The sequence below is a fragment of the Spinacia oleracea genome, chromosome 1 (genome assembly GCF_020520425.1).
Source record: "Spinacia oleracea cultivar Varoflay chromosome 1, BTI_SOV_V1, whole genome shotgun sequence".
Taxonomy (NCBI): Eukaryota; Viridiplantae; Streptophyta; class Magnoliopsida; order Caryophyllales; family Amaranthaceae; genus Spinacia; species Spinacia oleracea.
This window is the reverse complement of record NC_079487.1, coordinates 77431937-77504025: the sequence shown is the minus strand read 5'-3', so window position 1 is coordinate 77504025 and position 72089 is coordinate 77431937. Positions and strand designations below refer to the sequence as shown.

Genomic DNA, 72089 nt, shown 5'->3' with positions numbered 1-72089 from the left:
GATGCAAACATAATAATATGACAAGTTTAATAATTAATTTAAAGCATCCTACAAAGCAAATGGTTAGTTCATGTTAATTTCAATAATAATAAGAGAGTGAATGATATGCACCATTTGCATATTTAATTACAAGTGTGTCTACAAATAAAATAAGGCTAGAAATAATTAAACAATTAAATATATGCAAATCGTTCATAATTAATTACCTTTGTATACAAAATAAAACAAAAATTAATGCACACAAATAAACTATTCGCAAATTAAACAATTAACCCCAAAAGGATTAGATAATACAAACTAAAAGCACAGAAGAGTAACAAAGCAGAGGCACTCACACTAGGAGCTGGCGGCACACGCCAATATCCGGTGTGGCCCCCTAGATTCATGAGTAGTGCGCATGGTACAGACACACCCAACGCATGAATCTGGCGAACAACGCTTGATATAATTTATCATTCGCCTACATAAAGGGTTAGTCGAGGTAAAAACGTAAAAAGACACCGGATTAAATATACAAATTGCGTATTAATGTATACGATTTAATTTTAACCATACCTACATAACAGATGAAAAGGGTTAATTAATTTTATTGTATAGAAACAAAATCATTTAACCACAGGAGATGCGAGACTCGAAAGCACCCCATGCGTTGCACAAGGAGGTGTATAATAATTTGGTGAAGCAAGACAAGAAAGTTTCATTGAGTAAAGTTATTTGGAATAGGGTCTCTATTCCAAATTAAAACATAGTTTTATATATTAGCTGGCCTGATTCCATTTAAATTAGTCTGTACAGCCAAGGCTGTTTGATTTGTGACAATGTGGAAGAAACCCATACCATTTATTCTTTAAGTGTTGATACATAATTGAATGTATGAAGGCTATAAAGCTTTGAGGAAGATTTGTGTTATTAAAGATCAGCTCAAATATCGAACCAGTTTTCTCAAATGCCTAAGTATTCAGTTCAAGAGGTGTATAATAAATTGGTGAAGCAAGACAATAAAGTTTCATGGCGTAAAGCTATTTGGAATAGGGTCTCTATTCCAAAACATAGGTTTATATATTGGCTTTTGGTTCAATGTGGGTTACAAGCTAGGGTTAGAATTTCCAAAATGGGCATTTGTACATCCAAGGTTGTTTGATATGTGACAATGTGGCAGAAACCCATACCATTTATTCTTCAGTGCCGATACATAATTGAATGTATGAAGGCTATAAATCTTTGGGCATGCATTTCTAGTCGAGCTATTCATTACTAGGTGCTCATCGGGTGGATTCAAAGGAAGAATAAAGCTAGGAAGTTTTGGAAGGGAGTTATGCTAGCATTTGTTGCAGCTGCGATTTATGCAATATAGAGGACACAAAATGAGGCTTTATGGAACAGAGAGTTCCTACTATACATTATACTGTGAAGTTCATACAGAGAAGTATTTTAGATAGATTGAAGTACATATTTACTAAGAAATTTAGAGATAGTAATAAAATTTGGTGCCAAGAAAAACAAAATGTATAGCTCGTGATTGTTTTCATACTTGGTCAACCTTTTTCTCTTTTGGGGGTCTTCCTAGAAGGTTTACAAAAGAGTTGATTTTTCTTTTGGTTATATTTTGGATCTCTTTGATAAAGAATTTTACTGACTTGTAAAAAGTAAGAAAAGACAAGAATAACGAAATTAATTTCTTTGTTAGGGTCCTTAGAATTTATCAAGTTTGTTTAGGGTTTTGGGGAAATACGAGGCTTAATTTGTAGGGTGCACTCACGCAAGAGACGAGTTTTGATTAATTTATGATGAACGCATGTTAATGAAACTTTTATCAAACTTTAATGAACTTTTCATGATTGAAATGAATTAGAAAGTAAGATTGTTTAATTTCTATCAAGAATGAATGAGAAAAGTGTGTTTGAAAATGTGTTGTAAGAGCATGTACATTAGTTTGCTCTTCAAAATAGCTCTTGAAGGGTTCTCAACTCTCTATCTATCACTATCTATCTACAAGACACACTCAATAATTCATTCCTAAAAACACCCAACATTGGTTGGTTTATCAAATGAGATCTCCAATCACTTTTTTACCATTTGGTGGTCCATATGTCTTTTTAATCAAAGTTACTATCCACTTTTCAAAGTTACTCCTCACTTTTCAGCAAGAATAAACTCTTGGAGGGCTCTTGGGAAAGAACTACCTTGAATTATCTCTCCATGAAGAGTTACCCAAGAGCCCCTCAAGAACCACTCAAGAGCCTCAATGTTGGCCAAGAGATAGTTCTTGTTAAAGAGCTACTTGGAGAGCCCCAATGTACATGCTCTAATGACCCCTATTTATAGCAAAACGTAAATAATTTGGGAGAAAATGTGATCAGTCGCCAAAAAGGTTTTCAGAATATTTTTAGAAATATAGTAGCAGATCGAATATAGTTCTGGTTAAGCGATACTAAATGAGAGCAAGCAAGCTAAGCCTGAACCATGAGGGATGCACAAGGACCATGCGGTCCGCGTATGCTTCAAGCGTGGCCCACCTATATGATTTCCAGAATATGCAGAAGCGATGGATTGATTAGGTCATATCTTGCTCGTCCAGACTCATTTTTAGACCTCTAATATCTTATTGGAAAGGTACAAATTCCTTCTTTTTAAACTAATTGGAAACATTGGATTATCGTTTGTAGAATTCAAAATGTGGCACAAATGTTCCTACTATATATTATATTGTGAAGTTCATACAGAGAAGTATTTTAGATAGATTGAAGTACATAGTTCCTAAGAAATTTAGAGATAGTAATAGAATTTGGTGCCAGGAAAAAAAAATGTATAGCTCGTGATTGTTTTCATACTTGGTCAGCCTTTTTCTCTTTTGGGGTTCTTCCTAGAAGGTTTACATAAGAGTTGATTGTTCTTTTGGTTATATTTTGGATCTTTGATAAAGAATTTTATTGACTTGTAGAAAGTATGAAAAGACAAGAATAACGAAATTAATTTCTTTGTTAGGGTCCTTAGAATTTACCGAGTTTGTTTAGGGTTTGGGGGAAATACGAGGTTTAATTTGTAGGGTGCACTCACGCAAGAGACGAGTTTTGATAAATTTATGATGAACATACGCATGTTAATGAAACTTTTATCAAACTGTAATGAACTTTCATGATTGAAATGAATTTTAGAGAGAGATTGTAAGATTGTTTAATTCTATCAAGAATGAATTAGAAAAGCGTGTTTGAAATTATGTTGTAATGACTCCTATTTATAGAAAAACGTAGATAATTAGGGAGAAAAGGTGATAAATCGCCAAAAAGATTTTCAGAATATTTTTAGAAATAGTAGCCGAATATGGTCGTGGTTAAGCGATATTGAATGAGAGCAAGCAAGCTACGCCTGAACCAAGAGGGATGCACAAGGACCATGCAGCCCACAAATGCTTTAGGTGTGGCCCGCCTATAAGATTTCCAGAATATTCAGAAGCGACGGATTGATCGCAAATTTTTAGTTGTACCCGTGTACAGCCAGAGCTGGTTGTACCCCATCCAAAACGACGTCGTTTTGTGTTGAACATTAATATACTGGTATGGAAATGAACATTTATTTATTTATTTGGAAATGAACATTTACTATTTTGGAAATGAACATTTAATATTTTGGAAAGGAACATTTATTTATTTATTTGGAAATGAACATTTATCTACTCATTCTTATATCTAATTATTTGACAATCCTCGTTTATTCAACCAATTTAGAAATGAACATTTATCTACTGATTGTGAAATGCATATTTACTAATTTTAAAATGAACATAGTTATTGCATTACTATGTTATTACATTGAACATATATTTACATATATTGAGCAATTAAAACATGTCAAATAGCATATTTTACCAAAAAATTGAACATTTTAGGCATTGCCTACGTAAAATTGTACTTGGATTACATGATATTGGTAAAAATCATCCACTTATTTTTGTATATCTTCAATCTTGAATCTTGCTTTTGATGTAGTCTCGAGTTCTTATATTTTTCAATGTGTGTATGAAGTGTGATTTGAACACAATATTTGACTTTAACGGTTTCAATTTTCTCATTGTTGTAGGCTGAAAATGAAAATAGTAAGTAAGATATGATGATCACAACTAATTTAAAAATGAACATTTACTGATTTGAAAATGATGAGCAAGCTAAAAAAACAAATAGGTTAAAAAGAAAGAGCAAGGGTTTAAAAGATGATCAATAATAGAACAAGAAAGAACAAAGAATACAAAAGATATGAACAAATGAAACAAAAAGTATGAAAATTTTATTATTAACATTAACCAGATGATTATTATGAACAAACAATTGAACAAAAAAGAACAAACAATATAAAAAAGAACATAAAATTCTAGAAGAAAGAACAAACAGTAAAACAATTATGAACTATTTTATGAAGAATTTAAAAAAAGCAACATGAAAGAACAAACCATACAACGAGAAATAACAAACAAAAAGAAAGAACAATACGGACGCTTGTAAAAACATAAAAGATCAACGAATAGCTTAATTTCATTATAAAAATTAACCAGGTGATTATTAAGAACAAACAAATAAATAAGAAAGAACAAACAATTCAACAAAAAAGAACAAACAATATGAAAAAGAACATAAAATTCCAGATGAAAGAACAAAGAGTAAAAAAATTATTAACAATTTTACGATGAATTTAAAAAACAACATGAAAGAACAAACAGTACAACAAGAAAGAACAAACAATACAAAAAGACATTACAAACAATACAAGCGCTCTAAATTACATAAAAATTGATGTGCATGAAAATGGAGAGAGAAAATGGAGATTTAACCAGAAAATTTCTAAATAACATAAAAATTGATGTGCGCACAAACGTAGAACATAAAAGGACAAATATTCTGAGATACCAAAGACATTCTTCTAATGAACATATAAATTCAATAAAAAAACCACAAAAAAAGAAAGTTAAAAGCAAAAAAAGGAGAAAAGAGAGAAGAGGTTTACAGTTAGTGGCAACGACATCATTCTCGTGAAAGATAAGGGCGGCGCAAACGCAAGCGGCTTCTCCGATGGACATTGTTACTCGAGATTAGAAGAAAAAATCACATACAAATAAGAAGAGAGAAACTTTGGGGAGAGAGAAAACAAAAATTAGGAGAGAGAAACTGTAACGCCCCAACCTCTAATTCAAATATTAAATCATAATTAGCAGCGGAATTAACCTAGTTTGGTCGGGACATTACCTTCCGTAACTCCCTCTTGGGAATTACAAGGCAAGTATCATAACATAAGCTATGAAAACTCCAAATTAATATAACAAACCTTTATATTCCCAAAATAAAAGTACATAACTTACTAAAAGTCTTTAATTAAACTATTAAAACATTAAACATAACTAGGTGGATAATATTAATGTGAAATTCCTCGCCACTACTCGTTTCCATCGTTCCCCGCAGTACCTAAAATGGAAAAAAAAAACGGTGAGCCAAAGACTCAGTAACGACTTGTTAGGTTATGATTCATATGACAAAACATAAATCATGCAGAAAACCTTAATGCCAGGAAACATATTATTTACACATAATCATTTAGCATAATTTAGGAGCATACACTTTGTAGCGTGCCCTCCCTAGCTGCGCCCGAACCGAACAAGAACAAGTCTTTAGGACTCCAAATGTCGTCCCTCCGTAGATAGTCCACAGTACGTCCGGATCCGCCTAAAGTTAGACCAACTAGAATCGCCCTTGAGGTTACTAGGAATTTCGGCTATTGTGTTTGCAAGTGTATGGCTGATTTTTCTTTCAAAAACTTACCCTTTGAATACTTCAATCGTGTCTATAAATTATGACCCTAGGCACTTATTTATAGAGGTATGGAAAAGGAATTATAATCCTATTAGGATATTAATTAGTTTAATTAGAATCCTGCTAGGAGTCTATTAAATAATCATTATCTAACAGTTTTAGGATTTAATCATATTTCGAATCCCGATTGCTTTAGGATTCCCGCACGAGCATTGCACGAGCACCGTACACCCGCGCAAGCCTTGCGGCCCACGCTAGGCGCACAGCGCTCGGCCCACTGCTGTTGTGCTCTCGCGCGCGCGCCCCAGGCCTTGGTTGGGCCTGGCCTTGCGCTGGGCCTGGTCGAGTCTTGGCGTGCGATGGTGCTTGTGGCTCGCTGGGCGATGGCCTGGCTTCGTGCTGGGCCTTCGTCTAGCGAGCCTCGTCCGATGTTAATTCGTACGATACGCTTCCGATTAAATTCCCGATTCCGGAATTCATTTCCGATACGAACAATATTTAATATTTCCGATTCCGGAATTAATTTCCGTTTCGAACAAATATTTAATATTTCCGTTTCGGGAATTATTTTCCGATTCCGATAATATTTCCGATTCTGACAATATTTCCGTTTCCGGCAATATTTCCGATTCCAGCAATATTTTCCATTTCCGATAATATTTTCCGATACGTACCATGTTTCCGTTTCCGGCAACATCTACGACTTGGATAATATTTATATTTCCGATGCGATCCATATTTCCGTTTCCGGCAATATCATCGCTTCCGGAGTATTCACTTGCTTGTGACGATCTCAGCTCCCACTGAAACCAAGATCCGTCGATTCCGAATATCCATAGATAGAGTATTTAATGCCATTAAATACTTGATCCGTTTACGTACTATTTGTGTGACCCTACGGGTTCAGTCAAGAGTAAGCTGTGGATTAATATCATTAATTCCACTTGAACTGAAGCGGCCTCTAGCTAGGCATTCAGCTCACTTGATCTCACTGAATTATTAACTTGTTAATTAATACTGAACCGCATTTATTAGACTTAAAATTGAATGCATACTTGGACCAAAGGCATTATTTCCTTCAGTCTCCCACTTGTCCTTAGGGACAAGTGTGCATTTCCTAATTCCTTTGTCGCTCGATGCTTGCTCTTGAACATAAGGTAAGAGTTGTCATCCTTATTATGTCCAGAGGTGTTTCTCGGTTTCAGAGTTCAACTGATCAAATAAACAGATACTCATAGCCTATGATTCATCTGAGCACGGCCATGCATTTCACAGTTTCTAGCTCTCCGAGTGGCCTTGTACAACTTTTAAGCATCTCATCCCGATTTATGGGAGGACAATCCCAATCTTGCGATCTTGAGATTAGACTTCGTTTGATAGGTGATTACCTGAGCGTTGCCTTTATAGCCTCCTTTTACGGTGCGACGGTTGGTCAACGTCAAAGCAACCAGTTCTCAAACAAGTAATCTCAAATCACTCAGGTATTGAGGATTTAGTGTCTAATAATTTTAATGAAATTTACTTATGACAGATTTTCATCTCTTACAGTAAAGTTTCATAGGTCTGTCCGATACTAGTCTTCCCAAAGTAAGTATCTATGCAAATGATTATGACATTGCCATGTCCACACAGTTCAAGAAACAGAACTATTAGTCATCTTGCATTCTAGTCGTCTAACGTTTTCTATGCGTCCAATTTTATAGAAAACTCCGACCAGGGACCATTTTCAACATTTGACATTCAAGTTCACTTGATAGACATTTCTTAGTCACAGGACTGGTCCAGACAGTCTATCTTGAATATATCGTCAAATTAAAGGGACTCATCATTTAATAAACCACAAATTAAATGGAAAAATGAATTCTATTCATTTATTGTGAATGATTAACCAATAATGTTTTACAAAGAATTAAACTCTAAAACTTTAAAACATTAAATAAGGACATCAAAGCCATTCTCCAACATGCTTGATTCCCATAGCTGCAGTGTGCGAGTTGTGCTTCGCCTGCGGCAGAGGTTTAGTCAATGGATCTGATATGTTGTCATCAGTTCCAATCTTGCTTATCTCGACTTCTTTTCTTTCAACGAACTCTCGTAGAAGGTGAAATCTACGAAGTACATGTTTGACTCTTTGGTGGTGTCTAGGCTCCTTTGCCTGTGCAATAGCTCCGTTATTATCACAATACAGGGCTATTGGTCCTTTAATGGAGGGGACTACACCTAGTTCACATATGAACTTCCTTAGCCATATAGCTTCCTTTGCTGCTTCATGTGCAACAATGTACTCCGCTTCAGTTGTAGAATCCGCAATGGTGCTTTGCTTAGCACTTTTCCAGCTTACTGCACCTCCGTTGAGGCAGAAGACAAACCCAGACTGTGATTTGAAATCATCTTTGTCGGTTTGGAAACTTGCGTCCGTATAGCCTTTAACAATTAATTCATCATCTCCACCATAGACCAGGAAGTCATCTTTGTGCCTTTTCAGGTACTTAAGAATATTCTTGGCAGCAGTCCAATATGCCTCTCCTGGATCTGACTGGTATCTGCTCGTAGCACTGAGTGCGTACGCAACATCCGGGCGTGTACATATCATAGCATACATTATTGAACCAATCAATGATGCATATGGAATCCCATTCATTCGTCTACGCTCATCAAGTGTTTTTGGGCACTGAGTCTTGCTTAGAGTCATTCCATGAGACATGGGTAGGTAGCCTCCCTTGGAGTCTGCCATCTTGAACCTATCAAGCACCTTATTGATATAAGTGCTTTGACTAAGTCCAATCATCTTTTTAGATCTATCTCTGTAAATCTTGATGCCCAATATGTACTGTGCTTCTCCTAGATCCTTCATCGAAAAACATTTCCCAAGCCAAATCTTGACAGAGTTCAACATAGGAATGTCATTTCCGATAAGTAATATGTCGTCGACATATAATACTAGAAAAGAAATTTTGCTCCCACTGACCTTCTTGTATACACAAGATTCGTCTGCGTTCTTGATGAAACCAAAGTCACTGACTGCTTCATCAAAACGTATATTCCAGCTCCTTGATGCCTGCTTCAATCCGTAGATTGATTTCTTTAGCTTGCATACCTTTTCAGCATTCTTTGGATCCTCAAAACCTTCAGGCTGTGTCATGAACACAGTTTCTGTTAAAACGTCGTTTAAGAAAGCGGTTTTGACATCCATCTGCCATATTTCGTAATCGTAATATGCAGCGATTGCTAACATTATCCGAAAAGACTTTAGCATTGCAACTGGTGAAAAGGTTTCATCGTAATCCACACCGTGGACTTGCCTGTAACCTTTTGCAACCAATCTAGCTTTGAAAAACTTCAAGTTTCCCATCCTTGTCCCTTTTCAGTTTGAAAACCCATTTGCTTCCAATGGCTTGGTAGCCATCTGGCAAATCGACCAAATCCCATACTTGGTTTTCAGACATGGAGTCTAATTCAGATTGCATGGCTTCTTGCCATTGCTTGGAGCTAGGGCTCGTCATAGCTTGTTTGTAAGTCGCAGGTTCATCACTTTCAAGTAAGAGAACGTCATAGCTCTCGTTCGTCAAAATACCTAAGTACCTTTCCGGTTGAGATCTATATCTTTGCGATCTACGCGGGGTAACATTTCTAGATTGACCATGATTCTCACCAGATTCTTCTAAAGATCTCTGAGTTTCATCCTGAATGTCATCTTGAGCATTCTCTAGAGTTTGTTGTTCGACTCGAATTTCTTTGAGGTCTACTTTTCTCCCACTTGTCATTTTGGAAATGTGATCTTTCTCCAAAAAGACACCATCTCGAGAAACAAACACCTTGTTCTCAGATGTATTGTAGAAGTAATACCCCTTTATTTCCTTTGGATAGCCCACAAGGATACATTTGTCAGATTTCGGATGAAGTTTGTCTGAAATTAATCGTTTGACGTATACTTCACATCCCCAAATCTTAAGAAAAGACACATTTGGAGGCTTTCCAAACCATAACTCATATGGAGTCTTTTCGACAGATTTAGACGGAGCTCTATTTATAGTGAGTGCAGCTGTATTTAGTGCATGTCCCCAAAATTCTATTGGAAGTTCGGCCTGACCCATCATTGACCTGACCATGTCTAGCAAGGTTCTGTTCCTCCGTTCCGACACACCGTTCCATTGTGGTGTTCCAGGAGGAGTCAATTCTGATAGAATTCCACATTCTTTCAGATGGTCATCAAATTCATAGCTCATATATTCACCGCCTCTATCAGACCGCAGTGCCTTAATCTTCTTGCCTAATTGATTCTCTACTTCACTCTGAAATTCCTTGAATTTGTCAAAGGATTCAGACTTATGCTTCATTAGGTAGACATAACCATATCTACTGAAGTCATCAGTGAAAGTGATAAAGTAGTTGAAACCACCTATAGCATTTGTACTCATTGGTCCACATACATCTGTATGGATTAAACCCAATAGTTCAGTTCCTCTTTCTCCAACTTTAGAGAAAGGTTGCTTTGTCATTTTGCCAAGTAAACATGATTCGCATTTACCATAATCCTCTAAGTCAAATGGTTCTAGAATTCCTTCCTTTTGAAGTCTTTCTAAGCGTTTCAAGTTAATATGGCCTAATCGACAATGCCACAGATAGGTGAGATCTGAATCATCCTTTTTGGCCTTTTTGGTATTTATGTTATAAACTTGTTTGTCGTGATATAGTAAATAAAGTCTATTGACCAATCTAGCAGATCCATAAAACATCTCTTTAAAATAAAACGAACAACTATTGTCTTTTATTAAAAAGGAAAATCCCTTAGCATCTAAGCAAGAAACTGAAATGATGTTTTTAGTAAGACTTGGAACATGGAAACACTCTTCTAGTTCCAAAACTAGCCCAGAGGGCAACGACAAATAATAAGTTCCTACAGCTAATGCAGCAATCCGTGCTCCATTTCCCACTCGTAGGTCGACTTCACCCTTGCTTAACTTTCTACTTCTTCTTAGTCCCTGTGGATTGGAACATAAGTGTGAGCCACAACCTGTATCTAATACCCAAGAAGTTGAATTAGCAAGTATACAATCTATAACGAAAATACCTGAAGATGGAACGACTGTTCCGTTCTTCTGATCTTCCTTTAGCTTCAAGCAATCTCTCTTCCAATGCCCCTTCTTCTTGCAGTAGAAGCATTCGGATTCAGAAGTGGGTTGACTGACCTTCCTCTTTTCAGATTTGGCGCCAGCTGGTTGCTTAGTCTGGCTGGCCTTGTTGCCACCTTTCTTAGCATTCCTCTTCTTTCCAGATTTCTTGAACTTGCCCCCACGCACCATAAGCACATCTTGCTTATCACTTTTGAGCGTCTTTTCAGCGGTCTTTAGCATACCGTGAAGCTCAATGAGCGTTTTGTCCAGACTATTCATACTGTAGTTCAGTTTGAACTGATCATACCCGCTATGAAGAGAATGGAGGATGGTGTCTATAGCCATTTCCTGAGAGAATTGCTGATCCAGCCGACTTATATTCTCAATGAGTCCAATCATTTTGAGAACATGTGGACTTACGGGCTCGCCTTTCTTAAGCTTGGTCTCAAGAATTTGCCTATGAGTCTCGAATCTTTCGACTCGAGCCAGATCTTGGAACATGTTCTTTAACTCACTGATGATCGTGAAAGCATCTGAGTTGATGAACGTTTTCTGCAGATCTGCACTCATGGTGGCGAGCATTAGACATTTCACATCCTTGTTGGCATCAATCCAACGATTGAGGGCTACCTGAGTGACCCCGTTGCCTGCGGCTTCGGGCATCGCCTCTTCCAAGACATACTCCTTTTCTTCCTGCATAAGAACTATTTGCAAGTTCCTTTGTCAGTCAAGGAAGTTTTTCCCGCTCAACTTCTCCTTTTCGAGAATTGATCGAATGTTTAATGAATTGTTGTTTGCCATAATTAAAACTACAATTGAAAAGAATAAACAAATAAATAACCATTCACAGTTTCTCTTAATAAACTTAAATTCTAGCATACATGCATAATTCAATGTTCATTAAGCATTTTATTCAAGTTATGTGTTCCGGCAGGTGTGAATAAAATGATTCCAAGATCCTAAAATCCATTGAAGAATTAAGCACATTATGTATTTAGACTTAATTCTAAAATCTTTTAGGTAAGCAAAAGCCTTTTGCTAATAGTCTAGAAACTATTCTTGGTTGATAGGCACGTCTAAGAACTTATTAGGTAAACCTATCGATTTTTCCACGACATAAAAGGACTCCTTACTTATATCGTTGAGTTTCACCAAAACTAACATCTACTCACAATTATTTGTGTACCTTGCCCCTTTAGGACCAATAAGTAACACCTCGCTGAGCGAAAACTATTACTAGATTGATGTAAAGGATATCCAAGCAAGTGTATATTTTGGCATGGCACCTTTTAACTCAATTTTTAAGTTTGGAACTTAAGGCTCTTACTATGTTGGTTAGATTTTAAGTGAACTAAAATCCTTAATCATGCAACATAATCAAGCCACAATCTCATGCATAATTAAGACATATTTAAAGCAATAAATAACTTAAAGCATGCATAAGATAAATGTGATCTAGTATGGCCCGACTTCATCTTGAAGCTTCAACTTTAAAGTCCGTCTCGAAAATCTCCGTGGGAGGCACCATTTTCTTCAAATAGGATAATCTATAATTAAACTAATTACAACTATTTGATGGTACGCAGACCATATTTGAATTGAAAAACAATTTTGGTACTTTAGACCAATTACATTCAAATTAATGGTACGCAGACCATATTTTCTATCCTATTTGGGCCATACTAGTCACTTCATAACCGGAAAAACAGTACATATACAATATATACCATTCACCCATTCATTATCATGAATGGCCCATATAGCTGGTTAGTAAAACACGTTATGCATCACATAAATATTTGCAACAATTAATCAAGGGCACCAATAATCTACAAATTATTCAGTCCTTATTAATTCTAATCAAGTTGTTTTAACCTTAAGGATTTGTAGACCTAATCAAGAGTTTATGACTAAAGGGGCTCCCACTTAAACCAATAAATTCATATGCTTTACTAATTTTAAACATAAAAATGTATTTCTAGTCTAACCGGAAACATACAAATTTAATTAAAATTTAAAGCTCATATAAATTTATAATTGAATCCACATATTTAATTTATTTTCAGTCGTATTTAAATTAATTCATGATTTTAATTTTAGTAAAATAATTAGAATAAATGAAATTTATTATAATTATAATATTCAAAATTAAAATCCAAGAAAATAATTTAAATTATTAATTTTAAAATTACATAAACAGAAAATTTCAAATTAAAATTTTAAAACGATCTAATCGTAACACAAGGTACGCAACATCGCCACGCAACGCACAGCCATAGGCCACACGCACGCAGCCATCGCTGGCCATGTGCGCGCAGTGTGAGGGGGTCGAAAAAGCACGAGGCTAATGCGTGACCTCGTCCCTCGTGGGTGTGACGCTTCTTTTTGTCAAATCAAGTGTAATTGGATTTCCCGTGAGTTTACACCCAATTGACTAGTGATATAGGAGTCGCCATTCAGTTTTTAACGACAATGAGAAAAACTGACAAAACCCGGTTATCGTGACATAAAGGGAGTGCAATTATGTTTGACCACGACGGCCGTAGGTTCCCTTGTGATCCCTGGTGGTGGGGATCGCTCAACGTACACCCGCAGGGTAGAGATTGAGGGTTCGGGGGACTGTAACTACCGAGAGGAGTACTCGCTCTTCGATAACTCCAGAGGCAGGATATCCTTACTAGCTCAGCATAAATAATTGAAGGGACATGCGTTAACTATTAAACTAATCTGAGTCGATTTTAACAATATGCAACATATAGTACTAGATCGAACGCGATTATCTGATTTAGATTGTTTTAAGGGACCTAGCATGATAATCCAATTTCCCAAAAATATCATATTTATTAGGCGTGATTGAACAATCAGATTTAGTTAGTTTAACAGTTCATAAACGGGCGAGGAAAGCAATTAAATCATAGAAAAGGGACACATTACGACGCACCCTTGAGAGGTGCGTCACGGTTCTCAGAAAACTAACCACTTTGACTTTGCTATTTCTCCTTTTATTTAACGAATCTCAAATTATGGGTCAGGATACGTTCTATTCGATTTATGGATCGATTGCGACAGAACGCGTGATCAGTTTTGCAGCGTGAGGCTTAGGCTTAGGGGTTTAGAGTCAATACTCAGAACAATAATTATGTGTTGTTGTGTGTTTCACGTCGAACTTAGGGCCCTATTTATAGAAAAGAGTTCGTGGAAAGATAGAATTGTAGAACTCTAATCCACGAGGAATTAGGAAAGAACACGTCCCAGGTAATTTCAGCGCCCAGGCCTGGGCGCCGAAGATTTCGGCGCCCAGAACTAGGCGTTGAAAATAGGATCTGGGATGTTTTAGTCAGATTCGGATTCCTAGAATCCGGAGTATTTGAGATTTAATTGAGTCTTTTAGTGCGTATTAACCTTGTGACGGGATGCGTCTGGTCCCGTTACGAACTCTAGGCTCGTTAGGATTTTAATTATTACGTGACTCTTATTTTCGAATCATATTAGGAATAGGATTATCTCACAATTTCTATCTCATTTAGGATTTATGTTGGAGTGCAACACCTAATTCTGACAGGTTTCTATCTTTTATGACTTGCCACTTTTAACAACTACCCATTACGACAGTTACTATTTTTAGCAGGTTTCCATAAATAGCAGGTTTCGGGTGAAATGAAAAGGGGAATTGAGATTTGTTATTTTTATAGGAGATGCGTTGTCAAGTGGAGATTTATGTTCTCATCATCGAACCTTCCCTTTCGGGAATGGGGACAAAAGTAGGTGTCTACACGCAGCCTATGTGCTGCGTCGCATCCATCGCTGCACACCATCGCAAGGCACCACGAGGTTTGTTGGCCTCTGGCTCGCTGCGCGCGCCTGCCCTCGACGCACGCGAGCTTGCGCTCGCTGCTCGAGGCAGTGCTCGTAGCTTGCGACCAAACGCTCGCTGCGCACGAGCATTCGTCGCTGGGCGTAGCGCTCGTCGCACTCGAGCTTGCGCTTGCTGCGCGCGAGGCTTCGCACGTTGTGCGAGGCAGTTGCGTCGTGGCGCAGCTCGCCTGCTGCCCACATGCGACTGTCGCTGCCTTGCTCTCGCCCTTGCCCACTCGCCCATCGCACATAGCAGACGACACAAGGAAGGCCTGCTGCTTTGTGCTCGTGCACCATAGCCTTGCTCGCTGCATTCGTACCGCATGGGCGACGAGCTCCCTTGCTCGTCATCGCATGCCCGCACTATACAACACCCCTTAAGGGTAACACGTAGCGTCCATTGCTTTGTGCGTGCAAGTTATATGAGCGAATCGTATAAAAATTAAAAATTTTATTTTCAAAATTAATGACAAATTAATAAAAAATATTAATTTCATAATTTTAGGGCGAAAAATCGAAAATTTATTAATCAATTAATTTCCGATTAACATGGATTCAAATCTAGGTCATAAAATTTAAAATTTAACACAAATTAAAAGTTTTTAATCATAGGCATCTAATTAAATTATCAATTAATTATGAAAAACAAATCAATTCTAAATTATTCGAATTTCAACAAATTATTCATAATTACAAATTAGATTGTATAATTAACAAGGTAGGCATTCAAACTTGTTAAACATATACTTGATATGTGCGTTTTATATATTGTTTTCACCCCCCGTCCCTTAGTACTTTTATGCGTCAAATGAGCTCCTAGGAGCCAGTTTAGTACTAATCTGTGTATTTTAGTGTGCCTTGAGTTTCAGGAATACTTAGTGAGAAATTGGTCTTTTTAGGCCCGTTTCTTGATGATTTAGGCCACTACATGATCCCGAGGGAGTTCGGGACGACTTTTGTCGACTTACGGGAGCCCTAGATGTTCATGATCGAGCCCCGGAAGTTAGACTCGGTGTTGTGGACGAAGGGCGGATCACTTAGCCCTCCGCCCGATGGATTGCCCCTCGCCCATCGGGCTAGCAAGCAGAGGATCAGGTCGTCAGAGGGCGCCCGACGGGCGGAGTCTCGCCCGGTGCCCACCGGGCGCCCATCAGAAGCAGCAGCAGCAGAAATCGCCCTCCGCCCGACGGGCGAGAGCCGCCCGACCGGGCGCGCGGAGAAGATTTCCAGAAGTCTCCCTCCGCCCGGCGGGCAGACCTGCGCCCGACGGGCGGGTTACGAGCTGGTCGCCCGACGGGCGGAAGGCCGCCCGACCGGGCAACGACAACCTAGGAGCGTTTTGTGCGCGCGGTTTACTTAGTTTTTCCGGTTTTTCTTAATGCTTTTTGGGCTAAACTATAAATATAGCCTTTGTTAATTTAGGGGAGGACATTATTATCTCATATTCAAGTATTAAACACTTAGTTTTTCTCTCTAATTTGTTCTAAACACTTAGTTTACTTTCAATAAAAAATTCAAGCTTTCATTTGCCATTGTTCTTTAATTAGGTATTATTCTTTATTTCAATTCTTTGTTTAAGCTTTAATTATGTTTTCAATCATGCCAATTGCTTTGTTTATTGTTAATATGCTTGAGTAGTCTAATTTCTAGGGTTTGGGAATCCATGAATAATATGAAGGGACATTGAATAATTGTGATTGTTGGCATTGTAATTAATTCCTATTGATTGGTTATTATTACTATACAATTAGATTTGCGCAGGTTTAATTGTGGTAGTTTGGCAATATCAAGTTAAGATTCGAGAGATGCAATTTGATGTTTAGGCTTGTGTCAATAGGTGGAATTAGGATTAATACGTAGCGAGAGCCCGTTAATTCTAAGTCTATGATTAGTATCGATTCGAGAGAGCATGCCAGTCTAATTAATTGCTTTGTTGATTATTGTGATCATTTATCGTCCTGGATTGTTATTCGTTGGTGAACCTATGCCCTAGATCCTTTAATTCCTGAATTCTTAATTGTTTAATTATCGTTCGTAGTCTTAGCATACAAACCAACCAATTCTTGTTTCCCAATAGTCTAGTTTAGTTGATTAATAGTAGAAATAACACTGTTTCCCTGTGGATTCGATCCTGACTTCCCTTGCTACCTAGCTGGTGGACCTTAGGTTATTTTTGATTAGGTAATACGACTTTAGCCTGTCAAAATTTGGCGCCGTTGCCGGGGAGACGGTTTTATTTTCTGTTGTTGATTGCTTATCCTAGATTATTGTTTGTTACTACTCAAGGAACTCACGTTCCTTGAGACTAGATCTCACATTGTTTTGTTAGTCTTTGTCTATGCCCAGGACCGTAGGTACTAGTAATCTTACTCCATTCGATCCTGAGCCCGAAAGAACCTTTCGTAGACGAAGAACTTTCATTGCAAAGTGTGGGAATTACTCTGATTCTGATCATAATATTGGCAATCTTTTTCCTTCAGATACAGATTCAGTTTCAGAGATAGAGATGGGTGACAAAAACCTGATACCGCCACCTACCCCACGGCTTACAGACTATTCTAAGCCAAGTCTGTCCGTGCTACCAAAGGCGATCATGCCTTCTATTGCAGCTGAGACCTTCAAGATTGAGCCTGCATTGATTAACATGATCGAGAGACGCCAGTACGGTGGGGAACCAGGTGAAGATCCGAATCTTCACATTCAGTCCTTTATCCAATATTGCTCCACCATCAAGCAAAAGGGATTGACTCCGGAGCAGACAATTGAGATACTTTTCCCGTTCTCTTTGAGTGGGAAAGCTAAACTGTGGATTAATGGGTTGAATCGGGCGGCTTTGAAAATCAATAATTGGGAATCCTTGGCTCTTTCTTTTTATGTTAAATATTTTCCACCTGAGAAAACGGCTCGTCTGAGGGGTCAGATATTAGGTATCTCACAACAAGCGAATCAGAGTTTGTTCAAGGTCTGGGAGAGATTCAAGGATTTGCAAAGAGAATGCCCGCACCATGGTTTGGAAGATTGGTTCTTGATTCAGCAGTTTTATAATGGTCTGGGTAATGAGTCTAGATGTTTGTTGGATTCAGCTGCCAGTGGGAGGTTCATGCAACTTGAGGTGCCTAGAGCTATGGAGGTGATTGAGGAGATAGCCATTCACAATGCCTAGTATGGAAATCCTAGAGGTCTATCTAACAGGGGTGGTAAGCATGATTTAAATTCTATTGAACAATTAACTGCCCAATTGACTGCTTTACACTATAAGTTTGATAATATGCAAGCAACCAATACTCAATCTATCCAACCTGCTAGTGTAGCTGCTATGAGTGCCCAACCTGCTACTGTTTGTGAAAGTTGTGGAATGTCTGGTCATTATGCACCGGAATGTAGGAGCTCTGTTGAACAATGTCACGCATTTCAATCCTACAAACAAAATAACCCATTCTCCAACTCTTACAATGAGGGCTACAAAAATAACCCTCTACTATCCTACAGGAGCAAAAATATCCAGAACCCTCACCAAGTCCAACATCCACCACAACAACCATACCAACCCTACCAACCACGGAACAACTACAACCAACAGTCTAGTGGACCACCTGGGTTCCCTAGACAACACACATCACCTCCACCACCACCACCTCAAACCACACAGCCTGACCCTATGCTAGTAGAGATGAGAAACATGATGCTACAAATGCAAAAATCTCTAAGTGAAAAGGATGCAAAAATCGATGCTCTTACTGCCCATAACAAGATCATTGATACACAGTTGGCACAGATGGCTACTACTATTGCAGGGAGGCCACCAGGCCAACTTCCTTCGCAGCCCGAAAATAGGGAGACTGCTAATGCAATTACATTGAGGAGTGGTAGGGATTATGATGGTCCTTCTATGCCGGTTGAGGTTGATTCCGGGGTGTCTGCTAGTGATCTGGTCAGTGAGGAAATCCCGAAGATAGTTATGGATGGAAAGGAAGCTGAAAAGGTAGTCAATGAGAACGACGCTACAACTGAGGTTAAGAAGGGGGCGGATATTCAAGTACTAGCTATTGCACTCCCCTTCCCAAACCGACAACTCAAGAATAAGCTGGACAAGCAGTTTGGCAGATTCTTGGAGGTGGTCAAAATTTTGCAGGTAACGGTTCCTTTTACTGAATTAATTTTACAGGTTCGTGCTTATGCTAAATTCATGAAAGATATTTTGACCAGGAAACGTGCTTTTTGTGAGGTAGAGACTGTAGCTTTCACTGAGGAATGTAGTGCTTATTTGCAAAACAAGTCTCCACCTAAACTTAAGGACCCCGGGAGTTTTTCCATCCCATGTAACATTGGCACCGTATTTATTGATAAAGCTTTATGTGATCTAGGTGCTAGTGTGTCTGTCATGCCTTTGTCTGTCTGTACTAAACTGAATATGGGTGAGCTTAAGGTTACCAATATCACTCTACAAATGGCCGACCGTTCTGTCAAATACCCCTTAGGTGTTTTAGAGGACGTCCCTGTTAGAGTAGGTAAATTCTATATACCTGTAGATTTTGTAGTATTAGACATGCAGGAGGATTCTCAAATTCCCATAATCTTAGGTAGACCCTTCCTTCACACGGCGGGGGCGGTAATCGATGTTAAAAGTGGGAAATTGACATTGTGTGTTGGGGATGATAAGGTGACTTTTAATCTGAATAGTGCCTTAAAAAGTCCCATGCTAGAGGAGGAACAATGCTATCGCATAGATGTAGTTGATTTTATTACTCGTGATAACGTCTCCCAAGTTCTCGAAAGAGACCCTTTGGAGGCAGTGCTTTGTTGTGAGTCTTCTGCAGGTGATAGCAGTTCTTGGAGTGCTGAAGTGGATGCTCTGGAATTGGCTCTTAATGGTGGAGAATCTGAGCCGGAGAGCACCAAATTGAAGAGGTTAGTTCGGCCGGTTTGTTCTGTTAAAGAGGTAAAGAAACCCGAACTTAAGCCTCTTCCTGCTAACCTTAAATATGCATTTTTAGATAATGAACAACTTTGCCCTGTGATCGTCAGTACTGCACTTGATGCAGACCAGTTATCCCAACTTCTTATTGTGTTGAAAAGGCATAAAAAGGCCATTGGGTACAGTATTGATGATTTAAAGGGTATTAGCCCTGACTTTTGTATGCATAGGATACATCTAGATGAGAATCATAAACCATGCATCCAACCCCGCCAGCGTCGTTTGAACCCTGTCATGCAAGATGTTGTAAAAGCTGAAGTTATGAAATTGCTTGATGCGAGTATTGTGTATGCTGTGTCTGATTCTAAGTGGGTTAGTCCTGTTCAGGTAGTGCCTAAGAAAGGGGGGACAACTGTGGTGAGAAATGAAAAAAATGAGTTGATACCAACTAGGGTAGTCACAGGTTGGCGCATGTGCATTGATTATAGGCGTCTTAATGTTGCTACTAAAAAGGACCATTTTCCCCTTCCCTTCATTGATCAAATGTTAGAAAGGCTAGCCTGTCACAAGTTTTTCTGTTATCTGGATGGTTATTCTGGTTTCTTTCAAATCCCCATACATCCAGACGACCAGGAAAAGACCACCTTCACCTGTCCCTATGGTACCTTTGCATATCGTAGGATGCCTTTTGGTCTGTGTGATGCACCTGCTACTTTCCAACGTTGCATGATGAGTATCTTTTCTGATTTTATTGAGTCTATCATGGAAGTGTTTATGGATGATTTTAGCGTCTATGGTACTTCTTTTGATTCTTGCTTGCTAAATCTAACTAAAGTCTTGAAAAGATGTGAAGAATGTAATTTAGTCTTGAACTGGGAAAAGTATCATTTCATGGTTACTGAAGGGGTGGTTTTGGGACATTTGATATCTGATAAGGGCATTCAGGTGGATCGAGCTAAGGTCCAAGTGATTGAACAATTACCCCCTCCAGTTAATGTGAAGGGTGTTAGAAGTTTTCTTGATCATGCGGGGTTTTATCGCCGTTTTATCAAGGATTTTTCTAAAATTGTTAAACCACTTACCCAGCTCCTCCTCAAGGATGCCCCGTTTGTGTTTACTGATGCTTGTCTCGAAGCCTTTGACAGGATTAAACAGGCACTGATTTCGGCTCCCATCATTCGTTCTCCCGAATGGGATCTTCCGTTTGAGATAATGTGTGATGCAAGTGATTATGCAGTTGGGGCAGTTCTAGGTCGGAGAAAGTTTTACATGCCATCTATTATGCAAGTAAGACCTTAGATGAAGCTCAAGTTAATTATGCTACTACTGAGAAGGAGCTTCTAGCTATAGTCTATGCCTTGGATAAATTCCGCACCTATCTGATTGGATCCAAGGTGATAGTCTATACTGACCATGCGGCCCTTAAGTATCTTCTCTCTAAGAAGGAAGCCAAGCCTAGGCTTATTCGATGGATACTACTGCTACAGGAGTTCGATCTAGAGATCCGTGACAAGAAAGGGGCTGAGAATGTGGTTGCAGATCACTTGTCTAGATTGAGGTATGACGATGGTAAAGGATCTACACCGATTGATGATTTATTTCCGGATGATCATTTACTTGCACTTGCCAGTCAGTCACCATGGTTCGCAGATTTTGCTAACTACATTGTAGGGAGGATTCTTCCGGCCGATCTTTCATATCAACAGAAGAAGAAATTCCTGCATGATGTCCGGTTTTACTTTTGGGACGACCCTTATTTGTTTCGTGAGACTGCTAAAGGGTTGTACAAGCGTTGTATTCCAGAATGGGAAGTTCAAGGTGTTATCAGTAGGTGTCATTCTTCACCTTATGGTGGTCACCATGGACCGTCTAAAACAAACGCTAAGTTGTCACAATGTGGTTTTTACTGGCCTACTATGTTCAAGGATGCACAGGCTTTTATTATGGCTTGTGATGCGTGCCAGAGGGCCGGCACTATTTCGAGGAGGTATGAAATGCCACATAACGGGATCCTTGAGGTTGAGATTTTTGATGTGTGGGGAATTGATTACATGGGACCATTTCCATCGTCCAAGGGTAACTTGTATATCCTTGTTGTTGTAGATTATGTGTCAAAGTGGGTGGAAGCCGTTGCCTCACCTACTAACGATGCTAAGACAGTCATCTCCCTGTTCAAGAAGATCATTTTTCCTAGATTTGGGGTTCCGCGCGCTTTGATCAGTGATGGAGGGTCACACTTCCATGAGAGGCATCTGGATGCGCTCCTGCGCAAGTATGGGGTTTATCACCGCACTGGGCTAGCCTACCACCCTCAGACGAGTGGTCAAGTTGAGGTCTCCAACCGAGAGATCAAATCTATCCTTAAGAAAGTGGTGGCGAAGTCTAGGACAGATTAGAGCGATAAGCTAGATGATACTCTGTGGGCATACAGAACCGCCTTTAAGACACCTATTGGTACCTCCCCGTATCGGTTGGTGTACGGCAAGGCGTGTCACTTACCAGTAGAAATGGAGTACAAGGCTTATTGGGCAATCAAACAGCTCAACATGGATGCAAAGCTAGCCGGTAAGAAGCGGTTACTTCAATTGGGTGAGCTCGATGAATTCCAACTACAAGCCTATGATAGTGCCCGGATTTACAAGGAAAAGACCAAGAAGTGGCACGACAATCACATTTTGCATAGAGAGTTCGCGGTGGGCGACAAGGTTCTACTTTTTAACTCTAGGCTTAAGTTATTTCCTGGAAAACTTAAGTCTAGGTGGTCTGGGTCGTTCACCGTGACTATGGTAAGCAAGTTTGGGTCTATTGAAGTAGAGAATGAGAATGGTGAACGATTCAAGGTCGAACGGGCAACGTCTGAAGTTGTACCATGATGGGGCTACTGTAGGAGTGGTTGAGGTCCATCACCTCAACCCCTCCGCCTCATAGACAGCATATTCAAGGTAACAAGGTCGAGCGGGACCTATGAATAAACCAGCGCTTTGCGGGAGGCAACCCGTATTTCATTGCTTTCGATAGTTTAGTTTTGTTTTGTGTGTTTTGTAGTCTAGTTTCTTTGTTCATGAGTGGTGAGGAGAGAGCATTTTACGGTCCTTGGGTGCTTAATGATGTATAGGTTCAGCTCCTAAGCACGAAAAGATAGAAAAAAATCCGTAGGAGCAAAATCGCAAACCGCCCGACGGGCGATAGCTGCCCGACCGGGCGCGTGTCGAAAGAATCAAAAAGTCTCTTTTCGCCCGACGGGCAGCCAAGCGCCCGACGGGCGGCTCATTAGGGAGGTGCTGGAAGTGTCGCCATACGCCCGACGGGCGAGGAGCGGCCGACCGGGCGCGTGCGCAGAGGTTTGGAAGTGTCGACATACGCCCGACGGGCGAGTAGCGCCAGACCGGGCGCGCGCGGAAAAATTCACAAGTGTCGCCCTTCGCCCGACGGGCGGACTTGTGCCCGTCGGGCAGCTCACGAGCCACAGGCCCGTCGGGCGGGCATCGGCCCGGCGGGCGAGGGGAGATTTGTACCGAATTAAGCCACGGGCTCCTTCTATTCTTCTTCACTTCACCTCTCAATCATCTTCTTCATTCTCTCACATACTCCATTAAACCCCAAACCCTAAGAATTTCAACTCTCCATATCTCCCTCATCTCTCACTCAAATTCATCAAGCTACACACCAAAATCATCCTCATCACATCCTCTTCAACCTCCACCAAACAATTTTCACTCTTCCTCACTCTCCACAAAAGACCCAATTTCACCAAAAAAAAATTCAAAACTCAAAATCATCTTCAACAATGGGTTCAAGGCCAAAAAGAACTTGCACGGGAGTAACAAAGAGACAAGAGGAGGCTTCCACAAGCCGTCCACCACCACCACCTCAATTTGCACCGGATTCGGCTTTCCCGAACATGGTTCTCACTAGTGAGGAGCAACAAACCCGCCTTGCACACCTCAAGCTACGGAAGGTAGTCCCTACTCGATTTATTTGTCAGAAAACTTTGAATGATATGGGTATTGAGAGGGATGTTAGGAGATTATTTCATGGGGTGGGCATGAAACATTTGTTTTCCATGACTAGGTTGACATTTAGGGATCTTACTCTTGAATTCCTTAGCTCGTTTAATGTCAGAAAGAATGGTTACAAAGATGTCACTAGAGTTTCGTTTAGATTGTTGAATAATGATTATGATATGCCTATCAAGGATTTTGGTGCCATTTTTGGTTTGAATGTGGACTATAACAGGTTCCCCGGGGAGGGGCATAACAATAGTGAGGTATGGGGGAAATTGACTGGGGATTTTAATCCCGGTAGCATGCAACATTTGCACGCCTCTAGCGTGCAACACCCCGTCCCCTTTGTTTGGTTCAGATTTATGGCTTTTACAATCTTTGGGAGGGACCAAAAGGAGAATGTGAGGAGCACGGAGTTGGAGGTGCTCGGGGGGTATTTGTTAGATGGTGATGACAGTTACAGGATGAATTTGGCCCATCACTTGGCCATGTAGCTGCTTACTACCGCCACCCACCGCTACTCGACCGATATTGCTTTGGGTGGTCTGATCACCCACATTGCCATAGCGGTGGCAAACTTTGTTGAGAGGGACCATGCTGCGGTCCGGGGAAACAATCTGTTGGATATTGAGTATTTTGGGAGCCTTTACAGGGTGCACTCTGAGTACGGGGGACTTCTCTCCGGTCAGATGTCATGGATGTTCCAAAGGAACGCTCTCTTTACTCTCCCGGACACCACCGGGCTCACCAGTTTTACTAGGGGTCAGCCCCATTACATATATGTGGGTGAGCAGGCAGCACCCTTAGCCCAGCCCCAGCCACAGCCCGAGGCCGCGCCTCGCACCCACCACAGGAGGGGAGGGCGTAGAGAGAGGGGGTCGGGACAGAGAGGTAGTCCGGCTCCACAGGAGGAGCATGGGTCTTCAGAGGAGTTAGGGGCCATTCATGAGAGGTTGGGCATACTTGAGCTCGGTTTCCACGAGTTTGCCGCGGATCACCAGAGGACTATGTTCCCTTTCTATGACCAGTACGCCGGGCAGGGCTACATTGCCCCAGATCATCAGCACCCTTCCTGGTTTACTTACCCCACAGAGGGGTACGGAGCCCCCGGTTCCATGGGCACCTTCACGCCTACCCACTACGGGGGGTTTGGAGCGGGCAGCAGCGGCTATGGTGGCCAAGGTGGCCAAGGTGGCCATGGTGATGATGGTGATGATGGCCAAGGCCATCAGTGATGCTGTTGATGATGATGATGGTTCGGTACCCCTTGAGCCAATGAGGACATTGTCTGATTTGGTTTGGGGGGGGGGGGTTCACATTACCTGTATATATTAGGTATGTTTTTTCTTTTCTTATCGTATTTCTTTATTTTGGTGTGTTTCTTTGGTGTGTTTAATGCTTTCTAGATTAGTTTATTGCTTTGAAAAAAAAAAATAATAATACAAAAATACGTTCCGATGAATACAATATCATGCTTCCCTGTGCCCCTTGAGCGGAAATTGTTTTGATTCTTGGTATTTGATGATGGGCAATGTAGATGTGTTAGCCATGATTTGATATTCGATTACTTTGATGCCTAAGCATGAGTCAACTCCGACTAACTGCTTGTGGACTTGGTGCTTGACTAGTTGACTTGGTTAGGATGTGTGATAGCTTCCTGGTGTGTCGTTGATTTTGAGTATTGGTTTGCAACTATTAGTAGTGTTTTATGACTCATATACATGCACATTGTGAAGGACGAAGGCATTTTTCTATTTAGGTAGCCTCCAGATGAAATTAGATACATTTGTTCCCTCTTTTTCTACCCATGTTGTGCTTGTGCCCTTTATTCGGTGACTAACCACATTACAAGCCCGTAAATTCCCCATTAGTTACTAGTCCCAAGCCTAGCTTGGGGGAGCTAATAGTAGTGAGGTGAGGGAGTTGTAGTGTGTACATTTTGAGCATATTGAGTATTGAAAAGGGAAGTTCTTCTTATCATGATTGTTGTTGAAAAAAATGAGCTGAAAAATGAATGAGATGAGGAGAATAAAAAAATGTGAAGGTTCCAAAAGAAGAAAAAAAAATTGAGATTGAGCAAGAAAAAAAAAGGGGGAAGAAAAAATCGTTATTCTCAAGTTGATTCAAGCTTTTGTCACTCCGGTATTACAAGTTCTTATCTTCATGAGTGATTGGTTACAATTGTGAAATCAAGGCAAGAATGTATAGTGCGGTTGTTTGTTGTTTTTATTCATGTGTTGAGTGGGAGATTATGGTCATTGTGTTGATTGATCGCGGTTGTTTTTAGGATTTATGCTCCCCAAATCCAAGGCTTTAAGCTCACATTTTACCCAAACTTACCACACCCTTACCTAAGCCTATCATTACAAGCTTGAAAGACCTTCCGACCTTTGTGCATAGAGTTGTATTAATGTGAAAGTAGTTGTTTATCAATGCAAGTTATGACATGACACATTCCGAGTCGACTACTAGGTTGAGTGTATGTTTTTCTAGACACACGAGTGTGTAAGTTTGGGAGGGCATTGTTCACTTATATGTTGGGAGGGGAGCGAACGGGTACATCTTTTATCCGCCACATAAATGAGTGACGAGTGTGTGAGCACTAGTCTTGAATTCCAATGTGCATTTGTGGTTCGCTTTGCGTGATGATTGTTAAGGAGGATTAGCAATTGAATGGACTTGATTGGTTGACATTGATGCATACTTGTTAGATTTTACCTTGGATTATGTTTTCATTTTGAAAAATGTTGGGGGTGAAGTTGGTTTTGTGTTCATCGATGATTTCCTTGCTTAGGGACAAGCAAGGATCTAGCTTGGGGAGGTTTGATATGCGCGTTTTATATATTGTTTTCACCCCCCGTCCCTTAGTACTTTTATGCGTTAAATGAGCTCCTATGAGCCATTTTAGTACTAATTTGTGTATTTTAGTGTGCCTTGAGTTTCAGGAATACTTAGTGAGAAATTGGTCTTTTTAGGCCCGTTTCTTTATGATTTAGGCCACTACATGATCCCGAGGGAGTTCGGGACGACTTTTGTTGACTTACGGGAGCCCTAGATGTTCATGATCGAGCCCCGGAAGTTAGACTCGGTGTTGTGGACGAAGGGCGGATCACTTAGCCCTCCGCCCGGTGGATTGCCCCTCGCCCATCGGGCGAGCAAGCAGAGGATCAGGTCGTCAGAGGGAGCCCGACGGGCGGAGTCTCGCCCGGTGCCCACCGGGCACCCATCAGAAGCAGCAGCAGCAGAAATCGCCCTCCGCCCGACGGGCGAGAGCCGCCCGACCGGGCGCGCGGAGAAGATTTCCAGAAGTCTCCCTCCGCTCGGCGGGCAGACCTGCTCTCGACGGGCGGGTTACGAGCTGGTCGCCCGACGGGCGGAAGGCTGCCCGACCGGGCGACGACAACCTAGGAGCGTTTTGTGCGCGCGGTTTACTTAGTTTTTCCGGTTTTTCTTAATGCTTTTTGGGCTAAACTATAAATATAGCCTTTGTTAATTTAGGGGAGGACATTATTATCTCATATTCAAGTATTAAACACTTAGTTTTTCTCTCTAATTTGTTCTAAACACTTAGTTTACTTTCAATAAAAAATTCAAGCTTTCATTTGCCATTGTTCTTTAATTAGGTATTATTCTTTATTTCAATTCTTTGTTTAAGCTTTAATTATGTTTTCAATCATGCCAATTGCTTTGTTTATTGTTAATATGCTTGAGTAGTCTAATTTCTAGGGTTTGGGAATCCATGAATAATATGAAGGGACATTGAATAATTGTGATTGTTGGCATTGTAATTAATTCCTATTGATTGGTTATTATTACTATACAATTAGATTTGCGCAGGTTTAATTGTGGTAGTTTGGCAATATCAAGTTAAGATTCGAGAGATGCAATTTGATGTTTAGGCTTGTGTCAATAGGTGGAATTAGGATTAATACGTAGCGAGAGCCCGTTAATTCTAAGTCTATGATTAGTATCGATTCGAGAGAGCATGCTTGTCTAATTAATTGCTTTGTTGATTATTGTGATCATTTATCGTCCTGGATTGTTATTCGTTGGTGAACCTATGCCCTAGATCCTTTAATTCCTGAATTCTTAATTGTTTAATTATCGTTCGTAGTCTTAGCATACAAACCAACCAATTCTTGTTTCCCAATAGTCTAGTTTAGTTGATTAATAGTAGAAAGAACACTGTTTCCCTGTGGATTCGATCCTGACTTCCCTTGCTACCTAGCTGGTGGACCTTAGGTTATTTTTGATTAGGTAATACGACTTTAGCCTGTCAATACTGTAGGTCAATCAAAAATTCAAGATTTATCAACAAGAATCGCAAAAATTTAAGTTAACATCTTAAATTTACAAACTTTTGCGTTCGAAAAACTAAAACCTCCAAAAAGTCATAGTTAGGCTTCGAATTTGGGAATTCTGGGTTTCGGCGAAAAATAGTCTTTTGTCAAAAGTTTAGAATGCCTTTTACATGCGGAATTGACACAAAAATCACTCGATTTGGTTGGTAACGAACATTCTGCCGAAAAAACTGCGTACATATACTTAAAAATAAACGCAATTTGCAATTAATTAACAATTACGAAAATTAATCACCCCTTTTAATTCCTTGCAAATTTGTAATATTTAACCATGTTTATGCAATTTAGATTATGAAAATAATAAGAGGCTCGTGATACCACTGTTAGGTTATGATTCATATGACAAAACATAAATCATGAGGAAAACCTTAATGCCAGGAAACATATTATTTACACATAATCATTTAGCATAATTTAGGAGCATACACTTTGTAGCGTGCCCTCCCTAGCTGCGCCCGAACCGAACAAGAACAAGTTTTTAGGACTCCAAATGTCGTCCCTCCGTAGATAGTCCACAGTACGTCCGGATCCGCCTAAAGTTAGACCAACTAGAATCGCCCTTGAGGTTACTAGGAATTTCGGCTATTGTGTTTGCAAGTGTATGGCTGATTTTTCTTTCAAAAACTTACCCTTTGAATACTTCAATCGTGTCTATAAATTATGACCCTAGGCACTTATTTATAGAGGTATGGAAAAGGAATTATAATCCTATTAGGATATTAATTAGTTTAATTAGAATCCTGCTAGGAGTCTATTAAATAATCATTATCTAACAGTTTTAGGATTTAATCATATTTCGAATCCCGATTGCTTTAGGATTCCCGCACGAGCATTGCACGAGCACCGTACACCCGCGCAAGCCTTGCGGCCCACGCTAGGCGCACAGCGCTCGGCCCACTGCTGTTGTGCTCTCGCGCGCGCGCCCCAGGCCTTGGCTGGGCCTGGCCTTGCGCTGGGCCTGGTCGAGGCTTGGCGTGCGATGGTGCTTGTGGCTCGCTGGGCCATGGCCTGGCTTCGTGCTGGGCCTTCGTCTAGCGAGCCTCGTCCGATGTTAATTCGTACGATACGCTTCCGATTAAATTCCCGATTCCGGAATTCATTTCCGATACGAACAATATTTAATATTTCCGATTCCGGAATTAATTTCCGTTTCGAACAAATATTTAATATTTCCGTTTCGGGAATTATTTTCCGATTCCGATAATATTTCCGATTCTGACAATATTTCCGTTTCCGGCAATATTTCCGATTCCGGCAATATTTTCCATTTCCGATAATATTTTCCGATACGTACCATGTTTCCGTTTCCGGCAACATCTACGACTTGGATAATATTTATATTTCCGATGCGATCCATATTTCCGTTTCCGGCAATATCATCGCTTCCGGAGTATTCACTTGCTTGTGACGATCTCAGCTCCCACTGAAACCAAGATCCGTCGATTCCGAATATCCATAGATAGAGTATTTAATGCATTTAAATACTTGATCCGTTTACGTACTATTTGTGTGACCCTACGGGTTCAGTCAAGAGTAAGCTGTGGATTAATATCATTAATTCCACTTGAACTGAAGCGGCCTCTAGCTAGGCATTCAGCTCACTTGATCTCACTGAATTATTAACTTGTTAATTAATACTGAACCGCATTTATTAGACTTAACATTGAATGCATACTTGGACCAAGGGCATTATTTCCTTCACGACTACCCTAGCAACATAAATTCATTTCAATTCATTTTATTTAATAACACAGGGAGAATAGAATAAGTAAAACATTTAATAAAACATCATATTTAATTCATTCATAAACTTTTAATTAACATGCTAGTTGTCGGAAAGTACGAACCGTGAAGGAATTCTCCATTGGGCCTGGGCCCATAAGAGCCTGGGCTCATCATCGTAACATGGGGCCTGGGCCCTGAGCCTGGGCTCATAAACCATGGGAGCATGGGCTCGTAATCCATGGGTGGACAGGTGTCCGTGGTGCATGCATGACCGATAGATAGGAGGATGGTAGTTTATATACCGCCAGACAAACCAGGTCTTTCACTTTCATTTATCATGTTTTATGTATTTTTATTAAGCCTTGGCTTTTATATTCAGTTGAAATATCATAACTCATTTAGCTCGTAAAACATCATTTTGATCCTGGGATCAATAAAATATCATTTCTTTCATGGCATCGCATAAATATCATTTTATGAGAAAATACAATCGAATCATATAATACGAAATAATACAGTCAAAACATAATTCAATTCCCGCAATTCAATAAAACATGTCAAAACATTCAGTTCATAAATTCAATCATATCGTCATAATTTCACAAACACATTTAGAAGGGAATTGCGGGTACTAGCAATAGTCGTTACCTCAACCGTAGTTTTCTACTTCCCTTCTGGTGGATCGTTCTTCCTGAGCTCCAAGTCCGATTTCTTTCAGAATGTTAAATTATTGAATTAGTACTACAACGATAAATAATCTAAAATCAATATTTTATAAAAAATAAATTTTATAAGTAATGAATTTATAATTAACGAATTTTAATAAAAAGTATAATTTCGAAATTTAACGAAAATATTATTATTAAACGAAATTTTAATCGAAATATACTTATATATTTCAGAAATCGATTTACATGGAAATATTATATTAATTCGGTTTTTGCTAAATCAAGCTAGTAATTTATTTTATTAAAATCGATAATAAAACCTAAAAATATTAAACAATTTATTAGTAATTAATTGGATTGTAAAAAAAATTTATTAAAACGTAAATACTATGAAATTTCTGAAAATTTAGATTGTTCTTACCCAAAGCCCAAATGATTATGATTTTGGCCCAACTCAATTTATGGTTTTAAGGAAACAAACCAAAGTTTCAAATAAAACTGGTTTGGGTTTGCTGGAAAGGGCACGAACAGGGAGGAGGAAGATGATGGAGGGCGGCTGAGCTGGGCGGCGCAGACATGCGAACCCGCGCTGGAGGCGACGGTGGTGGTGGTTGTTCTGCGGCGGAGAACAACAGGGGAGGGGAGAAGGAGTTCGCGCAAAACAGGGGAAATACAGGGGAGATCGAGGGTGGGGTGTTTTTCGGTTGGTGTTGGGCGGAGGGGAGGCGACTTGGCGGTGCGGGTGGAGGGACTTGGGTTGCGTACGCGAGGGGATGGTGGATGGGTGTGGTGGCTGCAGTGTTGGTGGTGTAGCAGGGGAAAGGAAAGAGAGAGCAGGGGAATGCGCGGGAGGAGGAGGAGGAGGGTGGGAGTTGTGGTGGTGGTGGTCGAATAAATAATCCGACATTGAGGTGGGTGGTGGAAGTGGTGCTTAACGATGGTAGTGGTGATGGGAAACGGCGGTGGTAGTCGGTGGTTATGGTGGTGGTGGTTGGTTCAAATCAGAGAAACAAAAGGGCAGTGAACTTGGTTTTTGGTTTGATTTTTGATTCAGAAATTTGGTTTGTGTTTGTTGGATTTGTAAAGAAAGAAAAGGAAGAACTCAATTTGAACTTTACAATGTATGGGACTGGTTTCTAGGGAAGAGGAGGAGGAAGCGAATTCCTTCACCCATTTGTACGTGTAAAGCAAGCAGGGAAAGAGAAAAGCAAATTTTGGCTTTCTAAGGGAAATTTCGTAATTTCTCATGATTATGCCAAAATTCAGAAATTCGTTGCCATTTTTAGAAACTACTAAAAATAGAAATATTTAGCTAAAATAATTTTTTATATATAAAATATATATATATATATATATATATATATATATATATATATATATATATATATATATATATATATATCGTTAACGAAACATAAATAAATTTAGTTTCCGAATAAAATAAAAACGTTACGAAATTATAAGAAATCCGAAAATAATTAAAATTTAAAAAGGTCGTTAAGTTCGTAAATATGAAATTAAATTATAAACTGAAAAATAAACCGTGTAACAATATTAAAAATTCAAGCGAAATAAAATTTCGTTAATTAAAATAAAGTTCGAAATTAGAATTTAAAACGATTTTAGCTAAATAAAAATAATTAAGCATAATTAATCGAGTTTTAAAAAATTCGGGGTATTACATTCTTACCCCGTTAGAAAAAGTTTCATCCTCAAAACTTGAAAATTGAAAAATCGAAAACATTTGAATAAAAGTATGATATTTATTTAAAAACCAAGATCTCACAATTTCATTACGATTCCGACAATGTCTAGCCTTCATTCCGCCATCTTCTTTTATAACTCCGCTTCAACCCGAGACCTAGAATCGAAGAGTAAAGAATACAAAAGGGGCAAAATTATATATTGATCCTTAATCGTCATTAAAGTCAATTACATTCCGCCATCGTCTTTCGTATCTCCACTTTACTTCATAAAATAGGACCGAGGAGCAAAAAACATAAAATGGGCAAACTTGTTAGCATAGACTAGGTTCCCGTTTTACTTTGTGAGACCCTGTTTGAAATAGTAACATTTAATGCAAAAATATAATTTTGAAGACATATGTAATGAAAATAAATAAATATATATCTAGCAATAGCAATACTCAAATAATTTGTAAAAGTGATTTATTATAACAATCTCGAACTCTGAGCTGAGGAGAACTTCCATCAAGACGACATCCATGTATAACGATTAATTATCACAAATACAATCATGTCAGCATAAACAAAATCCATAAAGCATATCATAAAGACATAATCCATAAATTGAAAATTTCACATTCAACATAAGCATAACATTAATATCTTAATCATTTGATCTAAATACGAGCATGGTTAATTCATTAACACATTTACATAAGACATCGTGATTCGTACGTTATATCATTCTTAGGCGACTATTCGAAGATATTGCGTTTTCGATTTGCTCTTGAGCTTCTTTGCTGCAGGAATCTTGTCGTTGACTTTCTTTATTCGATACGTTTTGGTTTCGATCTCCGATCTTTTCTTCTGCGTTGAGTAACTTCGTTGGCTACGTTCGTTGCAGGGGTTCCATTCCAATCACATGGCTAGAAATATATCGTTAGACATAGAACTTCGTTACTTATCCTTAATATTTTAAGTTAGTGAATCTCGTATTTCGCGGATAACACTAAGCCACCAAGTCTGCCTTTATCAGAAACAATCTAGCTCCTAGAAAACTCAATTTAGACTACCTGGTTCTATAGACATGTCATTTTGTCGATTTTCTATCCTTAATTCCATTTCATTCCTCAATCACTCATAATTATCTTCGAATTTTATAACATTAATTGAAACCATCAACCTGATAGACAGAATAATCCTCGATAGCCTGTTTCGTTAGGATCCTCAAAGCTTTATATGCAAACTCAAATTCATGTTTTCACCATAAATCATATTCCTCCACATAACACTTTTGCAAAACCTTAAAATCAAGCATCTGTTTAGATAAATACATAAAAACAATCCCTATAATGACGCGGAAAGGTAAATCAAGAATATACCATCAACCTTACCGACAGACTAATCCTTGATAACTCCTTTTGTTATAATCCACAAAGCTTTATGCGTAAGCTCAATTTCATTTTTTTTTTTCACCATACATCATGTTTGGTGGCGCATAATATTCTTGCATATATAACTTTTAAAATTCTAGCTTAACTTCCTTAACATATTTGAAAATACACTCGGGTACTTACAACCATAGAACAATCATTATAAAGGGTGCGGGAAAGTAACTCATAAATCAATCATAACTTGAACACTTTAAACCTTAAATAACCTTGATTGAATTGGTGATTCGCCACTTATAAAAATACACACTCATGCTCTTTCGGTACTCTATCATTTAACTTTATTGACAGACTAATACTTGATAGCTTATCTTGGTAAAATCCTCAAGATTCTATTCATGTATCAACTCGTACGGGTCTTTTATCCTAACTCATGTTGGGTTCATAACTTTTCTGTATATGACTTCTTAGCTTCCTTAATAGAGACATATCAATCATTTCCTCGATAATAGACTTTAGTACTTATAAACATCCATATATTCGTCATAACTAACACGGGGAGGTAACCCTAGAATCAATATCATTCACAACTTGAATACTTTAAACCTAAAATAACCTACACTTAATTAGTGATCCATCACTCATGAAATACATCCTTAGTCTCGTTTGGTACTATAATATTTATTCTATCCTTAAAGATTTTCATAACCATAAAAATTCCTCAAAACAATTCATATCCACAAATTCTTTGAGTTCGAACCGTGCTTAACTTAACTTTTTCAAGGACACAGTAATGCTTAAACTTTGCCTAGCCTATCTAGGGTAGAAAACTCATAACATAACATATGACGATAAATGTGAAATCAAGGGAAGTTCGACTCTAAAGCGAGAGAGAGCTAAATCAAAATAATATCAGCGTTGGCATCATCTTTGTCTTTTATCATGAAATCTCTTACATATCTTGACTGGCGTGATGGATTTAGCATTGTTGTTGTTTCGTTCATGATTGGTCGAGGTTGATGTTATGGTATTCGTTGGAGGTGGTTTAGGAAAATCTTTAACGAGATGATCTTTACCTCGACATCGATAATAAGCATTTGTTTTAGCACGATATCCGCTTCCATTCGTTAGAGCATTTCGAAAGTATCGAATAGTTGATCCATATGATTGATCCAGTCTTCAAATTCCATCGAATCGGCTTGCGATGATAGATTGGTGGATTCAAGGGTGAATAGTGACATAATGTCGTTTACGTTAGTGACTTTCGTTTGCCGAGAATCTTTGACTAATTCAGTTGACATAGTACTTTCCGTTCCTAATCGTTCCATCATCTCCTTGTGGTCTTCTATAGATTGGTCGTCATATAAATCATCATGGAGACCATCATTGTGGACGACGTCATCGTGAATGTTGCGCTTGTTGAGAGCTTCGTTCGTGGCATCGTTGGTAAGTTCGATAATCGATATTTCGCATAACATACTCAATCAGGAAAACATAAATAACAGGAGAAATGAATCCCTTTTATCCCGTGCGTTCCTACGCTCACACTCATTTCATTTTAAGTTAACATGATTTTAACATATTCCTTTTTAACTTATTCCCTAAAAATCTTTGCTTAAAGCCTAATGAATTCTATTACATGCAAAACCCGTGAGGTTTAGCACTTACGGTCGCAGAACCTCCGCTCTGATACCAAACTGTAACGCCCCGACCTCTAATTCAAATATTAAATCATAATTAGCAGCGGAATCAACCTAGTTTGGTCAGGACATTACCTTCCGTAACTCCCTCTTGGGAATTACAAGGCAACTATCATAACATAAGCTATGAAAACTCCAAATTAATATAACAAACCTTTATATTCCCAAAATAAAAGTACATAACTTACTAAAAGTCTTTAATTAAACTATTAAAACATTTAGCATAACTAGGTGGATAATATTAATGTGAAATTCCTCGCCACTACTCGTTTCCATCGTTCCCCGCAGTACCTAAAATGGAAAACAAAACGGTGAGCCGAAGACTCAGTAACGACTACCCTAGCAACGTAAATTCATTTCAATTCATTTTATTTAATAACACTGAGAGAATAGAATAAGTAAAACATTTAATAAAACATCATATTTAATTCATTCATAAACTTATAATGAAAACGTCATTCATAAACTTTTAATTAACATGCTAGTTGTCGGCAAGTACGAGCCGTGAAGGAATTCTCCACTGGGCATGGGCCCATAAGAGCCTGGGCTCATCATCGTAACATGGGGCCTGGGCCCTGAGCCTGGGCTCATAAACCATGGGAGCATGGGCTCGTAATCCATGGGTGGACAGGTGTCCGTGGTGCATGCATGACCGATAGATAGGAGGATGGTAGTTTATATACCGCCAGACAAACCAGGTCTTTCACTTTCATTTATCATGTTTTATGTATTTTTATTAAGCCTTGGCTTCTATATTCAGTTGAAATATCATAACTCATTTAGCTCATAAAACATCATTTTTATCCTGGGATCAATAAAATATCATTTCTTTCATGGCATCGCATAAATATCATTTTATGAGAAAATACAATCGAATCATATAATACGAAATAATACAGTCACAACATAATTCAATTCCCGCAATTCAATAAAACATGTCAAAACATTCAGTTTATAAATTCAATCATATCGTCATAATTTCACAAACACATTTAGAAGGGAATTGCGGGTACTAGCAATAGTCGTTACCTCAACCGTAGTTTTCTACTTCCCGTCTGGTGGATCGTTCTTCTTGAGCTCCAAGTCCGATTTCTTTCAGAATGTTAAATTATTGAATTAGTACTACAACGATAAATAATCTAAAATCAATATTTTATAAAAAAATAAATTTTATAAGTAATGAATTTATAATTAACGAATTTTAATAAAAGAATAATTTCGAAATTTAACGAAAATATTATTATTAAACGAAATTTTAATCGAAATATACTTATATATTTCAGAAATCGATTTACATGGAAATATTATATAAATTCGGTTTTTGCTAAATCAAGCTAGTAATTTATTTTATTAAAATCGATAATAAAACCTGAAAATATTAAACAATTTATTAGTAATTAATTGGATTGTAAAAACAATTTATTAAAACGTAAATACTATGAAAATTCTGAAAATTTAGATTGTTCTTACCTAAAGCCCAAATGATTATGATTTTGGCCCAACTCAATTTATGGTTTTAAGGAAACAAACCAAAGTTTCAAATGAAACTGGTTTGGGTTTGTTGGAAAGGGCACGAACAGGGAGGAGGGAGAGGATGGAGGGCGGCTGAGCTGGGCGGCGCAGACACACGAACCCGCGCCGGAGGTGACGGTGGTGGTGGTTGTTCTGCGACGGAGAACAACAGGGGAGGGGAGAAGAAGTTCGCGCAAAACAGGGGAAATACAGGGGAGATCGAGGGTGGGGTGTTTTTCGGTTGGTGCTGGGCGGAGGGGAGGCGACTTGGCGGTGCGGGTGGAGGGACTTGGGTTGCGTACGCGAGGGGAGGGTGGATGGGTGTGGTGGCTGCAGTGTTGGTGGTGTAGCAGGGGAAAGGAAAGAGAGAGCAGGGGAGTGCGCGGGAGGAGGAGGAGGAGGGTGGGAGTTGTGGTGGTGGTGGTCGAATAAATAATCCGACAGTGAGGTGGATGGTGGAATTGGTGCTTAACGGTGATAGTGGTGATGGGAAACGGCGGTGGTAGTCGGTGGTTATGGTGGTGGTGGTTGGTTCAAATTAGAGAAACAAAAGGGGAGTGAACTTGGTTTTTGGTTTGATTTTTGATTCAGAAATTTGGTTTGTGTTTGTTGGATTTGTAAAGAAAGAAAAGGAAGAACTCAATTTGAACTTTACAATGTATGGGACTGGTTTCTAGGGAAGCGGAGGAGGAAGAGAATTCCTTCACCCATTTGTACGTGTAAAGCAAGCAGGAAAAGAGAAAAGGAAATTTTAGCTTTCTAAGGGCAATTTCGTAATTTCTCAAGATTATGCCAAAATTCAGAAATTCGTTGCCATTTTTAGAAACTACTAAAAATAGAAATATTTAGCTAAAATAATTCTATATATACATATATATACATATATATATATATATATATATATATATATATATATATATATATATATATATATATATATATATATATATATATATATATATATATATCGTTAACGAAACATAAATAAATTTAGTTTCCGAATAAAATAAAAACGTTCTGAAATTATAAGAAATCCGAAAATAATTAAAATTTAAAAAGGTCGTTAAGTTCGTAAATATGAAATTAAATTTTAAACTGAAAAATAAACCGTGTAACAATATTAAAAATTCAAGCGATATAAAATTTCGTTAATTAAAATAAAGTTCGAAATTAGGATTTAAAACGCTTTTAGCTAAATAAAAATAATTAAGCATAATTAATCGAGTTTTAAAAAATTCGGGGTATTACAGAAACTTTTGGGGAGAGAGAAAACAAAAATGAGAGATTTATGATATTTGGAAAATTTATGTGCAATGTTTTTATTAAAAAGAAAGCACGTGATATAACTTTTTTATTTTTTTTTAATAAATTCCAGTTGCGCGTCGTTTTTGACGGGGGTACAGCCATACATGGGTACAGCAATTAGGGGTATACGGATTGATAAGGTCATATCTTGCTCGTCCGGACTCAATTTTGGGCCTATAATATCTTGTTGGAAAGACACAAATTCGTTCTTTGTGAACTAATTGGAATTATTGGATTATCGTTTGTAGAATTCAAAATATGGCCCAAGTTGTGAACCATGTACGGTATTAGAAGACGATTCGGTTTTAGAAAATCATTCATAATTTATTATAATCTGACCCGACTGACCCGTTTGACAAGTTTTATTATACGGTTTTTTCATGAAATGCCCCTGAGGTTTTAAAAAACGCACTAAATACCCTCGCCTGTTTCGTTTCACATAAAATACCCCTATTTTTTTCCAAGTTTGAACCAAATACCCCTTAACTGACCTTCCGTTAGTCCTCCGTTAAGTCGTGTTTATAATTCACAGTATACCCCTTTTATAAACTTAATGCATAATATATACCTATTTTGAAATTAAGTTGCACTAGATACCCAAATTGCAGGAATTTGAATTTAACGGCTAGTTTTTAAACCTAGGAAGCAAAATATAGCCGTTATGTTCTTGCTGCCTATAAATGCTACTAGTGTTCACCTCACTTGCATACTTTCCCCTCTCCAAATTAACCATGGGCTCTCATTCAAAAACCGAATCTTCTTCCATCCCAAATTTAGCATACATTAGAGTTCCTAATAAAAATTGCTATTGCGGAAGAAGATTTTCCACTAGGAGCTCGGAAACGGCAAAAAATCCGCAAAAGCTTTACTACAAGTATGATCCTTGTGATCATTTCAAGTGGTGCAAAGGTTTTCTTGAGCACACAAGTGATGAAGTTTAGAGCAAGGGAAACAGAGATGATGAAAACAGGGGAATGCAAGAACAAAGCTGGGGAGTTCAAGAACAGAGCAGGGGAATGCATGAAGAGTTGAAGCTATTGAAGAAGAAGATCAAACAACAGAAACAACAAATCAATTTTGCAATAAAAGTTGGTGTATTAATGTTTGCATTTCTGATTTGGATAGCAATGAAGTAAAGTTGTAACAAATTTCATGAAATAAGCTGACCATCCTCCATGTCAACTGCCTTGTCAAATCTAGCCCCCACCCTCTGCATACACCAACTTCTGATTGCTGTACACCAACATATATAACATTAAACAACAAACAACACAAAAACAGGGGGTATATTATGCATGAATATGATTAGAGGAGTTATACCTTCCAATAATGAGAAGACAGGCATGTCTCTGAAGGGCTTTGTGCATGCATTGAATGACTCCACAAAGTTTGTTGTGTTGTGATCACAACAAACAGTAGAGTCAAACTTATGCCTAGACCATTGCTCAATGCAGTTGTTCAAGTATGCAGTGGCATTTGCATTGTACTCACTGATCTTCACCATGGCCTTATCAAACACATACTCATTGTATGCATTAGCAGCTATCCAAAAGAGCTTGTGGAATGCAGATCCACTGAAGCCATTGTTCTTACAATTCATGTATAGGTGTTGGCAGCAAACTCTCCTAGTTGCTCTAGGAAAAGTTTCTCTAACTGCCAACTCAACACCCTACACATCAGCAAACAACAAAATAGGTTCATTAATATAGAAACATAAACATAAGAAAAAAGTAAAGATCAGAAAAGAGTAAATATCAGATCAGTACACATACCTTCATCCTATCACTGATGAAGGTCCAATCATCTCTGTTGCAACCCTCCTGCTCAAACATTTGCCTCAAGCATCTCATGAAGTAGGTCCAACTGTCACAGCTCTCAGTGTCTACTATCCCATAGGCAAGAACAAAAATTTCATTGTTCCCATCTATGCCAACTGCTGTCAGTAGAATGCCCTTGTAGAAACCACTTAAATGAGCCCCATCTATTCCAATTATGGGCCTACAACCCCTTAGAAACCCCCTGACTTGTGCAGCAAATGAGAAGAAGCAAGCTCTGAATTTTGGGTTCACATCCCCACTACTGGCCCCCCATGTTATAAGTGCATGACTCCCTGGGTTCGTTTGCTTAATCATCTCAGCATACCTAGGCAACATCTCATATGCTTCAGCCCAACCACCATGCAGCTTTTCCTTGGCCATACTCCTGACCTTGTACAATAGCCTCTTTTTCACCCTCAACTGAAACTTCTTTTGTACATACCTCCTTAATGTCTCCACTGGAATCTCTGGATTGGCCTCTATTTTCCCCAACATGTGCTTACACAACCACTCAGAGGTCACCACTGGATTCTCCTCAAGCCTCCCACAAGTTCTGTGGGACCCACTGATCACCTTAATGGCCCAGCTAACATTGCCAAACAACCTACTGGCATGTATCCTCCAGTCACATGACTCCACTGCACACACTACTGTGTACCTCCTATTGTCAGCCCTCTCAACAGCAAGCCCAAACCCCTCCTGTATGCAGTAACTTCTCAACACTTCAAGAAATGTGGCCTTATCATGAAAGATCAACCAGGGTTCTAACTTAATGGACCCATATGGTTGATCAGTCCATATTTTGCCATTTTTATAGGCCTTATCCATCTTTGAGGAACCATTTAGACAGTCCTCAAACCCCAAATCAGGAATATCATCAGGAATCACCTCATCATCAACATCAGAATCAATCCAATCATTCAGAACATCCTCTTGTTCAGAATCTGATTCCTCATAATCAGAATCCTCACTCTCCTCTTCTGAACAAATCTCACCAACATCAGCAAAAACCCCTGGTGTCTTAGACCTTCCTGTACCCTTTCTCCCTTTTCCCTTTCCCTTGGAAACCCAAGTTCCAGCCTTCTTAGCAGTGACTTTGTTAACCCTAAACCCCTCAGGTCTAGCTCTGCCCCCCTTCTTTTTCACTGGCTGAGCTTGATCAGGTGGTGCTTGATTGTTAGGCTCATCAGTTTGGTTGTTTTGTGGTGGAGTGGGATTTGGTGGTGGTGGTGGAGGGGTGTGCTGTTGTGGTGGAGAGGTGGGATGTTCTGGTGGTGGTCTGTGTTGTTGTTGTTGTGGTGGTTGTGGTGTAGGTTGTTTGGTGGCTTGTTTTGGTTGGGTGGGTTGTTTTTGTGGTGGGGGTGGTGGTGTAGGTTGTTTGGTGGGTTGTTTAGGTGGGGTGGGTTGTTTAGCTGGGGTGGGTTGTTTCTGTGGGGTGGGTTGTTTCTGTGGGGGAGTGGCTTGTTTAGCTGATGCCCTCCTTTTGGGGGTTAGTTTCTTAGAAGCAGGCTTATCTTTGCCTTTTGACTTAGAAGCAGGTTTGGGTGGGGTGGGTTGTTTCTTTGGGGATTCTTGTGTTTGTTGTGGTTGAGAGCAACCTGGAAACACCTCATCAGCATCATCTTTGCTAATGACTCTCACATACTCAACCTTCAAGTCCTCACAATCAACAACAGGGACCTCCATAGCCACAGTGTACTCCATTTGTTCCTGTATTTCCCTCAAAATGTCCTCCCTTTCCTGTTGTTTCCTCATTGCCTCTTCCTCCTCTCTTTGAGCCCTCAACAATTCCTCTTGTCTCTCCTTAAGTTGTCTCTCTTTTTCCTTTCTATGATTCTCAATTGTTTCAACATCATTCCTAAACACCAATCCTGGTTTATCTGTTCCCTCAACCCAAATTTCAGCAGTGTCTTTACCCCAATTTCATCCCCACAGAAGCCTTAAAGTCTTATCATCATTCAATTCAACCTTACCACAAGGACCCTCAACATACAAGCTAAAGGTACTAGGCAAAAAAACATCTTGCTTAACTGATTCCTCAAAGATATCAAGAAACAACTTCAACAAACGATATTTTTCCATGTCTCCCACTCTAATATCAAAACTATGTGACCCATACCGTAGTAACAACCAAATAGAACTCATCCTAAAGGAAAAAAATAATGAAACTAACATCAATTTTCATTCCAACAACCACAATTGACCAATAACCAACAAGAAATTTGCGCAATTTAAAAAAAAAACTGACAATTTCAGAAACCCTAACCCTAATCGATTTCGTGAAAAAAAACAAGTTTACCAGCAAAATTAAACAGAGAAGAAGAGATTATTACCTGGAAGTAGACTAACCAACTTTAAAATTCCCGTTTCCTCTTCGACACTAACTCCAGTGGAAATCGCCTCAAGTTTCTCCCTTTTTTGTCGCGATTGAAGCAAAATCACAACCCACGAACTCGCCTTTAAGGTGCGCAGCAAAATTCACAAAAATATTGAAGATCTACCCAGAATTTCTGGGGTTTGAGTAGGATTAGAGCTTGAAGAAGAACAGGGGAGAGGAGAGAGAAAGAGAAGAATTTGAACGTTTTTTTTTGGTCTTTCTGTGAAAGTGAAGGAACTCAATGGCGCTAAACTAAAATTAAGGGCAAATAAGTAAAACAACACTAACGGCAGACTAACGGCGTTAGCTGACAGGTGCATGTCATGAACAGTACGGATAAATAGGGGTATTTTATGTGAATCGAAACAGGCGAGGGTATTTGGTGCGTTTTTTAAAACCTCAGGGGCATTTTATGAAAAATCCGTTTATTATACATCTGTTTGAAATTTGGAACATGCAATCGAAAATCAACAACAAATCAAATCTCTAATTATTCTCCAACACGAGACCACACTTTTCATTTCAACAACAAATCAAATCTTAAAAAATTTGCAAGTTATTTTTTCCAAAAGATTAAACATATTGCAAGTTATTTTTTCTTTGTAAAGTACTAAAATAAATTAGTAGAGTAATGAATTAGTGATTACCATAAAATTTGGGGGGAGGGAGCGGCGAGTAGTGCGAAATTACCCTCCATTTGATTTGAATTTGAATATATTTTGCACAATATCTGTGAGCCCTACCTTTCATTCCTGCGGGAAACAATATCAAGCCCATCCCAATGAGGAGAGAGAAAACTACTCGAAACTACAGATGGAGGCGGCAGTGAGCACACTCATGACTCATCTCACCGCGCTATACTTGAATTCAAATTCATTTCCATTTTCTATTTCCCATTTCAATTCGAATCAATTTTCTACTCTTGTAAACTAATCCCCAATTTACACTCACCAACAAAAAAGATTCTCTCCAAAAAAACCAAAAAAGCTTAAAACCCCTCAAGAACAAACCCTAATACCCGCGCTTCCTTCTCTAATCTCAATTTTCATTCTCAACCCCACTTCATTTCTTCTTTGATTTCGGAATTACCAACTACCCATCAAAATTCAATGAGTTTCCTACCGACCCTTTTCAGCAATCAGATTCGCGTGCTTTTTTTGTTTGTTTCCCTTGATCTAGGGATTGCTTCTTGATTTTTTGTAATTTTTTACCTTTTCTGCTTGATTATCTTCAAATTTGAGATTTTGTTTCTCTTCAAAAGGGTTGATTTTGAGCTATAAGTTGGTAATGGGGGATGAAATGAGTTCCCATGGTGATTCTGAGGCATCTGGGAGGATCCCACAATCTGATTCTAAGGTTTGCATTTCAGTTTTGTTTTTGAAAAAAGGAGTGTTTTTTTTGGAGTTTGATTTATGTTTTTGACTTCTTATTGTGGATTTTTGTCTGTGAAGATGGTGGTGGGTGCAAAGCGGAGAGGCCAAGAGTTGGAGGATGACTCTCATGCAAGTCGTAAGCAGATTAAGACAAGGGATCTCCAATCAGTTCATCAATCTGAAGGTAGTATGTCTGGTTGCCTTCGAAAGCTTTGAAATTTTGGTGTTGTTTTGATTTGTATTAGGTGTAGCTTAGTTTTAGTTGATCTGGACTGCTTTGAGGTTGGTGGTGTTGCTTTTAGCATTGTAACTTAATGAAATTCTTATCTGCATTATCATGCCAACTGTCAAGGGTTTGGAACCCTTTTTAATTGATGAAAATTTCTCCCTCGAAATGGTGTGGTTGAACATAATGGTTTATGCAATTTATGGGTGTAGGTAATTATCTATATACTCAGTTTCTTGTTATATGACAATTGTGACGTACTACAGTTTGCTATAGTTTAAATATGGTGCTCAAAGCAGCCATCATGCTTACGCTATTTTGAATTAGTGTTGGACTTCCTCATTTGGCCTTGTTTTAGAACTTGCATTGTTTCTTTTGGTAGTGCATCTAGTTTTTATTAACAAATGGAGGCAAATTCATGAATTCTCTTACCACAGGAATTGATACTGATGAACCTGACACTTCTAAAATAGATGAAAGTGAGGAACACATGGACATTATAGAGACTCAGAGTTCGCAAGTTCTTGATAAGAATGCCATTGAAAATGCAGATACAAGACATTTAGAAGGGGGATCGAAACAATCAATGCATTTGGTTGATCATAATGATTCTACACCACTGGATCTCAATACTGAAATGTGCACTGATGAAAATACAGGTTATATTGAAGCTGTTGTGTCTCTAGAAGGTCCCAAAAAACATTCCTCACATGCAAAAGGCAAAGCCATCCTTGATCATAATCATATGTCTTTGGATGGTAATCACTTGAATCTTAATGCTGAAGACGTTGCTAGCTCAGCAAATCATGATCCTTTATACACCCATAGATCCCAAAATAATCAGAAGACGAAGGACACTTCGGATAGTGGGAGAACCACAGGCCGCTTGGAGGGTAAAGATGCTCTAAGAAAGTGGAAAGAGATGAAGAAAAATGGTTTTATGTCATCTTCTAATAGTTATGGAGGCATACCAGCAGCGCCTAAGCAGCGTGGAAGGAAGAACAAAAATGAGGTACTCAAGCAGAAGATGATGGAACAAGCAAAGAAGGAACAGGTTGATAGATTTACGAAGATGGCTGCTCCTAGTGGATTGCTCAATGGATTGAACCCTGGAATTATAAACCATGTAAGGAATAGTAAACAGGTGCATTCCATTATTCAGGCACTTGTGAAATCTGAGAAAAAGGAAAATCGCAGACAAGCAAACGAGATGAAAAGTAGAGAACTATCTGAAAGAAATACAGAACAAGAAAATTTAAATATTTCTGGGGTACATGGATCTGGTCTCTCTTATTCAATGCCAGAAAGCAATTTACTCTATGAGAACCATTTTTTACATCATCCTTCAAACTTATTTAGTTCAGGGGATAGGACTGGATGCAGGGACTCCGTCACCGAGCAGAGGAGATCTTACCCAAATGTATCTTTGTTTTCAAACACCAAGAATTACAGTGAGAATGATATACTTGCTCTAAAGTTGGCATCATCATCTAAGGTCACAGAAAGTACCAGCTGTCTTTCCAATGAGGAATCAGCAAATGGCAGCAGTGTTGACACTCTTTCTGTCAAAGGTGTGTTCTTGAGCTTCTGTTTACCTCTTTTTTGCTTGAAGTGTTCAGTGTTGCGGTGATTGTTGAAGATCTTTATAAAGTTGCAGCTATAATGGAGCACATATCTAGACTATGTGTTTTTTCCTTAGATTGCTACTGGCTATGATTGACCATTAACACTTTCTTTCTTTCTTTCTTTCTTTCTTTCTTTCTTTCTTTCTGTCGGTCTTCAGCTGCTACAGTAGCTTCCCAATGGCTGCAGCTTCTACATCAGGACATAAAAGGCCGTCTTGCTGGTGAATTTTCATTTACTGACAGTTTTACATTTGAGCTTTCTTCTTTAAAGAAATGTGGATCATTTTAGTTGCCTGCTGTATTTGTGGTTCCATTGCAGCTTTGCGTCGAAGTAAGAAGAGAGTACGTGCTGTTATTACTACTGAGTTGCCTTTCCTGCTGTCAAAAGAATTCCCTCCCAACCAGGAGATTGATCCTTATGCTATGAAGGATTCTACTTCTGGTTACACTAGTAAAGCAACAGCTGAATTGCATCAATCTCATTGGAGTAAGCTGTTCAACCAGATGGATAATTCTCTTTGTGAAGAGGAGAAACAACTGGTAAGTTAAAAGGTAGACAGCAGTTTGTATACAGTCCTTAAAAGTCTTAGGTTTATGCTTATTTTATGTTTGGAATGAAAGCTACTAAATTATATCCATTTCTGATGGAGCCAAAGGTTAATTTGTGCTTTTAGCAAATGTAATGGACTAAATCAAAGTGGCTCTCAAAACCTCTTTGCTTCCTTTCCATGAAGTAGAAGATGGTCGTCCTGTTTATTGCTTATGGGTCAATTGGAAACAGTCTCTCTGCAATTTGCAGGGTAAGGCTGAGTACGTCCGACCCCCCCCCTTACCCCGCTTGTTGTGGGAGCCTCTTCAGAGGCAATGGGGTAATGATGATTTATTTTATTGAAAGCTACTAATTTTTCCTCTCTTTTGTGTGTCGCAGGAGTGCTGGATAAATCAAGTAAATGAAATGATGTTACACTGTGATCAAGGTCTGCAACATGTACATTGGAACACAATATTTGAGATGCAGCATGTGGGAATTGTAGATAACAACTTAAGGTAGCGCTCTAGTCCTTGACGCTGTTGCTTCTATGAGAATATATGTTCATTTCTTTTTCATAATGTTAACCATCGGATTATTCCTAGATTAACGTTATTTATTATGTGAAGATGTGGTTGCTTATTTTTCCTTGTTATCTTCTTATGCCTCTGATGCATGCTTTGCTCTTTTTATGAATCCAATCTGCAAAGAATGTTTACTCTTCAGTTGTCTTCTTCTAGTACACGCTTGTTAGGTTGATATTGATAATTTGCTCTATTGACTGATTTCTGACTGCGAAAATCATCAGTATTGCCATGTATAGGACTAACTATATAATGTGCATAATAGGTACATAGTATTGTTTCCATTAAAGCTTGCTTGGCATATTTAAGAAATGTTTTTGTAGATCCAGAAGAACCGTATGCATAAATATAAAAGAACCGTAGGCATATATTTAAGAAAAATGATGCACTACTGCTTGCAATCATACGACACAGGGAATTGTGGTTACTGTGTATTCAATTTGTTTCCGTAACCAGGAAAAGTTGATGTATGCATAATGGGGCGATTACTATTTGATTTTTGGGTTGAATTTCATAGCTTGTGAATACGTATTATCCGGATTACCTCTCATGGTCTTGTTCTTTTTATTTTGAACCTTACGTTTCACAAAGCTTGTCTTAGACGCTTAGTTGATCTTCGGTAAAGGAAAAAGGTGGAAAATAGCTAATAGGTGTAATCATAGTGGACTGTGAGCCAGGACAACCAATTAAAAATTTCACAGAACAGAAAGAGTACAATTTTTGTGCAACAGAGGAATTATTCATTCATTTATTTGTTTATTTGCTCTGATCCCTTTCTTGTGGGTTGTGAGGCCGTGAGGGGAAACCCATCAAAACTTATAGGATATTTTTGGATAAGATTGCTAGCAGTTGGCTTTTCTTAATGTCCCTTATTACAGTTTTCAGAAATAGTATGGAGGATATCATGATTTTCTTAAGTTTTACTTGTGCCCGTTAACCGTGATCAGGATGGTCAGCTTTAAAGATATACAAAGTATTAACTTATTCCTGTTCTTCTTTTGACTACAGATCAAAGATTGATGATCCGGAGAAAGATTTGTCTGTAAGAGCTGCAGCAGCTTCCATTTACTCGACGTGCAATTTTCTTTCGTCAAGGGAAAATGTCAGCTGCTGCTGACCATTCTTCCCAACATCTGAGAGTTGCTTGTTTCCAGTTACAGTTTTTTCGCCCTTTTCCTTACACAGTTCCAGATCTTCTGATCACCATGTGCATTTACAAATTTCACCGCCCTGTTCCCCTGCGGAATAATGATCTGTCTGAGCTTGTTTCCATGTAGAATTAGCTGGTGAGTTCACCAATGTATCCAGTCAATTTTCTTAGATGATAGGTGTAGAAAACTGACAGTTTGGATATTCATGTTATAGTAGTTAGGAGAAATTTTTCTTTACCCTTTTTCTGCTACTTGATTCTCGAAAGTAGCTAAGCCATTGTGCTTTACTGTATTTAGGTGACTGAATAATTGTGTTCCGAAATCTGATATGTCTCTGCTTGCGTATTCCTCGATTAACTGTTTTTTAAGCACCAGCAGATGAATTAGAAATGTATCATCAGAGACTAGCAATGATATGCCATCAATGTTATGCCTCACGCTTACCCTATGAGACTGGTCAACAGTAGCTCCTGAGTTTTCTTTTAGTGTTTTATCCAAGTCCAAACATTAATCAATCAAATTAAAGGGGAGATTGGTTTGCACAGGGTAAAGAAAAGATATGAACTGAACAAAGGGAAAGAGAAGGAAAGGAAAAGAAACCCCTTTGACATAAATGGTTGTTTGGGTTAATATTAATCTCTTCTTCTCTCCATTACTCCACCACTTTCCCCCTCCCTCTCATGGTGGTGGCACCTCCTCCTCCTCCTCCTCATTGTCAGTTCTGCCACCCACCTCCCGCTTCGGTCGCGCCTCTCCTCACCCCTGTTGCCGCCATCGATACTCTATCGATTCGCCTCTGCCGCCCTTCTCTCTCTTTTTATTTCACTATCTTCATAAGAGAGCCAAATTGGATATTTAAATGTCAAATTCGACCATGAAAACTCCATTTCATTAATAATTTATAGTAGATAAGATTTTTTTTAAAGAAAAAGAGTAGCATGCTCCTTTCTACTGAACTAAACATTCCCAAAAATATTTTTTTAGTTTACGACGGATTTTCGTAACCCCTTTTGGGCGGAACAAATCTACTAATTCTTTGATTCCAGTTAGTAAGAGGGATCTTGAACTAAGAAATAGACTCTAGAAGCTAAAAAAGGGTATCCTGAGCAATTGTAATAATCAGCCGTTTCGGGAGGACAAAAACCTTCATCTCAATAATGGATGAGCTAATTATTGGGTCGAGCTGGATTTGAACCAGCGTAGACATATTGCAAACGAATTTACAGTCCGTCCCCATTAACCGCTCGGGCATGGTCGAATTTGACCATTTAAAGACATAATTATAGATAAGACAATGTAATTTCCATTTTCCCATCTTAGAATTGATTTTTTCCCCTTTGTAATTTTACGATTGTGGGTTGTGGGGATTTTTTCCAAGTGAGTTCGTAGGTTTTGCTGGTTGTAGGGGACTTGAGGCTCATTCCGACTAGTTTTGGGGCTGATTTCTTGTGGTTTAGGGGTGGTCTTGAGATGGTTTCGGGGCATTTGGAGGTGGTTTTCAATGTCGGGGAAGTAGTTTAGGAAGGTGTTGTTGCTGACTGGGTGGTGGGTCAATAATGGGAGATTTCTTGGTGGTGGGTAGACGGTAGGTGGTGGTTTCTGGGTGGTGGGCCAACGGTGGATAAAGTGGTGGAATTAGCGGTGGGGGAGATTCAGGTGGTGGGGTGGTATTATAAGTTGGGTCAATGGTGGTCACCGTTTTTTTGGAGGTGTTGAAGGAAAGGGAATGAAAAAACCTTTGGGGGTTGGGGGCGGGGGGCTATTAATGTAGAGGTATCTTGGGGTAAATGAAAAAGAAAAGAGGATAAATCGAATGACAAAAAAAGCCAAACAAATAACCACAAAGGGAATCATACAAATTCATTCACTTTCCCTTTCCTGAAGACCCCAACAAAACGCCCCTAGAATTTTTGGCTACGGTATTTTTTTGAGTGTTTGGCTAGGGCATTTTTTTCTCATTTCAAAACTTCAAAACAAACAACAATTTACTTTTGGGTTAAGCTAACTTTAGATTCATTTGAATGGATAATAGAGGTTGTGTTACATGGAGGGATGAATAATCTAAGGACTTGTTTGGTGAAGATGGAAATTTAATTCTCATAGAAAGTTGTAATTCAAGGGAAATTACTTCCCTTGTTAAATTCATGGGAATTTCCTTAGTTAGTGTTTGGAAACTTGAATTTCATTTTCATTCCTTCATTTAAAATATGGAAATTGAAACGTTGAAATTCAGTTCCAAATTAATTGTTTGGCAAATACTGGAATTTCAAATCCACTATTTCAATTCCACTTTGACGTTTGGAAAACAAAGGAATTTCAACCTCTAGAATTTTAATTGCTAAAAATATGTGGCATGTAAACTAATTATTTCATTAATAAAAAAAAGAATAGTATATCCCAAAAAATCAAGAACAATGACATTCAATTGAAATTGACCAAACTCCGTATAGAAAAATGATGGGAGATAAAATTAGTGAGAGAAATTCAAAAACCATACCACAAAAACAAGAAAACCACTGTATACCTAGCTTTTCCCCCCCAAATCCTCTACTTTGCCGCCGCAATCGTATTTGTACGTACGCTATGTGAAGTCTGCCACAAACCAAGATTTAGCTTCCTCCATGTATACAAATCCAAGTCGGAAACTTCATCTTTCCCACCATGGCATGAAGTATCATATCACCCACCAAAAAAACAAGCCCACACTCAAAGTTATTTAGATCTACTTCCTACGACGGTGAAGTCTACAAATTATCAAATAGTTAGTTCAAATCATAAACGGTGTGGGGTTAAGTTGCGTGTTCATCGACCTGTACTACCTACGACGGAGAAGACACCACAAAGAGAAGAAGACACTACAAATTCCAATAAGAATCATCAAAACCTAATTTGTCGACGACATCGATTTACCTCCTTTGGTCATCATCTTAGGAAACTACTCCAGCTAGTAGCTAACATCCGCAAGAGCAGAAACCGACGAATTTCTCGAGGCTGATAAATCCACCTCGATTGGAATTGATATTTATCATCATATAATCAACTTCTTTGGGCGACGTTTCCTACCTGATTTTCTTCATTAAGCTGATGAGTTCATCGTCGGAGATTATTTCGTCGTTGTTGAGATTAAATTGGTCGAACCTATGAGTTGGCTTGGAGAATTGAGGGAGCAGAGGAGAGAGAGAGAAAAAAGAAAGGGAATAGAGGAAAGAGAAAGAGAGAGAGAGAGGGAGGTAGTCATTTGGATTTCAAATGACGTTAATCGGAAATGAATTTCAAATTCCAAAATGTGGGCTTATTTTTCTTACGGTTGGATTTGAGTCAATTCCAATTCCAAATCCAATTTTTTTTTTTGGCAAGTACATTGAATCTTATTACCAAAAATCAGGAAAAACTAGCAAAATCTAGACAAAAACCCAACTATAAAACCAAGGAGCAAGATCCTAGCAGCGACCCTATTACAAACAACAACCTTAGAGGAACTGCTTCTGCGTCTTATAAGCTTTACAAGCTACCTTGAAACGAATATCCGAACTAGGAGCATTGGTTGCTTACATTTATTATTAAACAACCTATCGTTTGTATGCAATCAAATACTGTAAATGCATTCACAAAAGAACATAAGAAGCAACTTAAATCTATCTCCTCCTCTTTTAGTAACTCGGATTATCCACCCCAATTCAGCATCAAAATGATCGGGAACTCTGTTAAAGTGAAGGATTTCCATGATTTACTCCATACCAAAGTTAAGTAATTGCACTGGAAGAAGAGATGATTAACAGACTAAGGCCTAGCAGAAGCAACAAACATTAGAATAAACAACTTTCCATTCGAGCAGTTTGTCACGAGTAGGCAATCTCTTCCAAATAGCTGGCTAAGTAATGGATAAACTCCTACGAGTAGCTTTGTTGTTGTATAAGACCCTCCACCATGGTACTTTAGTATTATTTCAAGAAATTTGTTGGTACATCATTTTAATATAATACTTTCCATTTTTGTCACATTGTTTCAGCCACCAATTGAGTCAACAAGATCAACAGAACCCATAATTTTCTTCAATGACCAAGAAATGGAGGCTAGCCATTGAGCAATTATGATATCTTTTTTCTTAATATAATAACTATAAACCCACCTTCTCCAACTTATCCTTCTTGCAGGTGATAGCTCATAACAATTTAGCAACAACAACTTTATTCCAGTGAATCATGTTGCTAATATTCCAGCCACCAACACATCTTGGGAGTGTGCCAAGTAGCTAGAGCCTTCTTAGAGGGAGAAATGTTACATGTCCATATGAAAATTCTACAATAACGTTGGATTTCTTTGAGAGGCTTTTGTCAGAAGAAGGAAGATTTTACAGCAAAACGATTGTAAGCTCAAAAGAATGACCTTTGCCAATTGGATCCTTCCAAAGTAGGGAAGATTTCTTGAGGTCCAAGACTTGGCTCGAGCAATAACTTTGTCTATAAGAGGTCGACATTGATTATAGGTGAGTTTTATTTTGTAGAGAGGGGCACCCCTAGATATTTGAAGGGAAACTCACCCAAGGGAATCTGAAATTCATCCAAGATTCTTTCCTTCATTGGTGTTGTAATACCTCTGAGGTAAATATTACTCTTGTCAATATTTTCAACCAGGCCAAAGGTTTGAGAGAAGTTCTTAACAGCCCGAAGTAACATAGAAATCGAGACCAAATCATCCCTTGCGCAGAGTAACAAGTCGTCTACAAACATCATGTGAGTGATTGAAAATCGGTCAGATTTTGGGTGAAAGTTGAAGTCAGGCACGTTCTTCAATTGCTGGAGATGTCTAGAGAGGTATTCCATACCAATTGCAAAGAGAAAAGGGCATATCGTGTCACCTTGTCTCAAGAAGTTTTTTGCGGGGAATGGATAGAAAGGTTTTCCATTAACTAGTATATTATATGAGGCAGTATAGACACAAGCAAAAACCCAAGTAAAGAACTTATTAGGAAAACCAAGCTCAATCATGGCGTCTTTTAGGAAAGACCATTCAATATAATAATAGGCTTTCGTCAAATCCATCTTCAGCATGCATCTAGGGGAAATGTGAGACCTATTGTACCAAGCTTTGTGGCAAGTAAGATGTTATTAGAAATCTTCCTTCCAGGAATGAAACCTGATTGTGCATCATTAAACACATCATTAATGTCCCCTTTCATTCTGGAGGTTAAGATCCTAGAAATGATCTTATATATTACCGTACCACAAGCAATCGGCCTAAAATACTTAACTTTCTAGGCATTAGGAATTTTAGGCATAACTTCATAAGAGTTATTGAAGTGCAATTGAACTTCCAGAGCATAGAAGAAGAACTGAATAATCTAATAGCCTTATAGATATTAGGCAAACATTTCTTGAAGAAAAAAGAATTAAACCCGTCTAACCCATAGGATTTGTCATCTCCTATCCCCATAATTGCTATATCATCTTCCTTTTCACTCACCTCTCGGCACAATAGAGATCTTGCCTGCATACTAAGTGTAGAACCACTCCTCAACGTAATAATATCAACTCCAAGCAATGAGATAGTAGAAGAACCAAGAAGCTTATTGTAAAACATCAGGATCTCGTTATGAATATCAGCTTCCTCCACAAGTTTTCACCATGATCATTAAATATGACTGGAATTCTATTTAATCTATTTCGTTCGTTTATTGAAGAGAACAAAAATTGATGATTTGAGTCACCAAGTATCATCCAATGGATCCTTGATTTTTTTCCAAGAGAAATTTCATCCACCTTCAACCATTTCCTCAAATCAACAATACACTCAGTTTCTTGAGCTAAGACTTGATCAGAAACATTTGCTTGTTGGGCCAAGGTCTAAATGTGATCAAGATAATCTCTGGCTTTTTGCAATTCTCTCATGAATACCAGAGAATTCCTCCCTATGAAGAGTTTTAAGACGAACCTTAACTTATTTTAAAATTCAAATCCTTTTAATTCCCAAACAAGGTACTTAGGTCAATTCTATCATTTCAAATGAAATAACAACTCCCAAACACACCATTAAGTTATTTCGTTGACAACATGGAAATTATAAATTGCCATGAATTTTGATTGACCAGGGGGTAAGGTAATTTACTTCCCATGTTTTGTAGGAATTTCAACTTCCTCCATTTTTACATTTTTTTGCCAAACAACAAATACAATATCTATAAATTCCCATTAATTTTCACTTCCCCCAATTTTTAGTTTTCAACCTAACAACCCCTAATATATATGAAGTATAATTAAAGAGGGCATATTTTCTCAGTTATTAGAGCGTCACGTAGAAAATCATTAGATTTTGACCAATAAAAAATAACATTTATTATTTATTTTAGAATTAAAAATTCTTCTAAAATCATTAGTTTTCGGCCAATTAAAGATTCTTCTAAAATCATTAGTTTTCGGCCAATAAAAATAATTACTCCGTATGATAGTAGTTTCATATGAAATCATTATGATTGATGGACAAGCTAGGTAAATCCAAAACCATATAGTAGTTTAATTATTTGATTTCTCTCGTACAAATATATTATTTTTTGTAAAGAGTAACTTATTTATACATGAATGATATATATGTTTAGTTTAGTCTTACCTTTAGGTTCACTTTATTGATATATGTAGTTTTTAATTATGGTTTTTGTAAATATCAAGTGTTAATCCTTTAGTTTAGGGCTTCAACAATCATTCCATATTCCAATATAATGAATCGACAACCCTTGTCACTCATGAAATTGGAATGTCGAGCCCTAAACTAATCAGTGTAGTACAACTTTCATTCAGCAAAATTTTCATTTCAATTAAATAAATAAGAGTGAAACCCATGTAAGTAATTTATTCAAGATATTACATCATCAGTTTCCAGTGATAACACGATGTAACTCTATGAGAAATAATTTGAAAGAAAAACTATTATTTGGACTCGGACGATGCCCCAGATTACACTACATTAATAACATTTGTATTTGTTTATTTTTATTTTCGCTATGATAACTTGAAACATGTCTTGTCTTAGTGGTAAAGACTTCATTGTTTAAACACAATTGGGGGTTCAAATCTTGTGCAAACCATATTTTTTCCATTTTTTCCATGTATGTGAAAAACGCATAAAGTGAATGACTAATAAGCAGAGCGCCATATGTCACGTAAATTTCTTTAGAAACGTCTTTTAATACATAGTATATATTCATTTAATGCTATTTTATGTAATTACCTATTCTACAACCGTGGAAGTTCCATAATATAAGATCATGACAATATTCTTTTCGAACACGTATAAATTAATTTTAAAATGTATTTTACATATAAAATCAGTTTGGGATGCATAAGTATATACAGAGTACCATCTTTGTTTTAGTAAGTTCTACCAATTGTATTTTGCGCGGTCTCCAATGATTACTTTGCCTATTCACCAATAAAGTGGATAAAATTTAGCTAAACGGAGAGAGTATATATTTTCAGTAGTTTAAGGTAAATAATTAACACATAATCCTGTATCGCACGGGCCTAAAACTAGAGGTTATATTGGGGGAGGGATAGCTATTTCTATGCAAAATGAAGACATAAAAAAAAAAATTTGTCTTCTTAAACTTGACTATTACTGAATCTTTATCATTGTTTTTTAGGGGAATAGTTTTATTAATTTAATACAAGCTCAAATTTTGTAAAGTAAATTATTAAAAATTTAAGAGCATGTTATATTAGGGTGAGTTTATCTCTCTGACTCAACCCCAAACTCCAGACTTTGCCACATCATCTTTTCACTAACTTTTACCTGTTTTTTTTTTTTATTCATATCATACAAGACTCTCCATATTTTACACATTTTCCCCAGGTTCACCTCAGACTTACCTAAACTCATATCCAACTTTTTGATATTTTTCTAAATAAATAAAAAGAAATTAAGTGTGATGATGTGACACGTTTTAGAGAAAAAGTGCAGTTTTGAGTAGTCTTGAGTGAATCTTTGATTTTAAAACTCACTTTCAGATTTATTGTAGTCTTTACCACATTATCCCAAGAGTCTCACTCCAAACTCATCTCAAGATTCACCTTTAGACTAGGAAAAAAAATCACCGATTAGGGTGAGTTCATCCCTAAGACTCACCCTCAATCTTCAGACTCTGCCACATCAACTTTTCACTAACTTTTTCATTATCCAGACTCACACAAGACTCTCACTATTTTTACACATTATCCCCCAGACTCGCCTCGGACTCTACTAAACTCCTAAAAAAGATAATTAAATAGGATAAAGTATGATTTGATTTGGTTGGAGAAAAAATGGAGTCTTAAGTGAGTCTTGAGTGAGTCTTGTATTTTCAAACTCACTTCAAGACTTATTGTAGTCTTTTACCACATTATCCCAAGACTTAAACTCGAGACTCACCTGGAGGCACACCTTAAGACTTGGTATACTCAGCCTTGTCTAAACATTTTGATACGAGTCTGGAAAATGCCCTCAGAATTAACCACTAGATCAAGATCTCATTGATAGGATATAAAAGTAGGCTCATACAAGTTTAGTGAACTTGATACAAAAAAAGGCTTATTATTTCCGATAAGTTATTTAAAATAATTCCAGACAAAATAAATATCAATAATGGTTTACAAGAATTATTTTAGGGATTTTTTATACTTACCACCTTATATATATTCAATTTGGAACTTACCACCTTAAAAAATAAATTTGAAATTTACCATCTTAAAATTTCAAAAAGTTTCAAAAATTAATGTCTCTTATGTGGGGATTTTTTTTTCTATTTTCCTCATTTTTCTTCTTTATTTCAATGACTTCCTTCCCTGTTTCATTATTTTCTTTAATTTTTCTCACCCTTCATATGCATTGCTTTTTTTTTTTTTTTTTTTTTAAATTTTTCTCAGTGTAGAAGAACAATTATTTATTTCACTTTGTAGTTGAACGTTTACACATAATTGATTTGAATTTTAGTGTAGAAAGATTTATGTTACCAATTGAAGTGTAGAATACAAAAAAAGGAGGGAAATCATGGTTTATTGTAAGGAGAAAAGGAAGGAAAATAAAAAGTCAGATATATGGGCTACTTGACCGATAATATATCCCAAACCGTTACAAGTGATAACTTTCCAAAGTTTTTTAAAAATTGAGGGGTCGTTCGGCATAGTTGTAACTTTCAATTTTTTTTTCAATTCAAAAACAAACAAATCCTATTCGACTATTCTATTTTTTTTAAAAAAATAACTTTTACCTAGTTTTTCAAATCTACAACAAAAACAAGGAAACAACTAAAAGTTGTTTTGAAGCTTTGAATTTTGGTGTTAGTTTTAGGTTCCACACCTCCCTCCTTACCCCTTCATTCTTCTTTCTAATGTTTCATATCCCAGACTAGTCCGACAATCCCCTATTTACTTCTCTTTCATCTCCGATCTCCAACGACGACGATCAGGTATTGTATGAGGATGTGACGAGTTGAGTGATCAATCAATGCTTCTCAATTTATTTTCCCTCCTATATAATAGCCTTACTAGGTTTCCGGTGATGACGACCGAATTAATGTATGACGCACGTGAAGATTGAAGCTGAAATATATATCTCCTTGCTCCAAATATGTATTTAATGTAGTTATACAAAGTCTAATAAATGCGGTTCAGATTAACTAATGAGTTAATTATTATGTGAGATCAAGTGATAAGAATGCGTACCTGGAGGCTGCTTTAGATCAAGTGGTATTTAATAATTAACTAATTTTGGTATTGGGCAATGGCTCGAGTCATTACTTAGATAAATTTAGCGTAACTATACCATTTTGAAAAAAAAAAAATAATAATTAACTCATACGCTTATTAAGTTATTGATTTTATTATCACTTATTATATTTTATTTGCAAAAAATAACATGTAGCATTACATAGCCACGTATATAAGTCATTATATTTGAATCAAGTGGTCATGGATTCGAATCTTGTATAAACTACGCACGTGTTTCTAATTTTGGGATTTTAGAATATATGTGGATGACGTGGAATGACATGTGGCGAATAGAAAGAGGAAAGTGCCACGTAACATGGTAGACTTTCTTACAAATGATTTTTAATGTATGGCTAGTGTGTGGCCCGGGGGATGCCCCAGTTGCTACTCTGAGTAATTAAAAACTAGTGTGTGGCTCGGGCGATGCCCCGATTGCTACATTGAATAGTTAAAATTTTAGATTTTTCTTGAGCAAAATATTTGGCAAGATACATTTAAAGCATTAAGTGAAAGCATTCATCAAGTTCGTCTACTACACAAACACACTAAGTCATTTACATGAGAAATAATTTTTCAATTGCATCATCTTACAATTTGTATAATTTGTTTTCTAGTGAAAATAAGTGATTCAAAATTAACAAACACCAAATTAGATACATGCAACCATGCAAGGCATTTCTGTAGTTGATGCTTAATTATGAGACTTATGACATCATGTTTATTCATGGTTGTCCTAATTTCTTTTTCCAAAATAGTCAATAGAAAATAAAAAGTCGCATAAAAGTTTAGTTGTTGTAAACTTCATGTTAACATTCATTTATAAATTAATGTAAAGAGATAAACCACAAATTGTTGTTGGTTAAGATGGTAATGAGAGTTATCCTCCACACTTGAGGTCTGGAGTTCAAACCTCATTGTATGTATTGATTTTTGGTTGTCCATGATATGACATATCATTTGGTGAGTGGATGATGTGGCGCAAAGGGAAGAGTACTTCGTGCCACATAGACATTTTTCTCAACGCCTTTTAATATATTAGTGTAGATATATGACCAAAATACATGTGATAAAGTGAAAAAATTCATTAAATTCATCAACTATACATGTACGTTACGTCATTTATCATGCCAAATAATTTTTCAATTAGATCATCGTATATATTATTCGTTTAATCTATTTTCTAATGGAACTAATTAAGAGCTTCAAATTAATAAGATATATGCAGGGTATTTCTATAGTTGATGATTATGAGACTTATGATATCATGTTTAATTCATTGTTTTCTAATGTTTTATTCCAATATAGTCTATAAGAAATAAAAGATAACATAAAGATTTAGTTGTTTTATAATCCATGTCAACATGTATTTATAAATTAATATGCATTTTAAAACAACATTTAGTGGTTGGTTAAGATGGTAACGAGAGTTAATTCTCCAAACTCGAGGTCTTGTGTTCGAACCTTATTGTATTTATTTTCGGTTATCAATAAACATCACATAACCTTGGTGAGTGGATGATATGGCGTAAACAGGAGAGTTCTATGTGGCGATAAACATTTTTTGCAACGTCTTTATTAGCATAGATTATAGATTACACAACTTACTCTTGACTGAACCCGCAGGGTCACACAAATAGCTTGAACAAAGCAAATGTTAGGAGAATAAATATTATTCAGTAAATATTCTGAAAGTCGTATGATCTCGGAATGACGAATGTTGGACTCAGTGGGAGCAACAATCGTCAAAAGGAAAAGAAAAAAATATTACCGAAAATGAAAATATTGTCTGAAATGGAAATATTACCAGAAACGAAAATATTTCCTGATTCGGAAATATTATCAGAATCGGAAAAAGAATCGAAAAACACGAAGCTTGAACCATGAGCAGGAATTGCGGGCCATAGGTCGCGTGCATCGCGAATCGAAGCAAAGTTACAACAAGTGCATGGGTAGGTTATAACGCCAGGCCCATGAACGAGCCACGACCTGGCCTGCATGCACAAAGCAGAAACACGCAATAGTAGCGCGAATGCACAAAGCATGGCGCGCGTCTAGCTTGGGCGCCAAGTTACTTTTCGCGCAAGTAACTTGGGCCGCAAGACACTCTTTTCCGTGTGCAAGGCGTGTGTTTGAGTTGTTTCTTAATTCAACTAGATATAGATTTTGTTTTTGGATTATTCCTAATTGAAGTCTAGTTTTCATAATCCTACAAATATAGACATGGGCTCTAGATTTATATACATAAATTTATATTCTACTTCCTAACTCAAAAGTGAGAACCCGAATCTTGTAGACTTTACCTTGAATATTATTCTAAGCTAGTAATGCCAAAGCGGATCTAAACATAATGTGGACTACATCGGAGGGGCGACATTCAAAGTCCTATACTCGATTCTTGTTCGGTTTGAGGGCAGCTAAGGAAAGGTGTGCATCACATATGTAAGGTTCCCTAATTATGCTAATTGATTATGTGATTATACTTGGCTCCTATAATTCTAAGTTTATTCTGTATGGGAATTATATTGTCCATAATCTAACAGTGGCATCAGGAGCATCTAGTATTAATTTCTTAATCAATTATAAACATGGATTAATCATTAAATTTGCAATGAATTTAATTAAGGTGGCGAATTAATTGGTAATTAATTGCAATTTTTCGGTGAGATTATTAAATGTATGTTCCTAGATATTTTGGCGCAGGATTGTCGAAAATCGTCAGAATCTTATGATTTTATAGTGTATTTCGTATGTAGACGACATTTAAACGATGCTCTTGGTCCAAGTTTGCATTTAATGAATTTAATGCTAAGTCTAATAAACGCTGTTCAGTATTAATTAAGCAAGTTAATTATTTAGTGAGATCAAGTGATCTTAATATCTAGATTGAGGCCGCTTCAGCTCAAGTTGAATTAATATTATTAGTGCCACAACTTACTCTTGACTGAACCCGTAGGGTCACACAAATAGTACGTGAACGGATCAAGTATTTTGTTGAATATTATATTTAGTAAATACTCCAATTATGGATATTCGGAAATGATGGATGTTGGTTTCAGTGGAAGCTAAAAAAAACCATAAAAGGCAAAGAAATAATATTTGCCGGAAATGAAGATATTCCCGAAACGGAAATATGGTTCAGAACGGAAATATAATATTATCCAAGTCAAAGATATTGCCGGAAACGAAAATATGGTTTGTATCGGAAAATATTATCGGAAACGGAAATATCGGAACCCAAAATATTGTCAGAATCGAAAATATTACCGGAAACGAAAATATTGTTCAAGTGGAAAATAGATTCCCGAATCGGAAAACAAATCTAAAGCACGACGAGCGACAGGGCAACAAGCAAGGTCGGCCCATCGCTCGACACAAATAGTACGTGAACGGATCAAGTATTTTGGTGAATATTATATTTAGTAAATACTCCAATTATGGATGTTCGGAAATGATGGATGTTGGTTTCAGTGGGAGCTAAAAAAACCATCAAAAGGCAAAGAAATAATATTTTCCGGAAATGAAGATATTCGTGGAAACTGTAGACACCTACTTTTGTCCCCATTCCCGAAAGGGAAAGGTTCGATGATGAAAACGTAAATCTCCACTTGACAACGCATCTCCTATAAAATAATGAATCTCAAAACCCCTTTCATTTCACCCGAAACCTGCTATTTATAGAAACCTGCTATTTATGGAAACCTGCTAAAAATAGTAACTACCGTAATAGGTAGTTGTTAAAAGTGGCAAGTCATAAAAGATAGAAACCTGTCAGAATTAGGTGTTGCACTCCAACATAAATCTTAAATGAGATAGAAATTGCGAGAGAATCCTATTCCTAATATGATTCGAAAGTAAGAGTCACGTATTAATTAAAATCCTAACGAGCCTAGAGTTAGTAACGGGCCCAGACGCATCCCGTCACAAGGTTAATACGCACTAAAGGACTCAATTAAATCTCAAATACTCCGGATTCTAGGAATCCGAATCTGACTAAGAAAAACAGCCCAGACCCTATTTTCAACGCCTGGCTCTGTGCGCCGAAATCATCGGCGCCCAGGCCTGGGCGCTGAAAATACCTGGTACGTGTTTTTTCCTAATTCCTCGTGGATTAGAGTTCTGCAATTCTATCTTTCCATGAACTCTTTCCTATAAATAGACCCTTAAGTTCGACGTGAAAAGGACAACAACACAATTATTATTATGAGTATTGACTCTGAACCCCTAAGCCTAAGCCTCACGCTGCAAAACTGATCACGCGTTCTGTCGCAATCGATCCATAAATCGAATAGAACGTATCCCGTCCCATAATTTGAGATTCGTTAAATAAAAGAAGAAATAGCAAAGTCAAAGTGGTTAGTTTTCTGAGAACCGTGACGCACCTCTCAAGGGTGCGTCGTAATGTATCCCTTTTCCATGGTTTAATTGCTTTCCTCGCCCTTTTATGAACTGTTAAACTAACTAAATCTGATTGTCCGATCACGCTTAATAAATATGATATTTTTGGGAAATTGGATTATCATGCTAGGTCCCTTAAAACAATCTAAATCAGATAATCGCGCTCGATCTAGTACTATATGTTGCATATTGTTAAAATCAACTCAGATTAGTTTAATAGTTAACGCATGTCCCTTCAATTATTTATGCTGAGCTAGTAAGGATATCCTGCCTCTGGAGTTATCGAAGAGCGAGTACTCCTCTCGGTAGTTACAGTCCCCCGAACCCTCAATCTCTACCCTGCGGGTGTACGTTGAGCGATCCCCACCACCAGGGATCACAAGGGAACCTACGGCCGTCGTGGTCAAACATAATTGCACTCCCTTTATGTCACGATAACCAGGTTTTGTCAATTTTTCTCATTGTCGTTAAAAATTGAATGGCGACTCCTATATTACTAGTCAATTGGGTGTAAACTCACAGGAAATCCAATTACACTTGATTTGACAAAAAGAAGCATCACACCCACGAGGGACGAGGTCACGCATTAGCCTCGTGCTTTTTCGACCCCCTCACAGCGGCGACTCCACTGGGGATAGTGAAGGAAATACTCGTGCTTGTAGGTAATCAAAATAGCCGAAGGGTGAAACGATCCTACCCCGCGTTTATTTCCCAATCAAGTTGAGACGACCTGAAAATCAGCATATTAATGTGAACGGGCAGAACCGCATAACGAATCTCGGCTCCCTCGGGAGTTGGGACTAAGGATACCTTTTTTCGCCAATAGGGGGTGCACACGCCGCGCATGTTGCCCACTCGGTACTTGTGCAGGTAGTACACCTATCCCGAACCCAATCGCTCGCCCATTAGGTCCCTCTCGCCTGCATGCCCCCTTGGCTTGCACTTGCGGGTTGGCCTCTTGAGCGAAATTCGTCTGCTGAAGACACTACCTCGACCGGGGCATGTGTTGGATCTACGATAGAAGCGGTACCAAGCAAGGCGCAAATAACTACCCATAGAAGCCTATCATAAACTACATGACATATTATTATTGCCTCATGATGGAATGTTAGTTATGTGTAGCGAAATATATGATTGTGTGTGAAAAACTGTCCTAGAAAAACCAACGACGACCTTAAAAAATTGCCCAAACATTCATGAACCAATTTGCCAAAGAGTTATACCGAAACACGTGTTCCGCAAACCCGAACGATCGCCACAAAAATAAGCGACGCTCGGGATGGCCTGTAACGAATCCCACAAACGCTGCACAACACGTAAAAGACGTTATTAGGCAAGCACGCAAAATCGAAGTCGCGTAAACAAAAGTAGACGCAAACAGAAAACGAGAACCAGCCAGGGACGCATTTTCAACGCCCCTGGCTGGGCGCCAGAATTTCTCACGCTCTACGCTGGGCGCTGAAGTTGCTGCTTGGCCTTCTGGTCAGGCGCAACAGCCTCGGTGCCCGCGCAAAAGGAAAATACGTAGCAAAAAAAAAAAACGTTCGTAAAAAGAATTGCTACGGGGGCGTAAGAAAAGCACTCGATTTCAAAAGCGACTCGTAAAAAATTAATAACTCTTTGCGTCGTTGTTAGGCCTCCTACGACGACAATGCTCGACACTAAAAACCGAACATGCTAATAATTATGAATGTCACACGGGCAAGTGTTTCGAAAATCCAAAGAATGACCAAAAGAAAAAAACTAAAAAGTGTACCAACAAAAGAAAGAGTGAAAAACCAATAGAGAGAGTCGAAGTCTAGACTAAGTAACACTTGAAACTTTGGGACCTAAACTTTAGCTTATCTTATGCATAGAACTGGTCCTGCCACTTGGTGCCGATCAGGAAATCAACGGTTAGTGCGCCTCGAAGATACATCGCCAGCACCAGGTTTAGTGACTCCAAGCTCCGTCCGTCATCCCTCATTTAAAGGATCTCCGCTTCCCCAACCTCGATTCGCACCCTCAAACATGTCCATCGAAGAATTGCAAGAGCAGATGGCTCAAATGACCCAACTCATGGGCCAACTGAAAATGGAAAACGAAGCCTTAGCGGCTGCACAAGCCAAAAATGACCTCGATAACGAGAAGAGGATTGAAAAAATGGTCCTACAGCAAACCATGGGGAGCAAGTACTTCTCCCTCGATCCTGAACCTTTTCCTGGCAAACTACCAGAAAAGTTTAGTTCATCTGACTTACCAAAGTTTAAAGCCACGGACAATCCCCGTGATCATCTATTGAGCTTTGTGAATGCCATGAACTTGAAAGGCGTGGACAAGTCCATGTATTTACCTGCCTTTCCTTTGTCCTTGGAACCTGTGCCGCTCAAATGGTACTATCACCAGGACCCTAAGCTCTTCCCCACTTGGGAAGACTTTGTCAATGTCTTCATCAAGCAATACTCGTCGAACATGGATTTTCAAGTCACCATGCGCGAGCTGGAAGTTCTCTTCCAAAAGAAAAATGAGGGTTTCACAACCTACTTTTCTAGATGGAGGGATCAAGCGGCCCAGCTAATCAATAGGCCTCCCGAACAGAATTGGTCCAAAAATTCATTGACAACCTGGACCCAGCCTACAGACAGCACCTTAGGTACCTGGGACTCGACACTTTCAAAAGAGTTTATGATGTGGGAATAAAGATCGAGGATGATCTCGCAAAAACAATACAAAGTAAACCCGCATATAAAAGCAATACCTACAACAGGGGCAACACATCCCAAGCCCAAGAAGTCCATGCCGTATAGGAGACTCCCGCCCGAAGAAGCCCTGGAAGATGGGTCCGAGACCGAAAGTTTGCCCCACTCGGGTCGACTTTGGTACAAGCCTTTGAAAGGCTAACCAATCAAGGAAAGTTGAGACCTATAGGCCCCACCTGTGACCCTCCTGTCAAGAACAAATATTGGGTCGAAGGTACTTACTGCAAATTCCATCAAGGAAATGAGCATGACACCGAAAACTGCTGGAATCTAAAACATACGATCCAGGACATGATAGAGGATGAAGTGATACCTCTCCCTAACGTTGGCAAACCCAACAACAACAAGAGCCCACTCGGCTCTTGTCACATCTCTCTCGACCAACCAGAAAATGAGAACTTCGGCCCTACGGTGTACATTACACCCCAAGGTGCACCACCCGTTGTGGTCCCTATGGATCGAATCAAGAGAGAAGTATGTGGTGTGTGGAATGATAATGCTGAAGATATTTATCTATCTGAAGTATCGGGCTAGGACATCTTTACTGAAACTTGGCCCGGGTATGCTCTCATTGACACCACCCCTCAGGAGCCCGAGGTCGACAACCTCACCCGATCCGGAAGGATATACCAACCGGATATTCACCCACCTCCTATGGGCGATATCCCAGTTAGGCAAACTCCTGAGAATGGACGGCACACCACCGTCGTGGAAGTCATTGAAAATCCTCTCTTGAAACAACTAAAAAGAACCAAAGCCGAAATTACCATCTGTGATCTCATGTGTACTTCAAAGGAACATCGTGAAAAGCTTATTCGCCCACTCGACCTCATCTCAGTACCTACAGATATCACACCTGACTCACTGGTAAGCCATGTCACGAGAGATGCCGGAGAAAAGGCCATAGTTTTCACTGACAAAGACTTGCCCAAAGAGGGGGGTGCTCACAACAAAGCCCTTTATCTAGTGGTTGGATGCAAAGGACAAAACATCCCCCTAGCGCTCGTAGATAACGGTTCGGCGGTCAATGTTTGCCCATTGCGAACCGCCCATTGCTTGGGACTAGGAAATGATGACTTCCAAACCTCCACGCAAGGGGTACGAGCTTATGATAACTCCCGAAGGCCTGTGTTGGGAAAAATCAACCTCACCATACAAACCGGGCCTGTGGCACGCACTACGGAGTTTCAAATAATTGACATCAAGCCCACTTTCAACCTCCTCTTGGGGCGACCTTGGCTCCATGACTTAGGAGGTGTGGCTTCTACCTTGCACCAAATGGTTAAACTTAACCATAACGGGGTAATACTAGAAATCCGCGCCCCTCCTCTCGACGTCAGTTGTACTATGGTTGGAACGGCCGAAACTGCAGACGACCTTTATGGGTTTCAAATGGAAGAAACAATCCAGTTCATCGAAGATTATGATCCAGCATTCCTAGACCCGCATGCATCCCGAGTCATCCCTAGAATGCTGTTAGCTCAAGGTTATTTCCCTGGAACCCCATTGGGCATAAGAAAGAAGGAATGCACATTCCATCCTTTACCCAACAAATCTACTCCCTTTGGCTTAGGCTATGAACCAACGGAGGAAGACATTACTGACCGCCTGTCTAGGCTACGCCTTAACAAGGCCAAACAAACCACCCTCCTTTCCCCATATCAAAGAACCCTTAACGGGATGTTCGTTCGGGAAGGAGAAGGACACCCATGCTGTGATTTCCCTGAACCCTTCGTTCAGGATGGCTTGCTAAAACCAGGATTTGAAATCTTCCATGACTGCCACACCTTGGATGAGGCACCCCACCTCACCAAGACTAAAACAACTGAAATATTGGACGACCAGGCTCTATGGACATTGTTTAACGAATCGAGGCCTATGGAGGACGAGACTGTGACGACTACTCTAGATTTATAAGATGAAGGTTTCGATCCAACCCGGTTAATCGCTCCTGCGTCAACACTAGAAGAGATCGAGTGAAGGAAATAATGCCCTTGGTCCAAGTATGCATTCTATGTTAAGTCTAATAAATGCGGTTCAGTATTAATTGACAAGTTAATAATTCAGTGAGATCAAGTGAGCTGAATGCCTAGCTAGAGGCCGCTTCAGTTCAAGTGGAATTAATGATATTAATCCACAGCTTACTCTTGACTGAACCCGTAGGGTCACACAAATAGTACGTAAACGGATCAAGTATCTAATGGCATTAGATACTCTATCTATGAATATTCGGAACCGACGGATCTTGGTTTCAGTGGGAGCTAAGATCGTCACAGGCAAGAAATGAATACTCCGGAAACGATGATATTGCCGGAAACGGAAATATGGATCGTATCGGAAATATAAATATTATCCAAGTCATAGATGTTGCCGGAAACGGAAACATGGTACGTATCGGAAAATATTATCGGAAATGGAAATATTGCCAGAATCGGAAATATTGCCGGAAACGGAAATATTGTCAGAATCGGAAATATTACCGGAATCGGAAAATAATTCCGGAAACGGAAATATTAAATATTTGTTCGAAACGGAAATTAATTCCGGAATCGGAAATATTAAATATTGTTCGTATCGGAAAATTTAATCGGAAGCGCATCGTACGAATAAGCATCGGACGAGGCCTGCCGGACGAGGCCCAGCACGAAGCCAGGCCATCGCCCAGCAAGCCAAGCGCGCCGCACAAACAGCAAGGCCAGGCCCAGCAGGCTGCGCGCAGCGCGCAGCGCGCACAGCGCGCACAGCACGCGCAGCGCACAGCGCGCACAGCGCGCGCAGCGCGCAGCGCGCGCGGGCGCTGAGTGGGCTGCTGCTCGCGCGCACGCATGAGGCCCATCGTGGCTGTCGTGTGTGTGTGTGCAAGTGTTTGTGTTTTTTGTATCTGAATAGGATTTCTATAGGATTCTAGGTCCTAAAACATACAAAAAGAGTTCTTGTAGGATTCTAGGTTTGATTTTTTTGTATCTGAATAGGATTTCGATTCCCTTTCCATACCGCTATAAATATGAGGCTAGGGCTCACAATTTATAACAGAAGTTTCAAAGTATTCATAGTGAGTTTTTGAGAGAAAATTCAAACACACATCTTGCTCAAATTGCCGAAATTTTCTAGTACCTTAAGGGCGATTCTAGTTGGTCAATCTTAAGGCGGATCCGGACGTGCTGTGGACTATCTACGGAGGGACGACACTTGGAGTCCTAAAGACTTGTTCTTGTTCGGTTCGGGCGCAGCTAGGGAAGGCACGCAACAAAGAGTATGCATCTATTCTATGCTAAATGATTATGTGTAAATAATATGTATTCCTGGGTTTATGGTTTTTCCGCATGATTTATGAATTGTCATATGTATCATAACCTAACAGTGGTATCACGAGCCCCTTATTATTTTCATAATCTAAATTGCATGAACATGGTTAAATATTAAAAATTTGCAAGAATTAAAAGGGGTGATTAATTTTCGTAATTGTTAATTAATTGCAAATTACGTTTATTTAATTATACGTACGCAGTTTTTCGGCAGTTTCTTCGTTACTCATCCGAATTGAGTGATTTTTGTGTCAATTCCGCATGTAAAAGGCATTCTAAAAATTTTGACAAAAATAGTATTTTTCTGCCGAACCCAGAATTCTCAAATTCGAAGCCTAACTATGACTTTTCGAAGGTTTTAGTTTTTCGAATGCAAAATTTCGTAAATTTAAGATGTTAAATTAAATATTTGCGATTCTTGTTGATAAATCTTGAATTTTTGATTGACCTACTGCATATGTTTAACAAGTTTGAATGCCTAGTCTTGTTAATTATGCAATCTAATTTGTAACTATGATTAATTTATTGAAAATTAGAATAATTTAGAATTAATTTGATTTTCATAATTAATTGTAATTTAATTAGAAACCTATGATTAAAAACCACCATAAAAATTGTAAATTTACGATAAATTTTAAATTTTTATGACCTAGACTTGAATCCATATCAATCGGAAATCAATTGGATAATAAATTTTCGATTTTTTCGCCCTAAAATTATGAAATTAATATTATTTATTAATTTGTCATTAATTTTAAATATAAATTTTAAATTTTTATGCGATTCGTTCATAAAACTTGCACGCACGAAGCAATGGACGCTTCGTGTTATCCTTAAGGGGTGTTGTATAATGCGGGCATGCGACGACGAGCAAGGGAGCTCGTCGCCCGTGCGGCACGAATGCAATGAGCAAGGGCGTAGTGCACGAGCACAAGGCAGCAGCCCTGCCTTGTGTCGTGTGCCACGACCAATGGACGAATGGGCATGGGCGAAGGGCGAGCCAAGGCAGTCGCGTGTGGGCAGCAAGCGAGCTGCGCCACAACGCGCGCTGCCTCGCACAAGAGCGCGCAGCCTCGCGCGCAGCGAGCGCAAGCTCGCGTGCCACGAGCGCTGCGCCTAGCATTGCTCGCGCGCACAGCGAGCGATGTCGCCCGCACAGCGAGCGATGTCGCGCGCCCAGCGAGCGATGTCGCGCGCCCAGCGAGCGATGTCGCGCGCGCGCACTGCGAGCGATAGCCCGCGTGCGATGAGCGCTGGCGCGCGCAGCGAGCACCAATGCGTGCGGAGGCTTGCGATAGGGATGCAGCAGCTATGCGACGAGCGCATGGGCTGCGCGCACATGGCCAGCAATGGCTGTGTGCGTGCGGCCCATGGGCGTGCTACGCGTAGGGTGTTTGCGTTACGATTAGATCGTTTTGAATGTTTAATTTGAAAATTTCAGTTCACGTAATTTTAATTAATTTTAAAATTAATAATTTAAATTATTTTCTTGGATTTTAATTTTGAATATTATAATTATAATAAATGTTATTTATTCTAATTATTTTACTAAAATTAAAATCATGAATTAATTTAAATGCGACTGAAATTAAATTAAACTTTTTGGATTCAATTATAAATTTATATGAGCTTTAAATTTTAATTAATTTTGTATGTTTCCGGTTAGACTAGAAATACATTTTTATGTTTAAAATTGGTAAAGCATATGAATTTATTGGTTTAAGTGGGAGCGCTTTTTAGTCATAAACTCTTGATTAGGTCTACAAATCCTTAAGGTTAAAACAACTTGATTAGAATTAATAAGGACTGAATAATTGGTAGATTATTGGTGCCCTTGATTAATTGCTGCAAATGTTTACGTGATGCATAATGTGTTTTACTAACCAGCTATGTGGGCCATTCATGATAATGAATGGGTGAATGGTATATATTGTATATGTACTGTTTTGCAGGTTATGAAGTGACTAGTATGGCCCAAATAGGATAGAAAATATGGTCTGCGTACCATTAATTTGAATGTAATTGGTCTAAAGTACCAAAGTTATTTTTCAATTCAAATATGGTCTGCGAACCATCAAATAGTTGTAATTAGTTATAGCTTATCCTATTTGAAGAAAATGGTGCCTCCCACGGAGATTTTCAAGACGGACTTTGAAGTCAAAGCTTCAAGATGAAGTCGGGCCATACTAGATCACAAATATCTTATGCATGTTTTAAGTTATTTATTGTTTTAAATATGTCTTAAAATGCATGAGATCAAAAGCTTGATTATGTTGCATGATTAAGGATTTTAGTTCACTTAAAATCTAACCAACATAGTAAGAGCCTTAAGTTCCAAACTTAAAAATTGAGTTAAAAGGTGCCATGCCAAAATATACACTTGCTTGGATATCCTTTACATCAATCTAGTAATAGTTTTCGCTCAGCGAGGTGTTACTTATTGGTCCTAAAGGGGCAAGGTACACAAATAATTGTGAGTACATGTTAGTTTTGGTGAAACTCAACGATATAAGTAAGGAGTCCTTTTATGTCGTGGCAAAATTGATAGGTTTTCCTAATAAGTTCTTAGACGTACCTATCAACCAAGAGTAGTTTCTAGACTATTAGCAAAAGGCTTTTGCTTACCTAAAATGTTTTAGAATTGAGTCGACAAACTGTGCTTAATTCTTCAATGGTTTTAGGGTCTTGGAATCATTTTATTCACACCTGCCGGAACAATAAAATCGAATAAAATGCTAATAACTTGTTTGAATTGCATGGTTGCTTTAATTTCAAGTTATTATTCATGATAAATGTTTAGACTTTGCATGCTTCAATGTATGTTTTAATTATTGTTTATAATTAAATATCTTGCACTGCAATAAATCCTTTTAGAAAGGTAATAGTAAATTTCCTCGATTGGTAGTGAATCCAAGAACGATTCACGGAAAAGAGAGAAAGTGAGCAATTTAAAATGTACGTTTCTTATATCGACTTTTATGGTTGTTTTCGAATATCAAAATCGAATGGCAAACCAATTGGTGCTTGTGAATTCAAAATACAATGTAGTTTTGAGATCGTAAAGCATTGAGTTTAAACGCTCAGCCTTACCAATGGTTAACAACCTAATATCTTTGTCCATTTAATTCTCGAATGAGTCTAGTCCCTAGACATTCGAATAGATCGATGCTTAGAGAACTTTAGAAGCTTCTGGTAAGATCATCTAGTTGAAACAAAATATTCAACATAAATTAAAATGGTAAAGAACCTTGTTGGTGACATTGGACATGTCTAACAAAGTATAAAAGTCAACACTAAAGAATTCAATTCTTAAGACTATAAGAAAGGGTACAAGAAATAGGAAAACGAGGAACAAATGAAAGGAATTTACGATTCCGTTTCTACCTATAAGTTTATGTTTAAAGAGAAGTGACCTAGCAATCAAACTTCCTTGGTATCATATACCGCTTGAGGTTCTTACTTCGGTAATAACTCAAACAATGGAAGCTAGGATACACTAATGACCTACAAGTGGGAAATGAAGCATGGCAATGCTACATTAGTTGTAGGGTCATCTAGTTTGTTTTAAGTCCTTTCAAAGGCTGGAACTTAATGGCTATTTTGTTCCATAATCAACATACCTAAATTTCTGTTTTCAAACACAGAAAGACTCACATTCAAAAACAAAGACAATGTTTGTTTGTTTATTTGAATGAAATGGTCAATTACAGGTTGAGTCAATATGCTTGATTAAAACAAACAACTCTTTAAAGAACTTTACTAGGTTCAAATCAACCCCTTGATTTGAGTTCCACTAATCTTTGGCATTGTTGCTTAGACCATATCAACAAATTAACATTCAAAAGCTCTATTTTGATGGACTTTTGAAAGTTCATTGATTTCTAGATCAATTTAAGACGACTAGTCTTACTTGTTGAAAGTAACAAAAGATATGAACTATTGTTAGAACGCCTAGACAATAGAGTTCAAAGCCAAAGAAAGGTTTTATGACTTTATTATTTCACACAGATTTGAGTGAATATAGGTTTATTTACTCAATGTGATATAAGTTTGAATCTGTTTGGCTAGTTCAAAGATTCAGAAGTATAAATCCCACTTGGTAAGAAATCATAAAGATCTAGGTTAGATCATGTTGATGATTACTTGAGACCAAATATGATCATCAATGATTGTGTGTTCACAATCTAGGTCCATAAGATATGGCA

The 72089-nt window shown here is 38.4% G+C and overlaps 2 protein-coding genes and 1 non-coding gene across 5 annotated transcripts; 1 reads left to right on the top strand and 2 right to left on the bottom strand.

Moving 5' to 3' along the window:
• Window positions 1-17669: 17669 nt before the first annotated feature.
• LOC130466566 (small nucleolar RNA R71) lies at window positions 17670-17776 on the bottom strand. The gene has a single exon (XR_008926767.1). It is a non-coding gene; the product is annotated as a small nucleolar RNA R71 (small nucleolar RNA).
• A 17606-nt stretch (window positions 17777-35382) lies between these two features.
• LOC130465816 (uncharacterized) lies at window positions 35383-42876 on the bottom strand. Of its 2 annotated transcripts, XM_056834666.1 has the most exons (5): window positions 42181-42876; window positions 39803-41993; window positions 39351-39699; window positions 36243-36305; window positions 35383-35504 (listed from the first exon to the last, which is right to left on the bottom strand). In XM_056834666.1, exons 2-4 carry the CDS (start codon window positions 41600-41602, stop codon window positions 36244-36246), a joined length of 2211 nt encoding a protein of 736 aa, XP_056690644.1. In that variant the 5' UTR covers window positions 41603-41993; window positions 42181-42876; the 3' UTR covers window positions 35383-35504; window position 36243. The 2 variants fall into 2 exon arrangements, with proteins under 2 accessions (XP_056690644.1, XP_056690640.1); XM_056834662.1 differs by lacking the exons at window positions 35383-35504; window positions 36243-36305 and adding an exon at window positions 37839-39263.
• An 81-nt stretch (window positions 42877-42957) lies between these two features.
• Window positions 42958-48060, top strand: LOC110800311 (uncharacterized). 2 transcript variants are annotated; one of them, XM_022005622.2, is made up of 7 exons: window positions 42958-43580; window positions 43676-43781; window positions 44483-45394; window positions 45607-45669; window positions 45768-45988; window positions 46377-46495; window positions 47570-48060. In XM_022005622.2, exons 1-7 carry the CDS (start codon window positions 43512-43514, stop codon window positions 47676-47678), a joined length of 1599 nt encoding a protein of 532 aa, XP_021861314.1. In that variant the 5' UTR covers window positions 42958-43511; the 3' UTR covers window positions 47679-48060. The 2 variants fall into 2 exon arrangements, with proteins under 2 accessions (XP_021861314.1, XP_021861313.1); XM_022005621.2 differs by having other exon boundaries at window positions 44261-45394.
• The last annotated feature ends 24029 nt before the right edge of the window (window positions 48061-72089 follow it).

What these genes read in the sequence shown, in the direction of transcription:
- LOC130465816 (XM_056834662.1), bottom strand. Translation starts at nt 41,602, where the DNA reads ATGAGGAAACAACAGGAAAGGGAGGACATTTTGAGGGAAATACAGGAA. An exon ending in TCATCAGTGATAGGATGAAG is followed by an intron (nt 39,700 to 39,802) that starts GTATGTGTACTG and finishes GCTGATGTGTAG; the next exon opens with GGTGTTGAGTTGGCAGTTAG. An exon ending in TGTCTTCTCATTATTGGAAG is followed by an intron (nt 39,264 to 39,350) that starts GTATAACTCCTC and finishes GTTGGTGTACAG; the next exon opens with CAATCAGAAGTTGGTGTATG.
- LOC110800311 (XM_022005621.2), top strand. Translation starts at nt 43,512, where the DNA reads ATGGGGGATGAAATGAGTTCCCATGGTGATTCTGAGGCATCTGGGAGG. An exon ending in TCCCACAATCTGATTCTAAG is followed by an intron (nt 43,581 to 43,675) that starts GTTTGCATTTCA and finishes TTGTCTGTGAAG; the next exon opens with ATGGTGGTGGGTGCAAAGCG. An exon ending in TGACACTCTTTCTGTCAAAG is followed by an intron (nt 45,395 to 45,606) that starts GTGTGTTCTTGA and finishes GTCGGTCTTCAG; the next exon opens with CTGCTACAGTAGCTTCCCAA.